The following is a 72,089-nucleotide window of genomic DNA, read 5'->3' as shown; positions in this document are numbered from 1 at the left end:
AACCCTTCTGCCCAGTCTGAGGTTCTGAATGCTCTGGACTGGGTTTTCATTAAGGCTATCTCAATATTTTGGTGCACTGAACTTTTCTTTTACTCTGATGAGTCCTTCAGTCCCTGCTGCTGAAAAACAGCCCCACAGCATGAGGCTGCAACCAGCACAATTTACTTTTAAGATGGTACTCTGCAGGTGATGCACAGTGCCTGGTTTCCTTCAAACATGATGCTTGGAATTGAGGTTCATCAGACCAGAGAATCTTGTTTCTCAATGTCTTAGGGGTCGTTTTAGGTGCTTTTTTGCAGATTCCAAGTGTGTTTTTATGTGTCTTCACTGAGAGAGTATTGAGTCATGCCACACCACCATAAAGCCCAGATCGGTGGAGTGTTGCAGTGATGTTTGTCCTTCTGCAAGTTTCTCCCATCTGCATATATGATCATGGAGCTCAACTAGAGTGACCATCAGCTTCTTGGTCACCACTCTGACCAAGGCTCTTCTCCATCAATTGCTCAGTTTGGCCAGGAGGCCAGCTCTAGGAGACGTCCTGACTGTTTTAAACTTCTTCCATTAAGGGTAACGGAGACTACATGCTTCTGTTATCCTTCAATGCAGCTGAATTTTTTTTTAACTCTTCCCCACATGTGTGGCTTGATGCAATCCTGTCTCTGAGCTCAACAGGCAGTTTTTTTTTTTTTACCTCAGGGCTTGGTTTTTGCTCTGATATGCACTTCTGAAATCTGTTAAGACCTTTTATTACAACGTGTGTCTTTCCAAATCATACCCATTCAATTGAATTTGCCATAGGTTAACTTCACTCGAAGTGTAGTAACATCTACAAGCAATATGAATGCTCCTCAGCCAAATTTCAACTGTCCCAGATAAGGGTATGCAATTGAATCATTTAAGTTTTTTATTAAAAAAAAATGTGCAAAGATGTTAAAAAATCTGTTTTTTGCTTTGCCATTATGGTTTATGGAGTGTAGACAGATGTGGAAAAAAAGTAATATAAAGCAATATGAAGGGGTATGAATACTTTCGCAAGGCACTGTACAGTATATACATATTGCATCCAAAATAAAAATGTGTACAAATATATACAGCATATTTATACAAATATATACATATAAATATGTACAGTGCACACATTGTGTGAACATAAACGTTTATTTTGGATGTGATTAATCGCAATTAATTGCTTTTACAACCTTAATATAGAAATATATAAAATATTTATGTACATTTCAGCATATTTCTTTTCGAAATTATGCTAAAGTGTACTTATTTTTCCCTATGGCAAAGATATTAACATATTTAAATAATTAAGTTTTAAGGCCTTTGTCATGACTTTTGCCACTCACAGTAGCAGTAGACCAACTCAATCTTCACTCAACTATTCATTATAGCCATAAATAATAATATTGAAATAGATGTTTTCTAAAAACAAGACAATGATTAGACCAGTAGAATGTCCTTTTAAAAAATGGCACGATATCATAATGCTCTTTTCCTTTGGAAAATAAGACTTTTTTTTATTGCAAGACAAAAACGAAAACAACAATAAACAGCACTGCACAGAAATACAATAACATAAAAGAAGGAAAGAAAAAACAGCACCTCAATCAGTAAGAAAAAGATCATCATATGCCTTAAGAAACTTGTTATTCTTGTCATCATCAATAAGTTTAAGAGAATGAACAATAAGCAAAATCTCTGCGAGAGAGACATCAGATCTAGGTAACATATTAAGAAATTTGGATTTATGAATAAAAAATTTACAACGCAAAACAAACAAATTGAAAATAAGACTATTGTTATGTAGCTCACCTAGTCTATGACGTAGTGCACATCTGTAATGACCTTCTTGACCTTGCAAAAGCTGAAGCACATCAGAGCCTGTGACACATTAATGACAGTCGCACAGCAACCATTGACTGGGGATCATTTAAAGCTCCAGTGGAGGTACGCGCAAGGCCCTAGGTCCTTTAATCATTAAATACTTCATTTACATCAAGCACCTTGCAACACACAGTACATCTGTGTGCAAAACACTTTGTGCTGACGTGGTTCTGTCTGTATGTCGCTCTATGACACTTCCATACAGTCTACGAGGATCTTATATCTGCTCTCACATGATACTGTATATCAAGAGCTTGACAGTTTCATAGGTGTGAGAGAATCCAACAGCATGTCGAAGCTAACCGAATGCAACTCACATGCAGCAATATAGTCCTTTTTTTGTGCGCACTGTTAAATACAAAATTTATGTACATATTGTGAAACGCTAAATCCAATTTTATAGTGCATTTTTTATTACGACATAATTCTATAGCGCATAATATTAAATATAAAATGCCATTTAACAGTGTATAATGTTTAGTGCAAAATGACATTTTACAATAAGCAATAAAGCAAAATGCAATGCGTTTTATGCAAACGGCAAAATTAAGTAAATGCAAATTTTTCCCTCAGTCCTTACCTCCCATATGTTGTGCAATCCAGCAGACTGAACAAACGCGGTGTAAATTTCCTCATAAATTATTATCCCGTTAAGTGAAAGCACACACGTGTGTTTGCATCAAAAACATGAATCCATTCTCGCGCCAGTTCCCTCGCGCAGCGTCTCAGCAACAACAGCCCGAGCGGCAGTCGATTATTATTGTCCCTCTCAACAAGCACTATGGCTGCCCGGACACAATATTCAGATTTCAGACGTGCTTTCTTGACTCGGGAGATTGAAAACGCGGATCAATGATGAGACATGCCGACCCCCTTCTCAATGCACTTGTTTTGGGTCGATAGAAGTGAAGGGCTCTCATTGGTTTGGAGAAGATCCTGGTAGTCATAGTAACAGCCAACAGAGAGCATGCTTTATCATGGGATGGTAATGAATAGCGCAGTACCCCTCCCTTGTGGTGGATATTTACTGAGGAATGTTTTCCTGGAGGTATCCACTCTGTGTGATGTTTAGAGGAAGCTCATTGTGGAAAACGACAATGGACCATTCATTAAAAGTGACAATGCCTCGTAATTGTATAACATTTTCTGTTCATGACAGTGTTTTGTAAAAGAAAATGACTATTGTTTCTAAGCAAGGCAAAGTAAACCATCACTTAAGTCTTTCGCTTTTAGTGCGCATCTACTTATGGATTTGTCTGTCTGGGACATTTTGCTGTTGGATGTGTGTTGCCAAATCATGGGAAGATGTGCTGCTATATGACATTGGAAACTTTAGTTTTAGTTTTAATCGCTTTTAAGTCAAATAATGTACATTTATTTCTCTTTTTTGACCACTTTGACCCAGAATTAAAATACTGTCATTTACTGACCAAATTTGTTCTGGAGCAAATTAAAGATGATATTTTGAAGAATGTTTCTGTCCATACAATAAACAAAAAGAAAAAATAAATAAAGAAGCTATTGGCATTGCTTGGTAGATTTCTTACAAATTTTAGTGCATTACTGAGTATAAATCACATGACAAAAATTGTGGTCAGAAACATCTGGATAAGACATATGTGACCCTGGACCACAAAACCAGTCAATATTTGGCCGAGATACAACAATTTGAAAATCTGAGGGTGAAAAAAATTCAAAATATTGAGAAAATCGCCTTCAAAGTTGTTCAAATTAAGTTCTTATGCATATTACTCATTTTAAAAAATTAAGTTTTGATATATTTACGGTAGGAAATTTACAGAATATCTTTATGTAACATGATCTTTACTTAATATTCTAATGATTTTTGGCATAAAAGAAAAATTAATAATTTTGACCTATACAATGTATTGTTGACTATTGCTACAAATATACCTGTGCCACTTACGACTGGTTTTGTGGGGTCACAAATTAGAAAATGTAGTCTGACTACTTACTACTTTTGGATTACTGTTAGGTTTTGACCTAACTTATTTGTGACCCTGGACCACAAAAAAAGTTATAAGGTTAAATTTTACAAAACTGAGATATATACATCATATGAAAGCTCAATAAATAAGCTTATTGATGTATGGTTTGTTAGGATAGGACAATATGTGGCCGAGATACATCTTTTTGAAAATCTGGAATCTGAGGGTGCAAAAAAATCTAAATACTGAGAAAATCACCTTTAAAGTTGTCCAAATTAGGTTCTTAACAATGCATATTACTAATCAAAAATTACATTTTGATATATTTATAGTAGGAATTTTTCAAAAAATCTTCATGGAACATGATCTTTACTTAATTTCCTAACGATTTTTGGCATAAAAGAAAAATCAATAATTTTGACCCATACTATGTATTTTTGGCTATTGCTACAAATATACCCCAGCGACTTAAGACTGGTTTTGTGGTCCAGGGTTACATTTATCACATAGACTTGAATGTGATTATTGTGTACCATATTGAGAAAGAAAATGAATTTCATTCTTTGTTATCAATATTATGAAATGTACACTACCAGTCAAAAGATTTTTAATGTTCCTTTTAAGAATTCTCTTCTTCTCACCAAGCCTGCATTTATTTGATCCAAAATACAGCAAAACAGTAATATTGTGATTTTTTAAAATTATTTTTACTAAAATAACTTCCTATTTGAATATAATTTAAAATGTAATTTATCCCTGTGATCAAAGCTAAAATTGTAGTATCATTACTCCAGTCTTCAGTGTCACATGATACTTCAGAAATCATTTGAATATGCTGATTTGCTGTTCAAGGAACAATATTGTTATTATTATTAATATTGTTATTATTATCAATATTTAAAACAGTTAAGTAATTTTTTTCAGGATTCTTTGATGAATAGAAAAATCCAAAAATCAGCATATCTGAAATGAGCAGCTTTTTGAGCAGCAAATATTAGAATGATTTCTGAAGGATCATGTGCCTGGAGTAACGATGCTAAAAAATTCAGCTTTGAAATCACAGGAATAAATTACATTTTAAAATATATTCAAATAAAAAAACTGTTATTTTAAATAGTAAAAATATTTCACAATTTTACAGTTTTTGCTGTACTTTGGCTCAAATAAATGCCAGCTTGGTGAACAAAAATCTTACAGATCAAAAACTTTTGACTGCTAGTGTATTAAACATTCCATTACAGCAAAATTGCGCAAACTGGGGTTTATGAAAAAATAAATAAAAATAATTTACCGCCATTGTGTGAATAATGTGTAATCATGTAATCCTTCAAAAAGTAACTGTAGTCTAAATATCAGCATTTTAAAATGTAACAAAATCTATTTACATGTACTTAATTTTTCAAATCTGATTAGCCAGAATAATCTGCAATTTGGACAGAAAGTAAAAAAAAAAAGTTGCATACTTTTTCAAAATATATTGTGTTGATATGAAATGCTTTTTATTTTTTTGTGTGGACTGTACCTCTAGTTCGAGTTATGAAACTGTTCATTTTTTTGTAAAATAGGTCAAACAGGTGTGAATGAACCAAAACATCAATAGAAATTAATCTGATACCTCCACAGCCTTCTGTTACTCTGATCGCATTAAGCAGGTCACCCTGCAGACATGCCACATATTTCATCGAGTACCATTTTGGGAGTTTCCTTGTCCCTGCTAGGGTTGCTTGAGCCTGTCAGACATTCGCTCACACATCTAAATTTAACCGGCAAACTGTCAACTACCACTACTTTGTCACCTTCAGAAGACCAGACACAGTCCTAAGAGCAAGATAATCAGTATGCTTCATTTCAGATAGCACAATGTTGACTACCAATAGATAAGTGATTTTACCATTAGCATAACAGAGCTGTATATGATTAATCTCACTGCTCACTGATTTATTTCAATGTACCGCTTGCTAACCAATCCAGCCTGAAGTTTTGCCTCGCCTCTCAATACACAGTACCATTTCACACTAATTTCAAAGCACAGGAAGCGACTCAATGGCTTTATTCAGCTCTTTAAGGATTGCTAGCATTCCACTTATGTTAATCTTTTTCACATGGAAATTTTTTTGATTTCTTTTTAGAGTTTATAAGCAGCTGGTGGAGAAACATAGAACATATTTAAGTATTATATTATATTGTATGTGACCCTGGACTACAAAACCAGTCTTAAGTAACACGGGTGTATTTGTAGCAATAGTCAAAAATACATTGTATGGGTCAAAATGAAAACATTAGGATATTAAGTAAAGATCATGTTCCATGAAGATATTTTGTAAATTTCCAACCATAGATATATAAAAACGTAATATTTGATTAGTAATATGCATTGCTAAGAACTTCATTTGGACAACTTCAAAGGAGATTTTCTTAACATTTTGATTGTTTTGCACCCTCAGATTCTATTATAACTGAACACAATGCTTGAGAATTTTAGTATACAATACGAACTAGCAACAATATTACCAAAATATGTAGCTGGACGGCTGAATTTTCATTGCACACAAAACTAATTTATGATAAAATTAGTCTTTTTTAATGTGACCCACTAATAGCCATTTTTAGAGAGGAACTGAGAGCAGAGATAAATGGACATCCAATCTATTTTCTCTACCCCCTTAGGCTAGAAACATACAACTGGGATTTTGAGGGAACTGATATTGCCCCCTACTGGAAGTTTACATGTAGTAGACAATAAAAAAACTGTAGTCTAGCTTTATTTTTATTACCCTCCAGTCTCTGTGCACATAATAAAATAATCTGACTTAAATTAATATTTCATATTGATAAAAAATATATATATATTTATTACAGTAAGTCAGCAAGTTGTTTTTACAAAATAAACCCTTTCGGGATGAAACAAGACCACTCAGCTTTGCATCAGAGTCCTGATCACCCTTTAGTGGTTTATTTTGCGTTAATAGCCTGCTGACTGTTCATTTTCATCTTACTTTGAGATTCTCTCTCTGAAGGACTAAGTTGACCCTGGGGAAATTCTGTTTTTATCACCTCATTTTAGGCCTGAGCTGAATCTAATAACCTCCCGTCTATAAAAATGCTATTATGTGCCTGCATTGTACATCTTGTCGGTGGTTGATTAAAAAAAATCTATTTAATGACAGCAGTGCCGTCCGACTGACATAAATTACTCAATACAGTAGCCTGTGGGCGTGGAATAACAAGACTTTGTGGCAGCGAGACAGAGAAAGTTCCCAGAGGATGCCTTAGGAATTTCTAATCGATCTTGTAATTCTTTTGTGACAATATAACCCTCATGAACATGACCCCAATGCTGAAGTACTGACACCGCTTATCAGTGGCGTATTTAGTAGAGCTCCTTCCATTGTTCTTGGGACGGTATAGTGAATAAAGGTTCCCTCATCAGGGTGTAAGAAATTACCCCCTTCCCCCTTCAACAGAGCTCTGTGATTGCTGGGAGAGCCCCAAAAGGATAGTTTTACCTGTGGACAGAGCATCCTCTGTCCATTTTACAGAGGCTTCCATGTTGCTCTCCCTTTGTTGCTCTGCTCACACACCCACTCGGGCTGTAATTGGAATCTGGCCCTACACAATGACTCGAGAGAGGTGAAGGACTAGTCTGGAGCCACAGGCTGGGAAAAGCAGGTCATACCTGCCTACACACCTATACACAATACCGACAAACCCCACCAAGGCCTGGAGTTCACAGGAAACTAAAACCAGTGAAATCTCCTGTAACCCAATACTGAGCGGTTCTAAGGTTTCACTGACACGTTGCTATACTGCACATACCACTGAATTGTAGGTTTCTTTATAATGCGTTTTCAGTTTTTGGGTTTATTCCTGTCAACAATTGATTAATTACAGATGAGGGCAAAACATTAGCCTCTCACACATAATGGAGTCAGTGTGAGTGAGTGCTAACAACAAAAGTCTTACTCAAGGAGAAGAAAGGGATAAAAGGAATTAACTGATTAAAAACTAGTATTGAAAAAAGGATCAGTCCCATATGTCAGAAGAAAAAGTAAGGATAAAAAACAGGAGCAATGAAATTAAATAAATTTAAGCATCTACTGTTTATGACATGATTGATATAAATGTCTTTTTTTTTTTGGTGATTTACAGCAAAGTCAGAGTCGGAGACTACATGTAAAGATGCTTATGTTTTGCATTTTCCCCTCCTAATTTAGTATATTTTTTCATTACTTATTGTATAATAATTTAAGGGAAAATTTAAACTGAAAGTTTTTCTTTTTCTGAAGAGTTGTATACAAATGATCCAAAGAGCACCTTGAGCTTCAATGGAAGCAAATGCAAAAAGATTCACATGAACAATGTCACATTAGTGACTCAGAATGTTAAATATTTTTTAGCATTTCTTAACTTTTTGTTTATTTCCAGGGTTAAGCAAAATCTCAGCTTTTCATGATGGTGTCAGACTTTTGGATCCCAATGTCTCAAAGTCGGTGTTACACAAGGGCTAATCAGCACAGCGGGTCTGATTAATCAGGTTTTACATCTTCTCAATCATTTAACAAACAATTTGATTGACATCAGTGGTTCTAGTGGCGAAGTCTAAATGAGGAGTTCTACAACATGAATAATGTGCGTATGTGCGAACCTCCCCACCAGTGGCCAATTCCTTTCAAATTTGTCACAGACCTAAGGGGCCAGGAGTCAAACAGGCCCACTGAGTTTCATTCCGATCGGCTTCCGTTAACCTTGTCTAATAGGTGCTCAAATTTCATCAGCCAATGGCGGCCATGTTTTTTTTGAGATATGCAAATGTCCTTATAGACACTTACTGCACTTTGGACCAAGACCGTGCTCAGAGTTTTTCATTTTGACAGGACAAATGGTAGCGTAGTTATAGCCATTTTTCAGATTTTTCCATCTTATAGCACCACCAAGAGGCCAAACTCTGGGATTTTTTTCCTGTGACCTCAGATTGAGTTCTTATAAAGGTATTCAGAGTTTGGCATTCCATTCAGGATTTATAGGCATTTTACTATAAATGGGCCCCACCCCTTTCAAACATTTTGGCGTCCCGTCGCGATGGTGACTTGAAAGTTCAACTTGTTTTTTTGATATTAATTGATATTCACTCTCCAGAGAATCTTTCTGCACTGGTTTAGTTCCAGTTGGGCGAAAAACCTAGGACTAGTTTGCAAAAGTGTATCCGAAAATTTCGCCAAGTTCACGATTTTGACCAGCGTGATCAGGGATTCGCCAAAGATTCCAACGTCATAAGACACTTGAGCCTGCAACTGGAGGTTTAGGAGTTATATGCGATTGTGTACTTTTGATCGCTGTAGTGCCCCATCAGGCCAATTGAGGTGGGCCTTGGTGATGTCAGGGATGTGAGTACTACCATCCCTCCAAGTTTCAAGTCTTTACGAGTTATGGTTTGGTCTGCACGATCAGTTTTTTTTTTTTTTTTTTTTGTGGAGATTGCTGATAAACGGCCATTCTAACAATTACGCACTTGAACCCCTAACTAAATAGACATGAAAAAAATACAATTAAATTAAATCAAAATAAATAAATAAAATGTAAATAAATAATAAAAAAAATCTCTAAAACTTTAACTAATATTCAAATGAAAAATGGAATATGTTTTGCCCAGCGATTCCCCATGGCTGATTATAACTTGCATTAACTCTGATCACAACTATAGCATCAGTAATAGAGACACAGTTTCTCAGTTATGCTGCCCTATGACAGTAACCTCCGGCTGACTTTGTTAGCAGCAGGGTCCTGGCACAGGAACTATGGCCTGGTCTTAGAGGCTAAAAGCCGGCTCAGCTGAGTGTCGGAGGCCTAGAAATACACCCTGCAAAGGTTGTCTGATTTCGTGGCCTCCTAGACGTTTAACACAAAGATGTGTCCTAGCTACCAGAGAAACCTACTGTGTAACTAAATAGTGCATAAAGCTCCTATTATGGAACTGTCAGAGCAACCATCAAAGACGTTCGCATTTTAATGCAAATATTAACTACTGTTTATCTTCTGTTTGGTTTTAGATATCATTCATCATTCGAAGACTCAAATAATATATCAAAAAGGGGCATGATGTTATGTAATGATATCCATGTACTGTATTATAGAGTTTGCTGTCAACAAGGATTAAACATCAACGTTCCACGTCGTCGCATGTCTTTCCAGAAGGCAACAAGCCTCATAAGCTGTTTAAAGAGCTTGACGCTGAGAGGGAAAATTGGATAAATGCAACCCTAAGTATTACTATTATAAAGAATCTGTCCTATTAACTAGAGGCAGCTTTGTGTTAATAAAGAAACTCATGCACATGTTTGCACATATATTCAAATTTTAAGCAGTAGCAGTGATATACTGTACACTCTGTTACGATGGCAAATATTACAATAACATTACTTTCTGTGTCTTTTCCCTACTCAATACAAATAAAAATAATTTTGCATAAAGCAAAAAGACACATTACCTTTAAATGAAGGCATTTTAGCTCTGCTTGGCAGTTATGCAGGATGTGTTGCTTGGTTCCTTTACAGACAGAAGCACAAGCTCATTGATAAGCTCTTCAGCCTCTGCATCCTCCACATGAGAGATCATATCATCCCCAGCTGTTATCCAAAACATGTATGTCAGTCAGTTCTTGTTTCAATCCAGGCCTTCTTCTGTACTGCCTGCAATCCAATTCAAATCTCCTGCTTGTGATCTTTTCTCTCCTCGCAGCTTCCAGACCGCCCTCTTTGTGTTTAACCGTCCGGGATGGAGACCCTCTGAGGTGATGAACCTGCTCTGAAAGGTACATAAGGTATTGCTTCACATCCTCCAAGTAAACACACACACACGCACACACTGCTTCCAGCAAAGGAACAAGCGTTCTTTGTGTCTCACGTTTTACAAATACTATAAGCTGGTTGGGCTTAGCACGTAAGTGGACCAATCAGAGCTGAGAGGCTATGGAGGAGGCTGGGTAATAGGTATTAAATCAAAGCAGATGGGAATGACTGAATATATGTGGACAGGTTATTAGTGCTGCGGGTGAGCTGCTCAGTGGCTATGGGCGGCAGTAATCCATTTTACCCAGCCGTTGCTTCAGACACTTTTGCATAAATACCTGCTCTATTATCCTGCAAGGTTATTTCTGGTGCAGTTTATTTTGGTGTTTTGTGCTGTGGCTTGTTTGTTTAACTGAGGTTGAAGAAAGTTATAACCTGGAAATGTTGTTTAGGTGGTAAAAGTATAGAAGTGATTTTCTATAGTACATATGGGATGAGAAAAGGATGGAAAGAAGGAAGCAAAATAACAGCTCAAAATATTGTTCTCAATAGGATTCACACAATCTAATCGGAACTATAGACAAATTATATAGACATAGTTAAGTACAGATTTTTGTTGTTGTTGAATATTTACAGTACTACACTGCCATTCAAAAGTTTGGGATCAGCAAGATTTTTTAAAGTTTTTTTTAAAGAATTCTCTTTTGCTCAGGCTGCATTTACTCGATCAAAAATACAGAAACCAGTAAAATTTTGAAATATTATTACAGTTTAAAATAATGTTTTTTATGTTTAATTTGAATACATTTTATAATAGAATTTATTCTTGTGATGCAAAGCTGAATTTTCATCAGCCTTTACTCCAGACTTCAGTGTCACACGATCCTTCAGAAATCATCCTAATATGCTGATTTATTACTTTTGTTATCAATGTTGGAAGTAGTTGTCCTCTTTAATATTTTGTGGAACCTGTGATTCTTTTTTTCAGGATTCTTTGATGAATAAAAAGTTAAAAAGAACAGCATTTATTCAAAATACAAACCTTTTCTAACAATATAAGTCTTTGCCTTTTTTGAATATCACATCCTTGGTGAATAAAAGTATTAATTTTTTTCAAAAAAAAAAAAAAAAAGAGAGAACAAAAATGTACTGATTACAAACTTTTTAAAGGATTAGTTCACTTTCATAACAACAATGTACATATAATGTACTCACCCCCTTGTCACCCAAGATGTTCATGTCTTTCTTTCCTCAGTCGTAAAGAAATTGTGTTTTTTTGAGGAAAACATTTCAGGATTTCTCTCTTTATAATGGATATGGATGGCGCCCCAAAGTTTGAACTTCCGAAATGCACTTTAAATGCAGCTTCAAAATGCTCTAAACCATGATCCCAGCCCATGAGGAAGGGTCTTATCTAGCGAAACGATCGGTTATTTTCGAAACTAATTGACAATTTATATACTTTTTAACCTCAAATGCTCATCTTGTCTCGTCTCTGCGTAGCGCATAGTCAGTAGAATCCGGGTCAATGTAGTTAGGGGATGTCTAAACCATCTCGTTTATGTCTTCAATGTCAAAATCGTCCTATAATGCTGTTTTTACCTTTTTTTTGTTGTAAAGGGAGTTTGAGTTTCTTGTGTTTCATGTACGTTCACTTTGTAAACACTATGTCGGTACTTGTGCAGCGAGGTGATTTTGAAGTTAGGGAAGAAAAAAAAGTTAAAAAAATATAGATTGTCAATTTGTTTAGAAAATAACCGATCGTTTCGCTAGATATGACCCTTCCTCCTCGACTGGGATAGTTTAGAACCTTTTGAAGCTGCATATAAACTGCATTTCGGAATTTCAAACTTCGGGGCGCCATCCATATCCATTATAAAGAGAGAAATCCTAAACGTTTTCCTCCAAAAAAAAAAAATTGTTACGACTGAGGAAAGAAAGACATGAACATCTTGGATGACAAGGGGGTGAGTACATTATGTGCATTGTTGTTATGAAAGTGAACTAATCCTTAGTAATGGTAGTTTTAATTGTTACAAAAGATTTCTATTTTAAATAAATGCTGTTCTTTTTACTTTTTATTTATTAACAAATCCTGAAAAAATGTATCACAGGTTTCAACAAAATGTTAAGCAGCACAACTGTTTTCAACACTGATAATAAATCAGCATATTAGAATGATTTCTGAAGGATCATGTGACACTAAAGACTGGAGTAACATTGCTGAAAATTCAGTTTTGCATCACAGGAATAAATTACAATTTAAAATATATTCACATAGAAAACTGTTCACATATACATTTTTGTTCAAATAAATGCAGCCTCACTGAGCAGAAGAATCTTCTTTAAAAAATGTCAAATATCTCTCTTTAGAATGGCAGTGCATTTACAAAATTTCTTGATTATGTATTTGAAAGAGCGCTCATATGATATGCTGATTTCATGTTCAAATAATATTATGATGATTCAAGTAATTATCATAGTACTAAAAAAATACAGAGTCATATTTTCTTCTATTTTCCTCTAACACTAAACTACTGGTTTTAATTTAGTTTTTTGTTTTTCATTTATTTTATCAAAATAAAGTAAAACCAGTAATATTGTGAAATATTGTTATATTTTACAAATATAAATAATAATCTGTATATTTTAATATATATTAAAATGTAATTTATTTCTGTGATTACAAAGCTGAATTTTCAGCTTTTACATATTTGAAAAATTATTCTAATATGCAAATTTGATCAAAAAAATGTTGATTTTGAATTTCGATCAAAAAAACGTTTCTTATTATTATCAATGTTACAAGTAGTTGTGCTGCATATATTTAATCATGATACATTTGAGGATTTAATTTAAAAAGCATTTATTTGAATATTTGTAATTAATTGTAACAATGTAAAAATATATTGACACTTTTATCTATTTTAAGCATCCTTATCCTTAATAAAATAATTAATTTCTTTACTAAAAATAAAAAATAAAAATCTTACTGACCCCAAAATATTGAAATATGTGACCCTGGACAGCAAAACCAATTGACCAAATGTATTTTTTTTTTAAATTGAGGCTAAATAAATAAGCTTTCCATTGATGTATGGTTTGTTAGGATAAGACAATATTTGGCTTTTTGAAAATCTGGAATCTGAGGGTTTAAAAATCTCGAAATATTGAGAAAATCGCCATTAAAGTTGTCCAGATGAAATTCTTAGCAATGCATATTATTAATCAAAAATTCACTTTTATATATTTATAGTAGGAAATTTCCAAATATCTTCATGGAACATTATCTTTAATTATCCTAATGATTTTCGGCATAAAAGAAAAATCTAAAATGTTGACCCATTCAATGTATTTTTGTCTATTGCTGCAAATATACTCATGCTACTCACGACTGGTTTTGTGGTTCAGGATCACATATAGATTTTTTCTTAATACATTACGATATTTCTGTTTATTAACAAACAACACATGTTGAAACTACTTTGAAGCATGTTGGAGTACATTCAATCCATTTGAAGTCATGTCTTTCACAAGAAAACCTAGCTATTTATGTCATCAGTACCAAAACATTTAAGGATGGAAAGTGAATCTGTCAGGTCTGAGTGGACTCTAGACATTCCTCCTCTGGCTACTGAAAAGTCTTAACAAAGACGTAAGCTAGGCCTGGCGGCACCTTAAGGGAGGGGACAGCGTGATTGGAGGGTGACCGGGGGGCTTGAGTTATGGGTGTATCACTTTCAACATGACCTTTCAGTACCTCTCATCGCCGGCCCTCCCAAGACGACTCCAGCTATTCATCTCTCCACCTCCTAGGATTCACAGCCCCCGACCTGATGACCCTGACCACACAGTATCCTCTTGCACTATTTATACGCACTTTTCATAAATAAACTTGCCACTGAAGCACCATAAGCGCATGGACTCAGTGTTGGCCCTCAAAGGAAATGAATTTGCGGATCAGTGAATTCAACCTGTTGTGATTGCTGCTGCTCCACAGACAAACAACAATCAGAATTCACAGAATGCTCTTTAACGGTTGGTTTTGTGTCCTTGTTTATTGTTTTGGTCCCTCACGTAACTCATAAGATTTTGATTACTGAAGTAGAAAATGTGGACTATCGCTCCTTCATAAGATGATTTTTGTACAGTACAGTACATATCGTTTTAATCTATGATGTCCCCTTTTCTCAAAACCAATTTACACACAAGCCAAACTAATGAAACAAATCCCAAGAGGTTCCTACGACGTATTACCTAAATACCCACCTCTGGTGACAGGGTATATATAATTTTTTGACTGATTAATGAGGCTCTTGTGCTACTGAATTCATTAGATATGTTGAAATTAAAAACCTTTTTAGTCCTAAAAGCAAACCTGTATGTAACACTGGCATGTGCGGTTCTATGGCTCCCTCTAGTGGTTATAGATATATCTGATAGAATTGCTGTATTTAAAAGTCTGTTATGTTTATTATTTAGATTTTGTGATCATAATACATTTATAGAATCATTCATAGGATGATTAGACTTTCTCTTTTACTTCCTCCTTTTTTGTATCTTTAATTGGTTTGACCATAACAATCACGCTGTTTGACAACAGCTTTGTAGGCTTACATTATTGCTGTATACCCTGGTGAAAAAAACAGCTAAAACCAGCCTAGGCTGGTTGGCTGGTTTTAGCTGGTCAACCAGCCTGGTTTTAGCTGGTTTTAGCTGGTCGGCAGGCTGGTTTTAGAGGGGTTTTGGCCACTTTTCCAGCCTGGCCAGGCTGGTCTTAGCTGGTCAGGCTGGAAAACCACCAGATAAAACCAGCCTGACCAGCCTGGCCAGGCTGGGAGACCAGCTAAAACCAGCCACTTCCAGCTTAAACCAGCTAATACCAGCCAACCAGCCTAGGCTGGTTTTAGCTGTTTTTTTCAGCAGATATTGCTGTATACATTTAAGTGCTGGGCAACGATTAATCGCATTCAAAATAAAAGTTTTTGTACTGTGTTGTACTGTGTATAATTATTGTGTCTATATAAAGACACACACATACAGTATATATTTTGAAAATATTTCCATGTATTTAAATGTATATATTTATATTCATATAATATCTGGACCACAAAATCAGTCAAAAGTAATTGAATTGTGCTCAGTACATTATAACTAGTTAATATTGGGCTGAGATACAACTATTTGAAAATCTGGAATCTGAGGATGTCAAAAAAATCAAAATATTCAGAAAATTGTCTTTGAATTTGTCCAAATTCTTAGCAATGCATATTACTAATCAAATATTTTTACATTTTTTATTTTAATCAAACGTTTTTTATGTATGTATGGTCGGAAATTTACAAAATATCTTCATGGAACATGATCTTTACTTAATATTTTAATGATTTTTGGCATAAAAAAAATCTATAATTTTGACCCATACAGTGTATTGTTATATATTGCTATTGATATACCCGTGCTACTTATATTTAAATATGTTTAAAAATCATAACATATTTTTCTTATATATATATATATATATATATATATATATATATATATATATATATATATACACACACACACACACACACACACACACACATGCACATGTGTGTATTTATATGTACATAATAACTATTACACACACACACATAAATAATATGTAAACAAAAACTTTTATTTTGGATGCGATTAATCTTTGCCCAGCATTAAAATAAATAAATAAATCAAAACATTTTTGAGATATACATTCCAATTTTTGTGTGAATTTTTTTTTTTTACAGTGTTGATGTTTTGTTTATGCATAGTTCTGAACAAATTCCAGAACCGAAAAGTGTTGTCATGGTTACCTGACTTTTGTTAGTGAGCGTCTTCTTTTTTTTCCACGTTTTGACTAACTTTTATTGTTCTGTTGATACTTAAACGTTGTTTTAGGACGCTTTTGAAACGTAAAGACCTACACACTAGTGTGTGTAAAACAATAGCTACTCACTTCTCAGAAGTTAGAACCCCTCGTCCTAGCCTAGTGTGTTGACTTCCGTTGAGGGGTGTAACTCTTAATTAGCTTCCCCAGAATTCGCACTGTGGTTGTCTTGTCTGTAAGATATGTTAATGATAGATAGTGACCGTGTCCCGTTCGTGAGTGACAGCTCGTCACCTGCTCCGCTGCTCGGTCTGTACGCGGAGCGCAGCTCTTGTTGTCAGCGCGGTGAAGCTGTCAGTCACGTTCATTAATGCAGGTGACCGTAGAGCGCATTGAGCCGAGCGGCGGATCTACCGGACCGAAGTTCCAGCATGGCTTTTCTGACAGACATTATCGTTGTGGTTTCAACAAGTCTCTGCTAGACTCGGAGGAGCACGGAACACTTCAATGGAAGAGGACAAGAAGAGCTCAGGACAATATGAGTCCGGTTCGAGAGAGAGATGACAGCTTGAAGTAAGCGACCTCATTTAAATTTTAGAACAATAGTCTGTTGATTCTAAAATGTTTAGAATGGCTTTGTTATTTAAATTTAAATGTCTATTTAAAGTTATGAAAAGTTATGTCTACTACATGTGCACTTGAGGAAAAAGACGCAACATTGCTATTTAGTGCTGTGTCAAATAAATAAAACCTGGAATACAGTCAAAACTGTGTTCATTTGTGTCACGACCTTCAATATTTAATTGAATTGTGCTCAGTACTTGATAACTAATTAATACAAGACTAATGTCATAGAATCAGGGTATAGTCTTTCCTTTGGCACAAGCATATCTAATTGCCCAATCTACACCAGCATTTAGTTACGACTGAAGTCTCTCACTAGAGCTGATCTTTGAAAATTGTTGAAGGCAAAAGTGTAGCTGATGCAGGTTTAAAAAGAAGGCTCCTGCCTTCCAGACATTGTTTCTTCTGAATAAGTGTGGAATGGAAATATGCAAGGCCTTAGAAATGGTTCGGTGAGTGGAGCCATGCATTGTTGTGCTTTGAAGTTATTTGCTGTGTTTTTGTCTAATTGTAAAGGATCACTAAGCAATTGAAATGTTTTAGTTACACTGCATTCTTTAAGATATGAACTTTCTTTCTTTCTTTCTTTCTTTCTTTCTTTCTTTCTTTCTTTCTTTCTTTCTTTCTTTCTTTCTTCCTATTGTTTGTTTGAATTGTTAGTTTGGAATGTCATTATACTTATATATCCCACACTGTATATGCAACAACAAGTGACAACTGGTTTTTGAGTTTTACTGAATTTTCTAGACATCAGAATTTAGAAAAAAATCAAAAATCAAGTACATTAAGTACAAGAACCACATTAGTTCAAATTGTTGATGTGGAATTTTTTTCACACTTTATTTATATATATTTTTTTCCCCCACACAAACGGATACCATAAAATTACAGATAGCATTAACCAACTTTTTTTTTTCCATACAAGGCACCTGTTTCCTAGATAGATAGATAGATCGAAACCATAAAATACCATAAAGTTACAGATAACATTAACTTTTTTGTCATACAATGCACCCATTTCAAAGTTAGTTAGATGGATAGATAGATAGATAGATAGATAGATGGATAGATGGATAGATGGATGGATGGATGGATGGATGGATGATAGATAGATCAAAACCATAAAATACCATAAAATTACAGATAACATCAACTTTTTAGATAGATATATATATAGATAGATAGATAGATAGATAGATGGATAGATAAAAAGCATGAAATACCATGAAATTACAGATAACATTAACTTTTTTGTCATACAACACACCCATTTCCTAGATAGATAGATAGATAGATAGATGGATGGATGGATGATAGATAGATCAAAACCATAAAATACCATAAAATTACAGATAACATCAACTTTATAGATAGATAGATAGATAGATAGATAGATAGATAGATAGATAGATAAAAAGCATGAAATACCGTGAAATTACAGATAACATTAACTTTTTTGTCATACAACACACCCATTTCCAAGTTAGATAGATAGATAGATAGATAGATAGATAGATAGATAGATAGATCAAACCCATAAAATACCATAAAATTACAGATAACATCAACTTTTTAGATAGATAGATAGATAGATAGATAGATAGATGATAGATAGATAGATAGATAGATAGATAGATAGATAGATAGATAAAAAGCATAAAATACCATGAAATTACAGATAACATTAACTTTTTTGTCATACAACACACCCATTTCCAAGATAGATAGATAGATAGATAGATAGATAGATAGATAGATAGATAGATAGATAGATAGATAGATAGATAGATAGATAGATAGATAGATAGATAGATAGATAGATAAAAAGCATGAAATACTGTGAAATTACAGATAACATTAACTTTTTTTTGTCATACAACACACCCATTTCCAAGTTAGATAGATAGATAGATAGATAGATAGATAGATAGATAGATAGATAGATAGATAGATAGATAGATAGATAGATAGATAAAAAGCATGAAATACCGTGAAATTACAGATAACATTAACTTTTTTTGTCATACAACAAACTCATTTCCGAGTTAGATAGATGGTGTAAAATTTGACAGGCTTGTACTGAGTGAAATCACTGTCCCGTTGTGCTTGCTGCTAAAAGGCAGACAAGAGAAAGAATCCATGTCAGTCAGCTAAGGCTTTCTGTTGCCATGCTGGTCATGCATGTTTCATGAGGCCCTGGCGGGCAACCTGCTGAAATTATTTGCTGTTTGCTCTGTGAGAGAAACCTGAGCTGCTACTGATGCTGGGCTTCCTTGTTGACCCCTGCCAACCGTTGAATCCCTCACCCGCTGCTAATTAGTTTTCCCCTTTCTCTGTGTTACGTCTTCTGTAGCTGTGGTGTCAGTTTTTGCTCTTATGTGTGCACAGGGAGGTCTTGTTGTCTTCCTTATCAATTAACATTTAAGACAAATAGCTAGTAGTGCTTGACATGAAATGCTTTTTTGGAAGAGGACATGTCCTGCTGTGAAATGCTGTGCACTATCTAAAACTATATCATTTTTGTATAAATACTGCATTATTGCAATATACACTCTTAAAAATAAAGATGCTTCATGATGCCATAAAATAACCTTTTTGTCTAAATGGTTCCATAAAGAACCTGTAACATCTGATCTGAAGAACCTTTCTGTTTCACAAAAGGTTCTTTGTGCGAAAGAAGGTTCTTCACCTTATAAAAAAGTAAGAAAGAGATGGTTCTTTAAACTAAAGAACCTTTGACTGAATGGTTCTTTGTAGAACCAAAAATGGTTGCTCTATGGCATCGCTTGAAGAATCCTTTAAAGCACCTTTATTTTTAAGAGTGTACAACTTTAATGATCTTAAATTACACTGTATACTTATTTTTATCTGATCTGACCCAAAATCTTAGCATTACAACATTTAGCATTACATCACTTGCTCACCAATGGAATCTCTGTAGTGAATGGGTGCCGTCGGAATGAGAGTCCAAACAGCTGATAAAACATCACTGTAATCCTTTAAACCATTGCTTCTGGCCATAATCAGTAATAACACTTGTTCCACCAGCATATCATTTAGAACTGTTTTCGCTTGTAAACAGTGCTTAAGCTGTGCAGATTTCTGTCCTGAGGACTAGAGGACTCATGTTTTAGCTGGAATCAATAGTTAAATGTCTTGATGGAATAACAAGCATGCAGCTTTTCTCTTCACAAGATGTTAATTGATGGACTGGGGTCGTGTGGATTACTTGTGGATAATTGTGATGAACTGTATGGGCTCTCATTCTGATGGCACCCATTCACTAAAGAGGATCCAATAGTGGGTGAGTAATGTAATGCTACTTTGATGAAGAAACAAACTCATCTTTATCTTGAATGGCCTGAGAGAGAGTGTATTTTCAGCATTTTTTGAGTAAACCATTAATTTTAAATGACTGTTGTTGGTGTAACCGCCACGTTTATTTTATATCTGCTAGATATTCTTAAAAAATGTCAACATAGAAACATTTCTTATCTAAGGATTTTAAAGAGTGTTTATATTCCAAGAGGGAAAAAAATCTTGTTTAAAAAGACTCCTGGGATGGATGGTAAGGTGTGTACACCTGTGAGTCATCCAGGGGAGGGTGGGGCCTTTCAGGCACCTGTGCTGTGCCACTGTAGCGTGTCCAAACACTCCCTTGATGGAGCTGAAGGAACAGATCCAAGGCACCTCTGCTCAGGGCGGGGGGAAGAGAAGGATATTCATGTTGATCTGCAGAGAAAACAAGAAGTCACACATTTCTGATGGCTGATTTTTAAGGTGTTGAGCTGGCCACCATACATACCATAGAGGAATATTTTACCCATGCACTGTGCATTGGGATTTGGGTGGGCCTCGTCTTTGGCCGCCCTACACCCTGTGCTCTTGCACTACCCAGACAGCTACAAAGCAGCGTGCCGTGACAGACATACTGGACTCATTGTAATCGGGTAAGTTATTTGTGAAGTTACGGCCTTTTTGAAGGCGCAATCACAACTCGTCATCACATTAACATTATGCATTATTGGAGGTCTGGTAATGTCTTTTGTTACATTATCAAGGTCACTTGCACATTAAACTAATTGTCTCTGATTTGTTGTTATTTGGTTTTAAAGAAGGAAATGTTTAGTAAAACAATTTCAGTATTTTTTTATTATTATTTTTGTGGGTTACAGTTATAACCAGCACCCATTTTATTCACTAAGGTCTTTATAGATTGATAGACTTGATAGACTGATTCTGAGACTTGATGAATTTTGTAAATTATAAAGCAATCTAAACAATTTTGAATAAATTAAAGATTTGTCTATTTGTCTCAGTTGCCTATTTTACTGTGTAACTTTTTGTTGTCATAGTGATAAATGTGACACTCCAACATGCCTGTATATTGTACTTTGATCATGTACTGTCTAAATTATTCATGACATAATTGTCAGATAGATTAAAGGCAGTTTTAGACAAAGAGTGAAAGCTTGGAGGCGACGGCATCATGTGACCCCCTGATACCTGGAGGTGGACATATTTTTCGTAACAAATTATAACAGTAGCTCTTTGCCTTGATTAGTACATTTTAAATGGTCCTTCTGTGGGACAAATGCATTTTTTATACACATATTACATGCAGTCTCTAAAATAATACAAGGTTATAAAGCAGCATGCATAAAAAATATAAAAGAAATTTTAAATGGAGTTTTGTATGCTTATTTTGCTTTTGTTTCATCAGTGTCTCTAAATGTATCACTGCAGCATGTGTGCTATGCATGGCTTAATTGGACCTTTTTTCCATTTGGATCGACTTTCATTTCAATTTCATTTTTATTCTCTTGTATCTTGCATTAGGAAAAAGCTGCTCAGTGAACCTGACAAAAGCATTAGCTCAGTGCCTGACCCGTTCACCAGAAGTGTCAGCAGGGTCCCAAACAGTCGTCTCAGGTAACACAATCCTTATTGATAGGATATGTATGTGTGGTGTTTTCTTAATGCAAGTTATTATTGTTGAAGAGCTCACCAAGAAAAATCCAGACAACTAGGTTGTTATGGCAATAAATAAAGAAACATTTTTCATTTTATAATACATAGACTTTAATGTCTGTAAATGGTTTTAGCAGTACAACATACTGCTATTAGTGACCTTTAAAAGTAGAAAGCGATCCTCTGAGTAATGTGAATGCCTCATTTCTTCATTGGTAGTATCTCGTCATGCGGTCAGTCCTCTGCTGGTGGCACTACCCCCGTAAGTCACCTCCCCTCCCGCTCTGGCAGCCCAGGCACTGGTCCCGGTCTCTCCACAGAGCACAGCTCCATCTGCTCCTGGAGATATGATGTAATGTCTCTGTTCTTCTTCCAGATGTTTTTGTGTAGCCTTTTCATCAAAATCAGAATTTTAGCATCAGCTTCCATTCAGTTCATGAATTTTTAAATTTAAGTTCAAAGAACTTCTAATTAGAATTCTGTATGTTTGCCACTTAAATTGGAAAGTAAAACGAATTCTCAGTGAATTTCTGAATAGCAACACCGCTATTTATTATTATTAATATGCACCTGGTAACTAACACATCAGGGCATTATTCTGTGTGTCATTTTAAAGACTTTCTGTGTTTCCTTTTTTTAGTGCATGTGTCTAATTGTTTCAAATGCCTCACTAGATGCACCATCTTCTCAGCTATGGGATTCTTTGCTTTGTGCATCGATTTATTGTTTGGTTTGGCTTGCGTGCAGGAGTTTGAGCGGGCAAATACACAGCGTGTGCGTCAGCTCTTTAACTCTGTGGATGAGCTGCTGTATGAGGGGAGAGTCAGTAGCCGCTCTGAGTCCCTGCAGGAGGAGTGTGAAGAGTGGAACGGACACACCCCCCATCTCAGGTACAGCTCCTTTGTGAGAGAAAGGTGACTGTTCTGAGGCTAAAAGGCTTAGGCAAATTTAGAATTTCAAAATTCAATAAATCAAATAAAAAATGCTATTCATCATATAATCCTGGGGGAAAATGGTCACTGTTTGCGCAAAAATATTGAGCAGTTTTCTACACTGAGTAGGTGGCAAGTAAGTAAAGTAATTTTGAACTGTTGTATAAAAGCACAACACTGCCTTACAGAACCTGCTCAAGCCATCCTTGCTAGTTCTAATATAACATTTACAAATTAGGAATGGAGGTTTCTTCCCAAGTTTGATATTGCTTTATTTCATCCACTTTAAATACAAATAAAAAAAATCAGCAAATTCAACTGAATTAGGATTTAAAAGGAATTCTCTAATAATTTCTAAAGCTTGCACAACCCTGCTGAGTGATACTGTCTTGTTGTGTTTCATTCTTGACCACAGAATTTTAGGGAATCAGTTGGAGCCTCCCAAACAGGAGGGTGTTCAGTACATCTGCAGACGAGAGTCCAGTGCCAGAACCTCCTCTTTCTCCACACCTACCTGTCTGGACAAAAGAGAAGACCATAGCGAGTATGTAACAACATGCAATTAACAAAGTTCATTTTAACAAAAAATATCAAATATACACTACCAGTCAAAGCGAATGACTTTTGACTGGTAGTGTACATGGATTATATTTACTGTTTGTGCAAACAGTTATTTTAAATTGTAAAAACATTTCATAATAGTAGAGTTTTTTTTTTCTGTGTTTTTGATTCAAAAAGATGCAGCCTTGGTGAGTTTTTTGTTTTGTTTATATGTAGATTTTAGGAAGAGATGCAAGTTTAAGTTTAACTAATGTTCTTTAACAATTTCTTGTCATTATATACACTTTATCACAGTTTTACATTGATCTCTAGAGTTACTCCTAAACTTTTTAAGGTCAGTCTTATCTTACAAAAAAAAAACGTTTTGGGTCCTTTATCTCCTGATTAATGGGCTCACGCTATTGATTGGTTCCTGGGCTCCGCTCTTTCATTTTGCTTGACTGCACTTATCTATTGTTTTGAAATATGCACTGATGCCTATCATACATTATACATTTGATATAACACATGAAACCAACCCTCAAGGATGAGGCCTCTCACCTGATTAAAAATATGCAGTATGTTATGAAGACACTGCACTGAACATGTCCACAGGCGATGCATTTATCAGTCTGGACTCGAAATGGTGAGAATTCGCTTCTGCCCTCATTTCTCTCTCTCTCTCTCTGCCTGCAGGCTGTATGTAGCAGGCCGCAGTCTGGCCCCAGGCTTTTGGTGTGAGCGGTCTGTCCGGAGCTCCAGCTCCCCTCTTTATGAGCATTCAATCGACCTCACTGAGGAAGAGGAGGTGTATGAAGCAGAGGGCAGCATAGAGGAGTTTCTGGCTTATGATGGAAAAGAAATGTACATCCCAATCGATCTATTACTCGATCGTTTTTTGCATTTTTAAAAGATATTCAGTGGTCATCAAAATTCTACAAATGCTACACAGCCTCATTACATTTTGTTATCTGCAGTTTTATTCACCATAAATAGACTCTTAATAGTGTGCACCCCTTTTAGGGCATTCTGTCAGTAGGGAATATTTTGTTGTAACTTGCGTATTTCTTTTGACTGTAGGGAAGAGGAGGATGTGGATCAGAGGAAGTCTTCATCTGTAGCCCCCAGAGGTGGAGTCCCCCCGGTATCCCCTCATGCATGCATCCGTGATGCAGTTGCAGATGAGCTGTTTGATGATATATGGAGGGAGGTGGTGGGTCTTCTGGGGGAGCTCTTACACAAGTACTGGGAGAAACAGCTCCCAGGTGTGTCTGAATTACTGAAAAACTAAACCAGCAGAATTAACCAACAGTAAATGTGTGATCATTAGATCCTGGGTGGATGAAGAACACAGCTTTTGCATGCTTAAAGACCCCTTTAGTGGAGTTTTGTGGCTTTTAGACCATGTACAGTGAGGAAAGAAAATTATCTGATCCCCTTCTGATTTTGTAAACTGCAAAAAATGGGGTAAAAAAAAAATTGTTTTCTGTTTGAAATAAGATTTTTTTTCCTTACCCTATTGGCAGATAATTTTGCTTGTTCTAAGCAAAAACTTACTTAATTTGACTTTTTTTCTGAAAACAAGAAAATAATATTTTACTCATCTAGAAAATCCTTCTTGATTTCAAATCTTTTAGAGATTTTGGATGGACACAAGACACAAAATCTAAGTAAGAAAAGCATTTTTTGCAGTTTACGTTTGCCCACTGACAAAAAATGATCAGTCTATCATTTTTATGGTGGGTATATTTTAAAATGAGAGACAGAATAACAACAAAAAAAATCAGAAAAATGCATTTTAAAAAGGTTATAAACTGATTTGCATTTTAGTGAGTGAAATAAGTATTTGATCCTCTATCAATCAACAAGATTTCTGGCTGAGATTACAAGCACACTCTTAAAAGGAGTGCTTGTAATCTCAGTTTGTTACCTGTATAAAAGACACCTGTCCACAGAAGCAATCAATCAGATTCCAAACTCTCCACCATGGCCAAGACCAAAGAGCTGTCCAAGGATGTCAGAAACAAGATTGTAGACCTACACAAAGCTAGACTGGGCTACAAGACCATCACCAAGCAGCTTGCTGAGAAAGTGATAAGAGTTGGTGTGATTATTTGCAAATGGAAGAAAAACAAAATAACTGTAAATCTCCCTCTGTCTGGGGCTCCATGCAAGATCTCACCTTGTGGAGTTTCAATGAGGAGGAATTGGCCCAGAACTACATGGCAGGCTTGTTTGAAGTTTGTCAATGAACATTTGAATGATTCAGAGGAGAACTTGGTGAAAGTGTTGTGATCAGATGAGACTAAAAGAGCTCTATGGCACCAACTCAACTCACCGTGTTTGGAGGAGGAATGCTGTCTATGACTTCAAGAACACCATCCCCACCGTCAAACATGGAGGTCTAAACATTATGCTTTTGTGGGTGTTTTTCTGCTAGAGGAAAAGGACAACTGCACCGCATCATGGGAGATGATGGATGGAGCCATGTACCATCAACTCTTGGGTGAGAACCTCTTTTCCTCAGCCAGGGCATTGAAAATGGGTCGTGGATGGGTATTTCACCTTGACAATGGCCCAGAACACACGACTAAGGCAACAAAAGAGTGGCTCAAGAAGAAGCACATTAAGGTCCTGGAGTGGCCTAGCCAGTCTCCAGACCTTAATCCCATAGAAAATCTGTGGAGGGAGCTGAAGATGTGAGTTGCCAAATGTCAGCCTCGAAATCTTAATGATTTGGAGAGGATCTGCAAAGAGGAGTGGGACAATATCCGTCCTGAGATGTGTGTAACCCTGCTGACCAACTACAAGAAACGTCTGACCTCTTTGATAACCAACAAGGGTTTTCCACCAAGTACTTAGTAATGTTTTGCGAAGGGGTCAAATACTCATTTCACTCATTAAAATGCAAATCAATTTATGACTTTTTTGGAATGCATTTTTCTGGATCTGTCTCTCACTGTTCAAATAAATATACCATTAAAATTGATCATTGACTGATCATTTCTGTGTCAATGGGCAAACGTACAAAATCAGCAGGGGATCAAATAATCTTTTCTCTCACTGTTTGTATAATACAGTAAAAAATTGGGGTTTGTAAGAAAAAGTCTCAAGGCTGCATTTATTTGATCAAACATGCAGTATTTTAATGTATTATAAAATGTAATTTATTCCTGTGATGGCAAAGATGAATTTTCAACATCTTTACTCCAGTCTCCAGTGTCACTTCAGAAATCATTCTAATATGCTGTTTTGCTGCTCAGGAACATTTAATATTATTATACATGTTGAAAACAGTTTAGCTGCTTCATATTTTTGTGAAAGCATTAACAGCATTTATTCTCAAGTCTGTTTGTGCTACTCTATGGCAATTTGCAGAAATAAAATGAAATTTAGTTGCTAATCTGCCAGCAGTAAAGTGCACCATTGGAGATTTCCCTAAATCCTCAATGTTCTTTTGGCATCAGATGGAGCAGCACAGAGGAGAACATTAGAAAGCTCCAGTCAAGCACCTTCATCTCAACTCCCTGTTAAAGGACACCATCTTCTGATGTCCAGAGGCTCTAGCAGCAAAACCACATTCCTGTCAACATGCAGCAGTAATGTACAGGTGAAAGCCTATTAAAAACATGATGCACATTGCAGAAAAAAAGTCTTTGTCTTCATATTTTAAATGTGTAATTTCTTCTGTCAGGACTCAAGTGCCTACAAGATTAATTTAAATGGTGTTATGACAATCCAAGCAAAGCCACTGCAACAGAGACATCAGGGATTTACTGAGAGAGCCCTGTAAGTCTTTTGAAGTTTGGAAAGTCAATATCTAACCATACATTTTCTAAAACTACAGATAAATCAATATGAAAGCAAATGAAGATCTACAACTTGATCTCTCTTGGCTCCTCTTTAAGGTATGACCCTGATGATGGACCAAGCGTGTTGATGTGTGTGAAGACCCAGGCTCTGAGGGGGTCTGGTATACTCATACAGAAACCCACAGCCCAGCGGAGACTCCCAAGACTTAGTGGCAGGATTCGGATGTACCACAACCTCACAGGAAACGGAAGCCAAATCTTACGAGGAACTAGACTGTGAGATGTAACTCTGCACACATGATTAAATTACTTTAAAGGGACTATTCATCCAAAAGTGACAATTGGAACATGTTGTACCAAACCCATATGACTTACTTTCTTTTGTGGAACACAAAAAGAAAACTCCAAAATAACAAAAGAGCACCATAGATGTATCGTAAAAGTGGTCCACATGAATTTTTCACAACGTTTCTAGTTTATAAAGTCATATGAAAAGTTTGATGAAGAGCTTAATTAAATTAAAGTCAGTATTCATTAATAACCTTGACATCCACCGTAGTTTTTCTCCCTAGATGGCACCATCTTAAAAGTAGTGATGTTCAATTTGTTTAATTTTTTTATTTCACATTTATTAATAAAATCATTATGCAATAGAGATTTCAAAGCAGTTCCACAGTAATAAATAACAGCATTAATGTTTTAAAGCACATAAATTATAAAACAAATGCAAATTCAGCCAAAAAGCAGCACTAGAAAGAGAATAGTTTCATTACTCAGCTCAATTTAGTACAATAACTGTTAGTGTTGCAAAATTCATTAGTTATGAACAGGGGCTTCTCTAGCATTTTATTTGTACTGAGGTACAGGCTTACCTTACCAAAAGGTCTCCTTTAACAAATTAGGTTCAACTCACTGACTCACTGATCTAGTTGCAGTGGTTAACAGCTCCCTGAAGGTGGAGACAACTTTAGTCTGTTTATCATGGCTCTAGAATGTAATGCACATATGGGTTGCATTCATGAAACTTTCAAGATACCTTTCTAGCATACTTTTAAAAGCTTGAAACCTCCAGTCCCCATTCATTGTAACTGCACAGAGCGTAATTTCTTCTTTTGTTTTTGGGTGAACTACACCTCTGCGTGCACCATTTTATATCCTCACATGTTTTATGTAAAGAATGTGATACGAGAGGTTCTGTTGCAGCAACCACTTTATGCATGATGCAACTCTTTCAGAATATGTAGATTATTCAATGCAAGGTCTACTCCCGTTATAAGATGCAGAGGCCTTCTTTTGAAAGGCAGACTTCTTTTAAAAGCGCTTGTTAAATTGGTCCCTCAAGCTGCATTGCACCTTATTAATTGTAACACTTTTAACCTTGTCATCACTTGGAAAAATCACAGAAGTAGCCTTGAGCTCCTGCAGGGGTATCAGGCATGAGTAAACTTGCAGACTGCTAATTAGAGTGAGTGTGTTTTCTTGGGTTTGTTTCTCACAGATCCACTGTGAATGAAAGCCTGCCCTCTCCACCGGTGAGTGCCATTCAGAGCCACAGGCTTCCTCAGATACACTCTGAGTCTCAAGAGCAAGAATACTACGCACCTATTTCCAGGCTTATGCAGGTAACAAGCCACAACGGTATCAATGTGGACTGCAGACTATTGATCTGCCTTATCTGAAGAGATTCATGTTACTCCCATATGTACAGTACATTTACATTTAAATGTTTTATTCATTTGGCAGATGCTTATATCCAAAGCGAATTACAATTGAGGAAAACAGCAAGCGATTCATTTTAAGCTGGGAATAAACACGGGAAATGCCCATTATAAGTTTTCAGTCATTGTTGTAAACAATTAAAGTTAGGACAGGAAGATATTATGGGAAAATAAGAGCATATTTTTTTAGGAAGAGGCAGTTAATGCCCTGCTGATTTTGTACATTTGCCCACTGACAAAGAAATGATCAGTCTATTATTTTAATGGTAGGTTTATTTAAACAATGAGAGACAGAATAACAAAAAAATCTAGAAAAACGCATTTCAGAAAAGTTATAAATTGATTTTATTTTAATGAGTGAAATAAGTATTTGTTTTATAAGTATTTGCAAAACATGAGTACTTGGTGGCAAAACCCTTGTTGGCAATCACAGAGGTCAGATGTTTCTTGTAGTTGGCCACCAGGTTTGCAAACACCTGAGAAAGGATTTTGTCCCACTCCTCTTTGCAGATCCTCTCCAAGACATTAAGGTTCAAGGCTGAAATTTGGCAACTCAAACCTCCCTCCACAGATTTTCTATGGTATTAAGGTCTTGAGTCTGGCTAGCCCACTCCAGGACCTTAATGTGCTTCTTCTTGAGCCACTCCTTTGTTGCCTTGTTCGTGTGTTTTGGGCCATTGTCAAGCTGGAATACCCATCCCCATGGATGGGGTACCCATACCCAGGATACTTAAGATGTTTTATCAGACTGTTGTGGCGAGTACTATCTTCTTTGCTGTGGGGTGTTGGGGTATGGGACTTAAGACAAAGGATGCCAACAGATTAAACAAACTCATCAAAAAGGCTGAATCTGTTGTCGGTTCTGAGCTTAGTACTTTGGAGGAAGTGGCTAAGGATAGAGTGCTGACAAAGCTGTTAGCGATCATCAGCAATGAAACTCATCCTCTACATAAGACTCTGGACAATCTTAAGAGTAGCTTTAGCAACAGGCTTATTCATCCTCGTTGCTTGAAGGAACGTTATAGGAAATCATTTCTACCTAGCGCTATTAGACTGTATAATTTGTCTGTCTAGAGAAGTTGTGTTTATTGATGTATTGAGCTGCCATGACGATTTAATTTCCCTTTGGGATTAATAAAGTTTATCAATCAATCAATCAATCAATCAATCAATCATCCACGACCTATTTTCAAGGCCCTGGCTGAGGGAGGTTCTCACCCAAGATTTGATGGTATATAGCCCTGTTCACGGTCCCTTTGATGCGGTGAAGTTGTTCTGTCTGCTTAGCAGAAAAACACCCCCAAAAGCATAATGTTTCCACCTCCATTTTTGATGGTGGGGATGGTGTTCTTGGGGTCACAGGTAGCATTCCTCTTCCTCCAAACACAGCGAGTTGAGGTGATGCGAAAGCAAGATTTTGGTTGATGACCACAACACTTTCACCCATTTCTCCTCTGATTCATTCAGATGTCATTCTCAAACTTAAGATGGGCCTGTACATGTTCTTGAGCAGGGAGACCTTGCGGGAGCTGCAGGATTTTAGACCTTCACGGCGTAGTGTGTTACCAATTGTTGTTGATCCTCCTGTGTAGTTCTGGGCTGATTCCTCACTGTTTTCATGATCGTTTAAACTCTCAGAGGGAGATTGACAGTTATTTTGTGTTTCTTCCATTTGTGAATAATAGTACCATCCATCTCACCAAGCTGCTTGGCGATGGTTGTGTAGCCCAGTCCAGCCTTGTATAGGTCTACAACCTTGTTCCTGACATCCTTGCATAGCTCTTTGGTCTTGGTCATGGTGGAGAGTTTGGAATCTGATTGATTGATTGCTTCTGTGGACAGGTGTCTTTTATACAGGTAACAAACCGGGATTAGGATGCTCCTAATCTCAGCTCATTACCTGTATAAAAGACACCTGGGAGCCAGAAATCTTGCTGATTGATAAGGGATCAAACACTTGTTTCACTCAGTAAAATGCAAATCAAATTATAACAACTTTTGAAATGTGTTTTTCTGATTTTTTTTTCGTTGTTGTTATTCTGTCTCTCACTGTTAATATATCTACCAATAAAATTATACACTGAATATTTATTTTTTGGTGGGAAAAGATACAAAATCAACATTGGATCAAATTTTTTAAATTATTTTATTATCAAATAATTGGTCAGTAAGTTTTTTTTGTTTCTTTTTTTAAAGAACCAAGGATACATTGAATTAATATAAAACATAGGACTTTTACACTATTTAAAAAAAAGTCTACTTCTTTTCAACTTTCTATTTGTCAAAGAATCCTGAAATAGTGTATATTGGTTTCCACAAATACAGTAAATGGATTTACCATTTGCCACTGCCTTATATCAGCTACAAGTGATGATAAAGTCTATGTCAACATTGTCCTTCACACCTCTAGTGAAACCAAACACATTGACACTGACCAACAATCAGACTGACTTTTCAAAACCTTCACAAGCAGTATATGAACTTAGGTAGGCATCAAAAGTTTATGTAACATCCTGTCTACAAAGATAACTTCATCTGGTTGGGTTTTAAAGACAGAAAATATGTCCTTCATGGTAAATGTTATACCACAATTATGTGGCTGTGGTTAATAAAAAATGCAGACAAACACCATAGGAGGCAAGGACAGTGCAGCAGCTGTCTTTGGTTTTGAACACAACTTATGTGTAAATCCACAAGCAGAAAGACGTTTCAGCATCCCACAAAAGAAAAAGCTAGCTGTGTGGACTATGATCTTTGTAAACAGAGATAACAGCATTTTTTTAATGGGTGAAAGGTGCAAAATGCCTCCATGGTCTGGTTGACTTGACATTGGAAAACCATAAACATAGTTGCCCTTTGCCCTTTTACAGAAAGAATTTAACATATTTAAAAATATACCTAAATTTTTAATTGTAAAGTCTATGACAAACAGTTATGTGTAAGTAAAGGTGTATTCAAAGATGGTCAGCTATTTAGTCTGCACTGATTTACTTTGATTTCACAATCAAAGCTGTAATCTTTCTCTCTATTTCTTAGCTCAGAGGAAGGATCCTAAGAGGCGGCGCTACCAGCGTAGTGCACGCAGTAAACAACCTCCCACCTTTGAGAGAGCCCACCCTGATGCTGGAGTCTCTATCTCGACCCAATACTACCCACACATTCAGAGTAAATCTACCCTACAATCTACCTACAATTATCATTACAGTACAGTAGTGTCGATGAAAACCGCATCCACTGCAGATGACAACACATGCATTAAACAGAAGTCTTGACAACGTGTATGTACTGTCATGAGTATTCATTGTGATATCAGATTTTAGGCAGTTATAGCTATAGGTAACCAGCAGTTTAATGTAGAACAAATCCAAATACCAACGCTGCATTTCTATGCGACTTTGTAGAAATGTGAAACCTCCTCCAACAAGGAAGTGATATAGATACTCACCTGCTGTGGTAACAGTGCTTGAAATAGGAGGTAAATAAAGCGGAGTCTATTGTTAGATGTAACTCATGCCATGCTTTTGTTCTGCAGTCCGACACCCCTATGAAAAGGTCCTTCACACCCATGGATTTTGTCTGTAATATGAGGACAAGTCGAGGACTTGTCAAAGGTGGGTCACTTTTGCAAAATAGGTGCCTGATCGGGCCACTTCTACAGTTTTACTTCCTAAAAATAAGTGATATTAAAGGATTAGTTCACGTAAAAATGCAAATTAGCCCATTATTTACTTACCCTCAAGCCATCCTAGGTGTATATGACTTCCTTCTTTCAGACGAATCCAATTGGAGTTCTAGTTAAAAAAAAAAGTCCTGCCTCTTTCACGCTCTATCATGGCAATGGGTGTTTGGTAATGTTAAAATGCATCCATCTATAATAAAAAGTGCCTCACATGACATGGTGTTGAATAAAGACCTCCTATAGTGAATTGATGTGTTTTTGTGAGAAAAATATCCATGGATATTATACATACATGTACTAAAATATACATATTGCGTTGTGTATGCACCTGTGAGTCTTGTGAAAACCAACGTTTGTTTACAGGAACAAAAAAAAAAATTCCTTACTTTAATCCTTCAGGTCCCACAAATTATTTGGTTTTTCAAAATTTTTCCAACAATGACTTTATGATTTTGCAATCCATCTTTTCACGCTGTGGACAACTGAGGGAATCATATGCAACTATTACAGAAGGTTCAAATGCTCACTGATGCTTCAGAAGGAAACCTAAGAGCCGGAGGTGAAAACTTTTGGAAATTTGAAGATCGGGGTAAATTCAACTCACTTTGTCTTCTGGGAAACATGTAAGTAGCTTCTGAAGGGCAGAACTAAATGGATAAAAATATGACATTTAGGCAAAGTCAGAAAAACATACACTTCAAAAGTTTACACCCCTGACTGCATTGTTTTTCCTTCTGGAGCATCAGTGAGCATTTCAACCTTCTGTAATAGTTGCAGTAGCTGATATAGTCCCTCAGTTGTCCTCAGTGTCAAAAGATGGATCTCAAAATCATACAGTCATTGTTGCAAAGGGTTCAAATACACAAAAATGCTGAAATATTTTTTAGGCCCTGAAGGATTTTTCTGAAGAACAGCGGGCAGTTTAAGTAACAAACAAGTGTATGTAAACTTTTGAACATGGTAATTTTTATAAATTCAGCTATTTTTTCTTGCTTTTTAAACTTAATCATAGCAATGGGTGAGGGTTTCTCTTCAGCAGGTCATAAAGGAGTCCAATAAAGTGCATCCTTCCATAATAAAAAGTGCCTCACACAGCTCTGGGTGTTGAATAAATACTGAATCAACCTATACCGAATCAATGCATTTTTGTGAGAAAAATATCCATATTCAAAACGTAATAATTACTTTAATCTACCATGCGCTCAGTGTTGTACAGGGAAGCAGCTCTGGGCGGATGACGTAGGACATTGGAAACCAACGTTTGTTTACAGGAGCAAAAGAAAAAAGCAAAGATTCCTTATTTATTCCTTATACTCCTTATGCTTCGGCAGTTACTCTTGTACTTCCACGTACACGGACAGCTTCTATGGGGTCACGAGCTTTTGGTTATGCGGCACCTTTTTTATGGAACGTACTTCCTGCTGAGGTTCGTAACGGTCCAAGTCTTGTCTAAAAACATGTTTGTTTAGGCAGGCTTTTATGTAATTTTATCTTGTTTGTTGTATTGTTTTATTTAATTAATGTTGTTTTATTTTTGATTGTAAGGTGTCCTTGAGTGCCATGAAAGGCGCCTTTAAATAAAATGTATTATTATTATTATTATTATTATTTTAGCAAAGTAAAACCACTCTCCTCTTGACTTATATCAGAATCCTCTGACAATCTTCTTCACAAATTCTTGTTTTGTACTTCTAATTTGTGACAGTTGTTTTGTTTTGATCTCTCCACTTGCGCATCTGGCACATGCGCAACACCAACATCCTACGCCATCCGCCCAGAGCTGCTTCCATGTACAACTTTAATCTTTAATCATTTTAAATATGGATTTTTTTGCTTACAGAAATGCATGGATTGGCTACAGTAGGCCTTTATTCACCACTGGAGCCGTGTTAGGCACTTTTTATTATGGATGGATGTGCTTTATTGGACTTGTTTTGTACTAATGAAGAGAAACACAAGCTTGAAAGAGCCAGGACAATTTTTAATATAACTCTGATTGGGTTCGTCTGAAAGAAGGAAGTCATATACACCTAGGATGGCTTGAGAGTGAGTAAATAATGGGCTAATTTTCATTTTTGGGTGAACTAAACCTTTAGGTTGTTTTTTTTATGTCTCTTAGGTGAGAGCACACCTATGGGTGTGACAGGCTTCAGTATGGGCATCACCAGCTCTACAGCTAGTGGGTTTTTGGAGTGTGTCACACCCAGCAGGAGGCGTCTACCCTGCACTGATGGAGATGGAGGAAACATGCCACTGCTCGGCTCTATAGGTCAATGCGCTGCTGCTTATTATTTTTAATTGAATACAAAAACAACAGTTTATTATTTAGTGTCACATAGTTTAAATCTATTGCCTTTTGTTTATAACTTTAATGCTTGAACCAATTAACTTTGCAGTTTATACTCCATAGACTGCATAGAATCAACAAATGAATGATCTAGAAAATAAGCAATGGCTTTAATTAAAAGGAATATGGGAGTTCTTTGAAAGAATTGTTTTGTTTATTTAGCTTTTGGGACATTGGAGATTAATTAACACATTTAATATGGCACAGTCCTGGTAGGGAAGAAATTCACATAATGAAAATATTTCATCAAGTCTGAGTAATTCATCAATACCATCTGCTTTCAGGTGGCCAGAATCATCGAAAACAGCTGAGCCGATTTCCAGTGCATGTGAGGAAAAAAATTCAGCCTGTCATGCCTTAATAAGGCAGACATTATGAACACAACTGGGTAATATGCACTTGATATTAATAACATCACATGCAGTGCCTTCAGTTTATGGACAATGACCGCAATATCTGGGGCGAACAGGACTAATGACTTCATGCATCCCTGATGTTTCCTTTTTGTAAATGTATGAAGAATAAATGCCAAACATCTTTTGTTATTATAAGTTAATGCATATATCATGTAAAGCATAATATTTATTTGTTGTTACTTTTTAAACAGATGTCTGCGGCCAACAGGTTGATTAAAAAGTCATGCATCTACAGTAATTATTTCTTTTACAGGGTTACTGATTTAACCTACTAAACTGTTTGAGTCAGCAACATTTTATTGAGACTTTTATCTGGTTGGTGGAGTCATTTGCAATAAAAGTGTTTATATAATTTGGCAAAGGTTCAGTAAGGTCAAAAGTTTACATACACCATCTGCATTATATCAATTATTTGACCAAAATAGAGATTTACCAAAGAGGGATCATACAAAATGCATGTTATTTTTTTATTTAGTACTGACCTGAATACAATATTTCAAAGTTAACATACACATACAGCGATTCTTAATACTGTGTTCTTACCTGAATGATCACTGTGTTTTTTTTTAGTAATAGTTGTTCATGAGTCCCTTTGTTTATTTTGAACAGTTAAACTGCTCATTCCTCTTCAGAAAAATCCTTCAGGTCCCACAAATTCTTTGGTTTTTTTAGCATTTTTGTCTATTGAACCCTTTCCAGCAATGATTGTTTGCTTTTGAGATCCATCTTTTCATGCCGAGGAAAACTGAGGGACTCATATGCAACTACTAAAGAAGGTTCAAAAGCTTTTTGAAGTTTTCCAGAAGGAAACACGATGCATTAAGAGTCAGGGGGTGAAAACTTCTGGAATTTGAAGATCAGGGTAAATACAATATATTTTGTTCTTCTGAAGGGCAGTACTAACTGAAAAAATATGATATTTAGGCGAAGTAAAAAAATATGTACACATGTTCATTCTGTTCAAAAGTTTACACCCCTGGCTCTTGATGCACAGTTTTTACTTCTGGAGCATCAGTGAGCATTTCAACCTTCTGTAATAGTTGCATATGAGTCCCTCAGTTGTACTCAGTGTGAAAAGATAGATCTCAAAATCATCCAGTCATTGTTGGAAAGAGTTCAAATACACACAAATGCTGGAAAACCAAAGAATTTGTGGGCCCTGAAGATTTTTTTCTGAAGAACAGTGGTCAGTTTAACTGTTCAGGACAAACAAGGAACTAACCAAAAATAAATAAATAAAAAATAAAAAACAGCTGTGAATCATTTAGGTAACTACACAATATTAAGAATAAAGTGTAATATGTAAATGTAAACTTTTAAACAGGGTCATTTTTATAAATTCAACTATTATTTTTTCTTGTGGACTATATGTAAATGTATTTTATGTGAAATATTGTATTCAGGTCAGTACTAAATAAAAAACAACATGACATTTATATGACCCCTCTTATTTTGATAAAATAATTAATATTTTGCAGATTCTGCAAGGTGCATGTAAACATTTGACCTCAACTGTATAGCACATCTATCAACAAAGAATAATATGCATTTGTCCCCTGAATGTCTTTCCAATAATGTACAACAACAACAAAAAAATCTATGGTCACTTTTATCGATAATATTGTTAATATTTTTGCACTAACAGCATAGCCTACTTATAAAGTATGAGATGACTAGAATCAAATCCAGTGGCCATTCAGGGTAAAAGGTGCTTTTCTATCTTTAACAAAAGACTTGGCAGAGGTTTTTCATGGAAGAAAGGCTGATGAATGTGTGCCAGTAAACCACAACACACAAACATACACACACACCAGCCACAAAAAGCCACCAATAATATGCCAGATCATTATCAATTGCAGCATTACCACTGCTGTCTGTTAATGTTTTAGCAAGAGGCACTTTACCCACAGATAACCTGCATGCGTCCCAGTTATATATCATAACTCAATCTGTTTGATCAGCCCAGGGTGTTTTTTTCTCTGTTTGTACTAAGCAAGTGAAATAGTTAAGTCTGAAGTTCACGGTGAAGCAGCCTGTGTGTTTTGTTCAGAGCATTATCCACATCCAGCTTCATCCAAACAAAATGGGCTTGCTTTTTGGATTATACATCTTGGGGATTATATTCACAGCCGTTCTTTTACTCCTTTTGGCATCTTCCACATATCATCCATTTAAAAATTATATAGTAAAATGGAACGAAATGAGACCAATTCCAGGAATGCCAGGCGCTTATCCAATCATTGGGAACGCACTGCAGTTTAAAACCAATGCAGGCGGTAAGAGACTGTGTTCATTTTGACTATAATTACCTCTTTATTAACAATGATAATTTAACACTACAAATTTCCGTTGAAGATTTTTTTAACCAGATTATTGAGGGCACAAATGAGAACAGACACCTTCCTCTTGCAAAAGTGTGGGTGGGTCCAGTCCCCTTTCTGATCTTGTATCATGCAGAGAATATTGAGGTGACTGTTACTGAAACTGTATTTTGTTCAATTTACTTGTGTATCATTTTCCTCACAGTTGCCAGTTTATTCTTAAACCTGTGTTTTCCCATCAGGTGGTCCTCAGTAATTCCAGACACCTTGACAAGTCATACTCATACACGTTTCTGCACCCCTGGCTCGGCACAGGCCTGCTCACCAGGTATGGTGTGTTTACCACTATTTTTGTGAAAATTACACTCTGCTTTCATTTTTTACAATTCTTTTGCCATCTGTTATCGTGCTCACTGTTTATATAATACATGACTTGTAGATGTATAATGTAGATGAATAAAGTAAATTAGGTAAAATGGTTAAAAGACGTTAAAATAGTTTATTTCTTCTTTAATATAGTTTAATAATAAACTAGCTGCAAGTAAGCCACTCATTTGTAGACTAATTTTACCCAACATGTGTAAACACAGTGACTTTGTTTATTTGAGCACCTGACCAGCTTAACACAGCAATAGTGGCTTAACCAATTAAGTGAGTTTGGGGCGGGATTATCTCTTTGTTTGTCCAATGACAGATGAAGGGAGTGTTTTTGGGGGGGGGGGGGGGGGGTGGATCATGTTTAAAGGTAGGTGCATAGACCCAAAATTAAAAGAAAAAACTATATGTTTTATTATTTCAGTACTTTCTGAGGGTATTTACATTTTATGTACAGTATTTGGCAGACAAATACAATGTACACTGCATTGAAAATTAAAAATATCTGAAATACAGTTTAAATATATTACAAACATATTTTTTTTATAAAAACTCAAAAATAACTTGTTAAATACATGTTAGAGCAGAAGTAATGTTAAATGTATATGTGTATGTATAAAGTATAATTTATTTCTGTGATCCAAAGCTGAATTTTTATCAGCCATTTCTCCAGTCTTCAGTGTTACATGATCCTTCAAAATCATTATAATGTGCTAATATATTATCAATATTGGAAACTGTTGTGCTGCTTAATATTTTTTTGGGACCTGTAATACTTTTTCAGGATTCTTTGGTAAATAAATAATTAAAAAGAACAAAATTTATTCAAAATAGAAAATCTTTTCTTACAATGTAAGTCTTTACTATCACTTTTTATCAATTTAACACATTTTTGCTGAATAGAAGTGTTAATTTCTTTCAAACAAAGAAAGAAAAAAATGTACTGACCCCAAACTTTGAATATATTTGAGTATATATTGTTACAAAATATTTCTATTTTAAATAAATGCTGTTCTTTTGAACACATATTTCTATGCCTAATAAAAAAATACCCTGCAATTGGACTTTTGGTGCACTGCTAAATTGGAACAACTACCTTTGTGCTTAATGCATTTTAATTGTATGGATGCTGTGCTGGGATCCAAATAAGGATATACTTATTACTTTTGGAGGTGTACTTAAGGTACACTTTAAATATGTTTTTAAAGACTGATATTATACAGAGATCATGCATCCCTTATAAATTGTGATATTAAAACACATTTCAAGCATAATGTTAAGAAATGTGCTATTTGCAAAAAAGAAATACTCCAAATAAAGTTTAATTATAATTTAATATCATTAATTCATAATAACATATGACACTGCATTGCCAAAAGTATTGGTACACCCCCTTCTAATAAAAAGGTTTGACTAATTTAGTCATTTCCATGAGTACAAATCTTAATGTTTAAGCATGTAATGATATTCTGGGGAATTGTGTGCTTCTAATTTTATAGCAAAAGTTTGGACAGGACCCTTTCTATTCTAACATGACAATGCCTTTGTGTATAAGGCAAGGTTTATAAAGAAATGTTTGACTGGAAGTGTGGAAGAACTTGAGTGGTCTGCAGAAAGTCCTCAGCTGAACACCTCTGGTGTGACTTTAAATGCAGACCTTGTGCCAAAATCTCATCTCCAAACACCAATGACTTGTACATACACTATATGGATGAAAGTATTGGGACACCCTGTTCTTTAGAACAAAAAAAAAGGCACCTCCAAAACTGTGGCAACAAAGATGGTAGCATAATTCATGTATTTAAAAGTTGTATTTCCATCTCTTTTGCACCATTTTTGGAAGTGTCTAAAATGCCCATACTGTATGTACCCATATGTACAAGTCATTGGTGTTTGGTGATTTTTTGGTGATTGGTGAGTTTTTGCTTTAGGTCTGCATTTAGGGTCACATCAGAGATGTTCAGCTGGGATTAGGACTTGACTTTATGCAGACCACTCAAGGACAAACACAAAGGTCATGACAAAAGTCACGTTAGAATAGAAAAGGGTTGTGTCTAAATTGTTGCTATAAAAACTCCAAGCACACAATTCCCTAGAATATCATTATATGCTTAAACATTAAAATTTGTACTCTAAGAAATTACTAAAGTAGTTAAACCTGTTCATTAAAAGGGGGTGTCCCAATACTTTTGGCAATATAGTGTATGTTAATGGATTTAAAGTAGTATGAATTTTTACTAGGGTGGTAATGCTAAAAATAATTACATGCTTGATATTTAATACAAATTAAGATACTGCTGTCTTATATCAATCTGTTGTCTAAAAAGTCTGTCCTTCAAAACTCAAAATATTTAAAGTCAAACTAAACTTTGTTTCACATATGGTAGAGGACCACCTGCCAAACTGGCAGATCTCATATCTCATATTCAAAAGCAGCTTGCATCAAACACTGCAAACAAAGTCTATCAAAAACACAGTAGTTTATAATCAGCCACACTGGACAAAGGGCCACTGGCCATCTGTCCAACCACAGCAGAGTCCACAAACACAGAAAATGAATATGAAATGTTCACTTTACAGTATTGAAGCTATGTTGAGGTCACAGACTTGACTCTTCCCAACTTTTCTTTCCCACAGCACAGGGGAGAAGTGGCACAACCGGCGTAAAATGCTGACTCCAACCTTCCACTTCTCCATCCTCTCTGACTTCCTGGAGGTGATGAATGAACAAACAGATATTTTGATTCAAAAGATGAAGCAGCACATAGACGGAGAGCCATTCAACTGCTTCAGCTACATAACATTATGTGCTTTGGACATCATATGTGGTACAGTGCAATCAGTCTTTCCATGTATTTGTTGTTTACATACTGCTTATGCATGCTAATACAAAATACCTGTTGCCTAATAACTGTTAATAACACATGGGATGGGGTTTGTGGGCAACAGAAACTGCAATGGGAAAGAAGATCTTTGCTCAGAGCAATTCTGACTCTGAATATGTCCAAAGTGTCTATAAGTAAGTAGTGCAATTCAGTGTTAGAGCATGTGTTCTTGCTAATACTTGCCAACTGACAGTGTTTATATTTCACCTGCAGAATGAGTGACATCGTCTCAAAGAGACAGAGAGCACCATGGCTGTGGCCAGACTGGATCTACAACAGGTTAGAGGAAGGAAGAGAACATTCTAGAAGACTGAAGATTCTCCATTCCTTCACTGCAAGTGTAAGTGATCATCATCATTATTTATAGATTGTATAGAGTGTAAAATTCATCCTGAATTCATCCTACAATATTGTAGAACTAATTCATATTTTGAATGAGTTATTGTGGTAACACTTTGGTATAGGGACCAGTTCTCACTATTAAAGGGATGGTTTGGAGTAGATTTGACTTCATTGCACTCCGAAGCCCATGTAAATACCCTATCTGAAGTTTTTTTTTACCTTAGTTAAACATTGAGGGAGATATCAGAGTTTTTCGAATGGCGACACGTCGACGTCACTTCCCTGGTTTGGGAAAAGCACGTAAAAGTCCACCTACTACGTTGACATGCACACAGACGTAGTAGGTGGACTTTTACGTGCTTTTCCCAAACCAGGGAAGTGACGTCGACGTGTGGCCATTTGTAGTTTTTGAGACTAGTAGGGATCGGGTAAAAGTTGTTTTTAAAACACTCATGGTGGACTTACAAATTTTCCGATGCAGCGTTTTGTGAGTACATCCCCTATTTACACTACTGTAGAAGTTTGGTAAGATTACGTGCACGTTTAGTGGTGCAATTTACGAGATACATCACATGTACCATGTACGGCAGTAGCAAGCCATTCGAAAAACTCTGATATCTCCCTCAATGTTTGACTTAGGATAAAAAAAACTTTGGATGGGCTATTTACATGGGCTTCGGAGTGCATAGCAATGAAGTCAAATCTACTCCGAACCATCCCTTTAACTAGTTGCTTATTAGCATGCCTATTATTAACATATTGGCTGTTTATTAGTACTTATAAAGCACATATTCTTCTTTCCTAATCCTACCCAATACCTAAACTTAACAACTAGCTTACTATTAATAAGCAGCAAATTGGGAGTTTATTGAGGCAAAAATCGTGGTAAATGATTTGTTAATAGCGAGAATTGGACCTTAAAATAAAGTGTGACCGTTTTTATTTTTATATTTTTTTAGCCTTTTTATTGCATTTATAAGCTATTTAGTTTTATTTTATTTTATTTTATTTTAATTTTAGTTACTTTAGATCTTTAATTATTTTATTTGCCAGGTTTTTAATCTAATATTTATTTTATTTTATTTCAGCTGAAAAAAATGTTTTTGAAAATGATTATTTAACAATTACCCACAACAGTGTTGGGGGTAACGCATTAAACGTAATTAACACAATTACTTTTTTCAAGTAACTAGTAAAGTAACGCATTACTTTTTAATTTACAAGAAAATATCTGAGTTACTTTTCTAAATAAGTAATACCAGTTATTTCTTCCCCAGTTATTGATTGAAAGTTCTCCTGTCCCTATGTTGAGATAAATCTGGAGTAAGATGTTACTTTAGTTCTAGAATAAATGTGAACATGCATTAATTCACATTACTCACAAAAAACAGATTCAGTATTCCTCAAAATGAATAAAAACAATGAAATGCAACTCAGAATATGATGCAAAGCTGCTATAATTAAATATGTTAAATAATAGAAATATCTTTTATGTATTTAATCTTATGTTATTAATCAGTGCCTTTGCTACTGACCTTTGATGATCCAGTGCAACCATACAAATAAGTAAAAATTACTCTAAATAAAACTAACAATTTTTTTTATTATTGCTGAAGAGTGTTGAACTTTCTTCTTCTGTGGTCTACTGTATAGACATGAATTTATTTTTCCTTAAGCCTGAGGCTTTTGGTGTAAAAGGGCTTTTACATTTGCCAAAAATAGAACTTTTTATATTAAAAACAAACAAGCAACCCTGCCCAGATTAAAAAAGCAGCGCAAAAGTAATGTAACGCATTACTTTCCACAAAAAGTAACTACCCTGATAGCACACGTACATCTTGGAGACAAATAGACATCTATTAGATGCCTTGAAGATATTTATTATTTAGAATGTATGTAAAACCGACATCGTCAGTTACGTAACGTAATAAGTTAAAATTAAGTAAGTAAAAATATTGTAATGCATTACTTTTTAAAGTAACTTTCCCCAACACTGATACTGTCAAGATATGGTTGTGTCTGGAAAATTAAGTGATTTATTTATCTTCTGTTTAAAAACAGATGAGAGTCAAATACAAACTCTAGATTATTCTATTGATTAAATATTTTCTCAAAGGTCATCAAGGAGAGATCAAAGTTCATGAACTCTGAAGCAGACAATGATTCAGACCAGAGGCCGAGGAAAAGACAGGCTTTCCTAGATATGCTGTTAAAAACTACTTATGAGGATGGACAGAATTTGAGTCATGAGGACATTCAGGAGGAAGTGGACACCTTCATGTTTGAGGTACAAATAAACTACAAAAGAAAAGTCTTCTGTAAAAACAGATAATTGTTTGAAGAACCATTCTTTTTGACAGGGTCATGATACCACTGCTGCTTCAATGAACTGGGCTTTACATCTGATTGGCTCCCATCCTGAGGTCCGGAAGGCAGTGCAGGCAGAACTACAAGAAGTGTTCGGTAAATAGGTCTTTCTTACATGGTTGATGTTTTATTGAGCGTAAGGCCTACCATGTGCTCTTAATAAAACAATTTGTTCTGTTTAGTTCTCAGTAGTCAAGAAAGCATCTAGATGCTTGTGAGTGTTTTCTAACAACCACATTTACTGTAGAGCTCAACTGTGTCTCTTTCTGATTGGCAGGTTCGTCAGACCGCCACGTGGGGGTGGAGGACCTGAAAAAGCTACGCTACCTGGAGTGTGTCATCAAGGAGAGTCTGCGGATCTTCCCCTCCGTGCCTCTGTTTGCTCGCAGCATCTGTGAGAGCTGTCAGATCAGTAGGTGGCAGCAGTTTGTCACCTCGCCAAACAGTGCAGCAAACACTGCCAGATCAAAGATATGCACTTTTTGATGCCACTCTCATTATTTGCATCTCAGCCTAACAGCAGATGCCACGGCTTCTATTTCCATCTCCCATTATCAGATATGAAGCAACCTAAGTGTTTATTTCCACTCAGAGCTAAGATTCTTTCACGACAAAGTTAAATGAAAGAGCAGCTGGATGGAAAACAGTAACTTTTTAGGATGGAAAGTGTTGCAAAACACAATAAATGCATCCATTTATCAATTATTTATTAAAGCTTTATTCTGTCTTCCACAAAGTGGTATAGTTTGGCGTGGTGCAGTGTGCATAATGCTGTTCAGTTGATAAAACCCTGTGACATGTATAACATAATTGAAAGACTGCTGTTGTTGTGTTGCTCGGTTGCAGATGGGTTCAAAGTCCCAAAAGGAGTGAATGCTGTTATCATACCATATGCTCTTCACCGGGACCCACGCTACTTTCCGGAACCTGAGGAATTTCGACCGGAAAGGTTTCTGCCAGAGAACAGCAAAGGGAGGCATCCATATGCATACATCCCCTTTTCTGCAGGGCCAAGAAACTGCATCGGTAAGAAAAAGAACAGAGTGATTACAAAACATTTTGATATAAAATTGACTTATAAAATGAATATGAATTATTGTTACACATTTCTGTTTTGGAAGGGGTCTTTTTTGGTGGGGCTATGGGTGTACATAAGACAAAAGGGTTGAGAATCAAAGTCTAATGATAAAAGTGTACCACATTGTATCTGATGGGACATATGTACAGTTGCAATCAAAATTATTCAACCCCTTTAGAGACTGCAGTACTTTACAAATACAACCTTTTCTGAAGATCTAAGACTTTATAAAACAGTTTACTGGCATATTAAAAGTGATAATGTCAACATATAATGTATTGTTCTTGAGTTATAGAATTTTTTAATAACATAGATATTTCATTATTATTTAACCCCTATTCATTGCTGTTTTTAGGTCACTTATTTTTATGGTAGGGAACAAAATTGTCTTAAAACACAATTAAGCCTTTAGAAAGACATAACAATTTCCTAAAAACACAAGTGGCGGCCTTATTCTTTAGTTTAAAATGTGTTGTACAAGAAAACCTTTAAGGGTGTTGAGCAAAAAGAAATGTTTGATCACAGCCACTGAGAAAGTCCTGCAATTGTCAGCCAAAGGCTTACAAAATGATCAGACAAAAGGAGGAAAAACATTTCAATGCGGTGTAGAAGAAGAACACTAGTATGGCTTTCATGTTGAGACATCTTGCAGAAAACATACCAGAATACTTGTTGACCAAGAAGAACAAATAGGCAGACTTGAACATTCATTTGAGTAGACCTGTGGAGTTCTGGAAGAATGTTTTATGGAGTGATCAAACTGCAACTTTTTGGACCTATGGATCAGCTGTATGTCTGGTGCAAAAAGACAAAACTTATAAGCAGAAGAACACCATCTCCATGGTCAGGCTAGTCCTGTTATAGGGTTGTTTTACTGTAGCAGGAAGTGAACATCATGACATCATATTCTTTGAAATTCCAGGCCATTTTGGCAAGAAATTTGATGCCTTTGATACAAAGACTGAAGCTAATGATCAATACACTTTCCTGCAGGACAATCATCCCAAAGTAAACATCCAAATCTACTTCTGCTTGGTTCAGGAATTAGTCATAGAATGTTCTTGAGTGGGCTGTTCAGTCTCCAGATTTAACTCTCATTGAAAATATCTGGTTGAATCTAAAGAAAGCAGTGGCAAAGTGAAAACCAAAGATTATCAGTGATCTGAAAGCTTTTTCAGGTGAGGAATGGGCCAAGATTGCAGTAGAGAGGTGACAGAAGCTTCTAAACACTTCCAAGCAGCGACATTTATTTGGGAATCAGACTATAACTGGTTGCACGCTATTCGTTTGATTCACTTAAAAGAACCAACTCACTAGACACGTTTATTTGGGAATCAGACTATAACTGGTTGCACGCAATGTGTTTGATTCACTAAAAAGAACCAACTTACTAGAGACATTTTTTGGGGAATTGGACTACACTGGTTGCATGCAATGTGTTTGATTCACTAAAAAGAACCAACTCACTACACTGTAAAAAGTTGTCACTAGTTTCAACTTAAGTTTTTAAGTTCTGCAGTTGCGATAAAATTTAAGTTAAATCAACTTAAAAGTACAAGTCATTTTAACTAATTTTATTGTTGTGAGTTTAAATGACTTGTACTTTGATTCACCTAAAAAGAACCAACTCACTAGAGACATTTGTTTGGAAATTGAACTACACTGGTTGCACGCATTGTGTTTGATTCACTAAAAAGGGCCGACTCACTAGAGACATTTGTTTGGAAATTGAACTACACTGGTTGCACGCATTGTGTTTGATTCACTAAAAAGAACCAACTCACTAGAGACATTTGTTTGGAAATTGAACTACACTGGTTGCACGCATTGTGTTTGATTCACTAAAAAGAACCAACTCACTAGAGACATTTGTTTGGAAATTGAACTACACTGGTTGCACGCATTGTGTTTGATTCACTAAAAAGGGTCGACTCACTAGAGACATTTGTTTGGAAATTTAACTAAAATGGTTGCGCGCAATGTGTTTGATTCACTAAGAAGAATCGACTCACTAGAGACGTTTGTTTGGAAATTGAACTACACTGGTTGCATGCAATGTGTTTGATTCACTAAAAAGGGCCGACTCACTAGAGACATTTGTTTGGAAATTGAACTGAACTGGTTGCGAGCAATGTGTTTGATTCACTAAAAAGAATCGATTCACTAGAGACATTTGTTTGGGATTCAGACTGGTTGTGTGTAATGTGTTTGATTTCACTAAAATGAAAAAGCTTATTAGAGTAATTTGCTCTGTAATCAGACTGCACATGCAGAGCATGTTTTACATTGTAAATACAGTAAAATCAACCGGTTCTGGTGGTTTACTTAAAATTGTAATCAGATTCCCAACCCTTGTCATATGACATCCTCAGAACTTGGCAGAGGTGTCCAAACCTGTTCCTGGAGGGCCACCATCCTGCAGAGCTCAGCTCCAGCCCTAATTAAACAGACCTGAACCAGCTAATCAGTGCTTTCAGACTAACTAGAAATGTCTAGAAGTATCTTTGAGCTGGTTGGAACTAAACTCTGCAGGATGTTGGCCCTCCAGCCCACAGACATGCAGTGTACTTCCTTTGGGCCTCTGTCCCACCTCTGAATAAAACAGATTGTTTCTCAGCGAGTGGCGCTCGCAGGTTCAGGTCACTGGCCACACACAAGAAGAAGCTTCTAACAAACCTGAACGAGAGCCACATACCTTTTAAAGATGTATTATTTGAGCACTCGACTCATCTCCACTGCCTTCCAGGAATGAAAGCTCCAAATAAGAGCATTTGTAGAAATTTACTTCATGAACTTCCCCCCGCTCTTAGTCTTGTTCTGAGACCTGATTCTCTCATTCCCATTTTCTCTTTGTCTGTGCGTCTGTGTCTCCAGGCCAGCGCTTCGCCATGATGGAGGAGAAGGTAATTCTTGCTACGATCTTGCGTCACTTTGACGTGGAGGCGTGTCAGAGCCGTGAGGAACTGCGGCCTCTGGGGGAACTCGTTCTGCGTCCCGAGAAGGGCATTTGGATCAAACTACAAAGAAGAACCAAATAACTCTCACCACCATTAAAACTTAAGGTTGCTTTAGTCTTTACATCATTGACATTGAAGAGTTGTTGTTCTGCTTGTTATGAGCAGATTCAAATGCAACTTGCTGACTTTGCATTATCTGTTCTGATTTTATGGGAAATTGTGTGGAATGATGGTAAAGGGAGAGCTGAGTGTGTCAGGATTTTATCGGTAGCTGAAGGCATAATTCATTAAATTAGTCAAAATATTATAAAAACAAACACCCAAGGGGAGGCAGAAGTTTGTGAATGACAGGCGTTCAAATTGTGCAAAACTTTCAGAAGAGTTCTGATGCCATGTGGACCTAGTTATAAGTTAGAAACAGTGTACAGCCAGCCGCTCAATAGCATAAAAATAAACTAAAATAGGGTGATCAGTTTATTGACAACCCGCATAAATGTACATAATACATTGATTTGAGTTGAAATTATCATGCGAGAAAAAAGAGGCAGTAGAGTATTTTACATTAAACCAGCACAGTAAGTGCAACAATTGTAAATTGTTTAGTGTTTATATAGGGTTTAGTGATCATTCAATTAATATATTAAACTACAGAACATCATAATATTGTATACTGATCGGAATCAGGTCTGTAAATCAACTCAATGTGAGGCAAAATTATTTTTGCACTTTCGCACTATTGTTTTTATTCTATCATATTGAAACATATATAGTGTAGATATTTTATAAATCTAACAATATGAATCTCTGTATGCTATTTTCTGTTTTGCTAAATGTATGATCAATAAACATAAAAATGTAATTCCGTTTGTACTCAGATACTAAGCTTACAACATTCTATGTGATCCTGCACCACAAAAACCAGGCTTAAATAGTGTAGGTATATTTGTAGCAATGGCCAAAAATAAATTGTATGGGTCAAAATGATCGATTTTTCTTTAATGCCAAAAATCTTTAGGAGATTAAGTAAAGATCATGTTCCATAAAGATATTTCATAAATTTCCTACTGTAAATATATAAAATATTAATTTTTTAATTAGTAATATGCATTGCTAAGAACTTCATTTGGACAACTTTACCTTTAAAATATTTTCTCAATATTTTGATTTTTTTGCACCTTTAGATTCCAGATTTTAGTTATATCCAAATATTGTTCTAACAAACCATACATCAATGGAAAGCTTATTTATTCAGCTTGTATATATCTCAATTTTAGAAAATTACCCTTATGATCCAGGGTCACATATATAACTACTTAATGGGGTAATTACAGGAAAAATTTACAGAATTGATCATTTCATTTCAGACATAAACTACCAGTCAAAAATTCAGGGTTAGTAAAAAAAAAAAATATTTTTTCAAGAAAACAAATACTTTTATTTAGCAAGTACACATTAAATAAAAAAAGTTGCCAAAGATTTCCATTTCAAAAGACATTAAATCAATAATAATAATAACTATAATAATAAATGTTTATTGAGCAGCAAATCAGCATATTAGAATGATTTCTAAAGGATCATGTGACACTGAAGACTGGAGCAATTATGCTGAAAATTCAGCATTGCCATCACAGTAATGAATTACATTTCAAAATATATTATTATTAAAAAAGTTATTTTAATATCTTTAAAATGTCATAACATTGCACAACATTACTGTTTTTACTGTGTTTTTGTATCAAATACATATTGAGCATAAGAAACTTCTTTCAAAACAGTGTTGTTTATGACAACCATCTTAAATTAAGTCTTAGTCTTTTGGACTAAAATGCTTATTAGTTTTAGTGAAATTTTAGTCACTTCTATATGTGATAGTTTTAGTCCAATTTTAGTCAACGAAAAGTCAAAAAGGTTTTAGTCTAGTTTTAGTCAAAAAAAGGGGGAAAAGTAGTCTTTTAACAAATTACAAATTAATGTAGGTCAGTAAGTATTTTGCTGTTGGGTAGTGTCACTTATAAGTTGTGAAAATAGCAGATCTATTGTTCAAAAAATGTGAGCTTCCGGATCGACTATTTTCACCAATAATTACAATAATGAAGGAATGGTTTTAGACATAAAAGACATATATTTGAAATACACCCATAGGTCCTCTCGCCGTTTGCAACCACCCTGTGTGCAAACTGCCGCCATCATGGTTAATCGTCTGTCTGTCTGAGTGACAACAATGTGACGTGTTGAGCACGTTGTGTGCTGCACGCAGGTGGTGGGCGTAACCAAACAAGGATAGAATGCTAAAACGGCTTGCCATACTAGTATGGCAAAGAGTATTTAATGCTAAAACGGCTTGCCATAGCGGCAGATACTTTTTAGGTTTTAATTGGCATGCACAATAAGCAAAAATGTGCATTTTAAACGTCTGACGGACCACCCACTAACATTTTCGTTTATTCTCGTCTCGTCAACGAAAACTCACACACGTCTCGTCATGTTTTAGTCATCAACGAGCCATTTTTATCTCGTCATCGTCTCGTTATCGTCATGAAAAAAAAGTGCCGTCACCGAAATGATTTCGTCATCGTCATCGTTGACAAAAACAACACTGTTTCAAAATAATCTTACCAACTCCAGACTTTTGAACAGTTACGTATTTCAGATGTCTGACCTAGAAAAGAAAAGATTCACCGAGTACTTTAAGTGGCAACCAGAGTTGCAATATTTGGTGAGTCTCAAATTCACAGATCTGTTGCAGAAATGCCAAGCAATAAAGGCCTTGAGGCTCTCCATTATTAGTCAGCTCGAATCACTGGATGAAAACAAATCTTTGGCAAAAGTGTTTTCAGACTAAACCGTGTCTGCACATCCAGATCTGCACCTTATTCAAATACACAGGTTAAAAAAAAAGGTCACGTCTTTAATCAAACTGACATTCATCACAGTGGAATGTTTTCTTTAATTAAAAGAGAAATTTAAATCTCAGTGTGTACTTCATCCCAGTCAACAAAAGTAGAAGTGATTTTCATCAAAAGATCCGTTTAGCTTAGAAATGGTAATATGACATACATGCCTTTGATGTTAATTTGTTTAATTTGTTTCATTTATTTATCAAGACCATGAGCAACAACCAAATCATTCTGTTTGTCCTCGGGGAGATTTTGCTAATGATATCAATTTGCATGAATACGTTTTTCAGTCTTCAGTCTGCAATGTCCAGTACTGAATATCTTTAAGTAAGCATTACTTTCCAGCTTTTCTTTCGATGCGGTTTAGATTCTACAAGCCACCACCTTATGCATTTTAAGCCTGTTCTCTTGGCTCATTTGGAGCCATTTAGGGCTGATGGGTATAAAGAACAGGGCTCCTCCACAGAGAGGCAGTATTGCTCTGAGCAGTGCCTGTGAAAGGCATACACCATCAGACTGATGGGAAAATCAGTTGACCCTCCCAAGCCCCAAACCTCTTCCACAAGTTTATTGAGAGCAAATCAAGAAAAAAATTCATCTGATGCAAAAAGTGCAACACAAACCCCTAGTTAAAACTGATGTTAAACGGTTCCACAAAGAACCATTCAGTCAAAGGTTCTTTAAAGAACCATCTCTTTCTTACCTTTTTATAATCTGAAGAACCTTCTTTTGCCACAAAGAACCTTTTGTGAAACAGAAATGTTTTTCAGATGTTAAAGGTTCTTTTTAGAACTATTTAGACATAAAAGGTTCTTTGTGAAGCACCTTTATTTTTAAGAGTGTATGGTCACTCTGATCACACCTGAATAAAAAACACATTTTTAAACATGAATATAGAGATCGAGAGAGAAACACTAATGTCTAAAAGTCTGAAACAGCTATTATTTTCATTTCAAATGATATAATCGGCAACAAACTGATGGAAAAGTTACGCAGAAACCATCCTACATTTGATCATACCATCATTTCTCAAATAGGCATACATTTGGGTCAGAAAATGTACGTATGTACAAAAAATGTGTGTACTGTATACCTCTCTTTCAGATGTGAATTTATTAATCACAAATGATTTTGAAACTTCAGATTGCCAACTCACGAATGCCGCGTAATTAATGCCATTAATATGTGACCCTGAACCACAAAACCTTGAAGGTGTAGTTCACTTTCAGAACAAAAATTGACAGATAATGTACTCACCCCTTGTTCATGTCTTTCTTTCTTCATTTGAAGGAAATTACGTTTTTTCAGGATTCTTCTCCATATAATGGATTTCTATGGTGCCCCCGAGTTTGAACTTCCAAAATCCAGCTTCAAATGGCTCTAAACAAACACAGGCGAGGAAAAAAGTGTCTTATCCAGCAAAACCATTGGTTATTTTATAAAAAAAAAAAAAATTACAATTTATATAATTTTTAACCTGAAATGCTCGTCTTGTCTAGCTCTGTGTGTACTCTGTGTAGAGATTAAAAAGTATATAAATTGTAGATGTTTTTAGAAAATAACCGATCGTTTCACGATAAGACCTTTCTTCCTCGGCTGGGATCATTCAGAGCCCTTTGAAGATGCATTTAAACTGCATTTTGGAAGTTCAAACTCGGGGGCACCATAGAAGTCCATTATATAGAGAGAATTCTTAAATGTTTTCCTCAAAAAACATAATTTCTTTACGACTGAAGAAAGAGAGACATGAACATCTTGGATGACAAAAGGGTGAGTATATTATCTGTAAATTTTTGTTCTGAAGGTAAATATACCCAAACTTCATTTTAATTTTTAATATTTCAAATAGTTGTATCTCAGTCAAATATCCTATTCTAACAAGAATCGCTTAGATTCCCAACTTGTAGGACTTCAAATCTCTGCCATTAGGAAAAGTATATACATCTTCTTAGACCCTAACATGGCACTAAGCATTTTTCCACATCAAAGACCATTTTTTATAAATATTGATACTTGATTTTACTGAAGACACACTTTAAGATCAAATCTGTGCGTATGTTTTTTAAATGAGGTTTTTGGTTTGCCACTCCTTTGCTTTATTCACAGCAGCACTCGAGCTGCATGAACTTAAACCTGATGATCATATTCTCCAGCATGATTTCAGATCATCCAAAGTGCCTCTTGTGCTTTTATAGAAGCAATAACATCTGACTGTCTGCACAAAGAATCACATTATCATAGTCACAAATTGAATTATTCGATTAGCCATCTAGAAATAGAGCTGAATCTATAATATTCCATTTTACGTCATTTTAGCCTTCCTTTGTTTTGAATGTTCTGAAGTCCTTAAACTCTCCACTCCGTTAAAAAAAAAAAAAATCACAGCTTTTCAGCGTGGTCTCAGACTTTTGGAGCCTTGCTCTAGTTCTAAACATATGGTAGTATCCACCTGTACTAACTGTGCGGCAGGAAGGTGACCATGTGCCTGTGTTTGCTTTAGCTGGAAGGCAGAGTCATTATAGCACAGGGAGATTACAGCAGATATTACAGTCTTAAGTGTTCCGTTCTTCAAAGGACACGTCTCATCAAAAGCGTCTACCTACATCTGCCGCGCGGAGATCAATGCTATCCAAAACATAAAGGAAAGTGTCAAATCCCTGCTTCTGGAAACAACTTGAGTTACGTTGAATAGTGAAGTCTTTAAAGTCACAGGAATAAAAGACTAGGGAAGGAATGGCATCATTTCAGCCATTTAAGCAAGTATTTTTAATAATGAACAATTTTATTAGTCAGCATTCAATTTATAGAGCTACCTCTGTTTTAAACGTGACGCACACTTTATGCATGCATGCCTCTGATTGCTTCTCTGAACTTCCTGCTGACCTGAGGCATGAATAAGTCAAACGGGAATAAAAGCGGACATAATTGCTTTCAGAATCCATTTGCAGAGGGCAAAGAGCTATTTATTTTCAATCACTGAATTGTTTTAGAACTTATGAAAGCTGTCTTTGTTTTTCTAAAATGCTTTGAACACAACAGAAAGATGTTATGATGTCAGTAATTAGCATAACTTGATTGGTCTCCTGCAATTAAAATATGAATGCCAGATGAACTGTTGCAGGTGATGAAAACAGCCTTCTATCATTTGTATGAATTTTTACATGATTTTTTTTAATCATTCATTAATTATTGCATCAACATTACAGCATATTATACATACAAAAATGAAAATACTGTCATTAATTTCTTATGTCGTTCAAAACCTGTAAGACCTTCGAATACAGATGAAAAAAATCTGAGAGCTTTCTGGCCCTGCATACACAAAAAAAAAACAATTAGATGAGAACTTAAAATATTTTGTTACCTGGCTGCATTAAAATTTTAAGTTGAATCAAATCAAATATTTAAGTTGTCACTTAGTACAACTTAACATTTCAGTTGACTTAACTTAAAATTTTAACTAATTGTTTTAAGGTAACTCAACAAATAGTTTTTTTTTTTTTACAGTGACAGCAATGCAAAAGTAGAAAGGACATTGTTAAAATAATCCATGTGACATCAGTGGTTCAACCTTAATTTTATTAAGCTACTTTTTGTGCACAAAAATGACTTTATTCAACAATTTCTTCTCTTCCATGTCAGTCTTTGACGCACGTTCACGAAAGTACCACAACGCATGTGTGTGCAACAGTCAGTATCGAAGACTGACAGAGAAGAAGATAAATTGTTGAATAAAGTCATTTGGGAGTTTTTTTTTTTGCTCATAAAAAGTATTCTTGTAGATTCATAAAATTACTATTTTAAAGGAGTAGTTCACTTTAAGAACAAAAATTACAGATAATGTACTTACCCCCTTGTCATCCAAGATGTTCATATCTTTCTTTCTTCGGTTGTAAAGAAATTGTTTTTTGAGGAAAACATTTCAGGATTTCTCTCCATATAATAAACTTCTATGGTGCCCCTGAGTTTGAACTTCCAAACTGCAGTATGCAGCTTTAAAGGGCTCTAAACGATCCGAGGAAGAAGGATCTTATCTAGTGAAACGATCGGTTATTTTCTAAAAACATTTACAATTTATATACTTTTTAATCTCTACACAGAGTACACAAAGAGCTAGACAAGATGAGCATTTGAGATTAAAAAGTATATAAGTTATAATTTTTTTTTTAGAAAATAACCAATTTTGCTAGGTTTCCTCGGCTGTGATTGTTTAGAGCCATTTGAAGCTGCATTTTGGAAGTTAAAACTCAGGGACACCATAGAAGTCCATTATATGGAGAGAAATCCTGAAATGTTTTCCTCAAAAAATGTAATTTCCTTACGACTGAAGAAAGAAAGACATGAACATCTTAAATGACAAGGGGGTGAGTACATCATCTGTAAATTTTTGTTCTGAAAGTGAACTACTCCGTTAACCTACCTGATCTCATCATGAAAATGTACCTGCGGGAGTGTTTTCACAAGACAACAGGAACATACCACTGCAGTTTCCAACAGAAATTTCCACTAGAGGCCAGGGTTGCCAAGTTTTCATGGCAAAACCTGCCCAATTGCTACTCAAAACTTGCCCAATCGCAATTTCGCAGGGGGGTCCCCTGATAAAAATGTACTGCGTTTGGGGGTGAAATTCACATTTCATAGTTGGGTTCACCTGGTTAAATTCACTTGCAAGGGCTAAATAACAGATTACTAGGGTCGCTTCAACCTGTGGCAACAGTGTTAAAATAGCCCAATTCCATGGGAAAACAGAAGACTTGGCAACACTGCTAGAGGCACAGTCAATGACATAGGCTGTATCGGAAATCGCCCCCTACCCTCATTCACCATTCCCTACATTAGTCCACTCATACAGTCCACTTGAAGGAGTGAATGAAAATGAGTGAGTGAATTCGGACACTAAATGCACCGGAAGGACTGGCGCTTTTGCATAGTTTGCTTGCTATTTAACACTCATTTAAAACGGACAGTTCCAGTAGTAAGATAAGGATTTATCTTGAACTATGTCATGGAAATTACATATAAACCATAGTTAAACAAAGTGAATAATCAGTTTACAATGAATTTGTACCTGTGATATACACTGTATTTCGCCGTGGACGAGTGGGTTGTAAAATGAACAGATGGATGATTCCAAGCTGCGGGCGGCGTCTTTTAGCAAGACACGGGAATTCAATCGGCGCGCGGTGCGACTCTCACAGTGCATTATGGGTTATTTCTAGCCGTTAGGTGTACATCGATTGTACACTCGTTTTTGCGGTGCATTGTGGGATTGAATGAGTGCACTCGGAAACGTCCACTATGGTTTCGAACACCACTTAAAATGGCTGTCCCCTCAAATAGTGCACTATTTGAGGGTTTAGGGGGCGATTTCGGATACAGCCATAGTCAAACATAAGAGTAATCCAAGACAGGCAAGGGTCGGTCGGCAGCGAATGATATCCAAACAGACAGTCCATAGATGAATCGAGGGGCGAACAGAGTCCGAAACAGCAAGACAAAGGGTAAATCCACACAGCAAGAGATCCAAGGCAGGCAGCAAAACAGAAAAGATGATATTAACCAGGCACGGAAATCAAGACACGAATGACTAGACACAAGACTAAACTAGACTCAGGAAATACTAAGAAACTGGATTCGTAATAGTTGCTAACACATAGAGAGTGCTAAACACAAGACAATACTCAGCCCTGAATGATTGTAATAGCCTCGTATTTATACAGTTCATGATTGGTTGCAGGTGAAAGTGCAAGCCGTGCAATGGAACATGGGAAGTGTAGTCCAGGGTGTTGAAATGTCACTTACAAAACCAACATCACATTCATCTGTTCCAGAGGGGAAAAAAAAATAACTCTTTTAGCACCACTCAGTGGACATTTCTGTTGGAAACTGCATTGATATGTACTTATTGGTACGTATTTCACATTTTGCGAAAACTCTCCCACGTTTTCGTCATGAGACCAGGTTGATTTTAATGATGCTCTTACTACCTTTCTGGGCCTTGAACGTGTCAGTTGTGTTATGCAGTGTCAGAGAGCTCTCAGATTTAATCAAAAAATATCATAACTTGTGTTGATGAACAAAGGTCTTATTGGTTTGGAACAACATGACTAATTAATGACAGAATTTTCATTTTTGGGTGAACTATCCCTTTAAGGAAGATACAGGATACTGGTAATGGTAACTAATGAGAATGTTATTATTACATGGGTCTCTGGAATACTTGATTCTGATTGGTTAATCAATTATTTTGTAACTTTATTGACTTTCAAGTCCCTTCAGATCAGACCACAGACTCACCGTGGACCACAAAACCAGTCATAAGGGTATATTTTTTTGAAACTGAGATTTATGCATAATTTAAAAGCTGAATAAATAAGCTTGATGTATGGTTTGTTATAGGACAATTTTGGCAGAGATACAATTATTTGAATGTCTAGAATCTGAGGGTGCAGAAAAATCAAAATACTGAGAATTTCGCCTTTAAAGTTGTCCAAATGAAGTTCTTAGCAATGCATATTACTTATCAACAATTAGGTTTTGATATATTTACAGTAGGAAATTTACAAAATATCTTCATGGAACATGATCTTTACTTAATATACAAATGATTTTGGCGTAAAAGAAAAATTGATCATTTTGACCCATACAATGTATTTTTGGCTATTGCTATGAATATACCCATGCTACTTAAGACTGGTTTTGTGCTCCAAGTCAATATTTTGCATCCATGTATATATTTATTAGGTGAGCTACACATTACTTATACATAAATGATGAATGCTTCAGAAACCCAACCAGGAACTTAAAAAATATATAGCCTACCAAAACTTTTATGCTGACAGTGAAGTAGAAAAATGATTGCATTTTTAGCGGTGAATTAAACTTTAATGTACATTCTTTCTTTTATCTGAGTAGAATTGTTTTGATCCTCCAATGCAAGATGTATAGAGAGACAACATGATAAGCAAAGTCAAAAAGTACACTTCAAACACAAAGCATATGCACCTTTAAATATTAAAACAATAGTTTATGACAAAGGCACTGCTACATAGAGTATATGTTTGGTTTTTGTCCTTTGTCTTCGGGTGGCACCATATACCGCACATTTGCACTTTAATCGTTGTAATTGCTAAGCATCACTGTTTATATTATTTTAAGGCAGCGAAACTGTGTCATAGTATAGTTTACGTGAGCCTTTGTTAAGTGTCACGTCAATATCTTAAGTCCATTAATAGGTCTCTATAGTTGTAACCATGTGCTTTTTGAAGTGTTCATGGAACGCCTCAATATCCCTCACAGACACTGAATCGAGCCAGTAATCCAAACCCTGGCTAATTGGAGTGTGACTTTAGGTCACGCTTTCAGAGGCGACCTGGACTTAGATTCCCCTGGAGCAACATGGATGCTCTCCATTTCAACCTTAATTTGGACTTCAGTGTGGTGGATCTGCCCAGATCTTCAACATGAAAGCAAAGGGAAATTGATTTTCTGGAGCCTGGTTTCCATGAGCTGAATATTTAAATTCCCCCAATCCCTTCAACAGCTCCAGGCTTTGGAAGATACCCAGTTCCTTATCGATGTTTCAGATGGCTCATTGGTTTTTCATCGGAAAACATCAAGGGCATGTTGTGAAGAGCTGTCAAAGAAGATTTAAGATAAAATTATGTTTTAAGTGAATACACACTGTAAGTTGCGGTCTAAAGTTGAGCTTGCCCTCATCCTGACACAGTTAAAGAAGAAGAGCTCTAATGAGCTGGAGCGAGTTCACTATGTGCTATATTGAACAACAGTGCTTCACCTCTTCAACACGGAGCAGGAGGCTAATACAGACCTCATTCCCTTAACAAATGTTACACTATTAATACGCCTGTTATTGTTAGTAGCGTCCTGATTTACATTTTTTGCATGATTGAATGAATTGTAGCCAAGACGGTTCCTTTAAAACTTGGGACAAAGCATCTAAATGTATCACTCAATCAATCAATCTGTATCTGTTCTCTTATGCACTAACAGAGTGTAAAATGGCAATCTGGCATAGATTGAAAGTCATTTTCTCTCATAATACTGATGAATCTGTGTCAGAGTATCTAGATGCGCCATTCATCAATTAATTCATGATCATATTCTGTTTATTATGTTATCGCTGAAAAGAAAAATGCCCTTCAAATGCCTTTTTTTCCTGCAATATGGATCTTGCACCATTGATTTTTACTTGCCATGAGTGCAATGCCTTTAGGTTGAGTTCATGCTGTCTGTGTTTGCCTGGGAATGGCAAATATACTGATCACGGATATTTCTTATGCAAGAAAGAAATTTTATATAGCAGTATATATTGAATATCATATCTATAAAGGTGGTAAAGGAATTCATCCATCCCGGTTTTTCGTGTGTTGTATAATCTCTTAATTCTTTGACAACACCCTATATACTGTACAATCTCTTGATGTCAAGGTTGATTTGTATTATGTAGAACATAAGTAGGACTGTGCATGACATTTGGAAGGTCATATAGGTAAACATATACAGTAGGCATAGCGTCATCCCTGTCAACAGTAAAGGTCAGCTGTTTCCAGAAATTCAGTACATTATACATATATATGACACTGCAATAATGCAAAGAACATTAACAACATAAAACACCTATAATGCATAGTAATAATTACTGATAACAAGCAAATATTATTTTAATAAAATGTGACCCTAGACCAAAGTTGTCCAAATGAAGTTCTTAGCAATGCATATTACTAATCAAAATATACTTTTTGATATATTTATGGCAGGAAATGTACAAAATATCTTTATAAAACACAATCTTTACTTAATATCCTTATGATTTTTTTGCTTGCACAAAAGAAAAATCGATAATTTTGTCTCATACAATGCATTTTTGGTTATTGCTACAAATATACCTGTGCTACTTAAGACTGGTTTTGTGGTGCAGGGTCACAAATATAATCAAATGTGAAGCATCATATAGAGATTTCTGCAGAATGTATGGGAATAATAGATTCAATTAATTTCTAGTGACTTATTTAAAATGAGTAGCGTTTGAGTTTACATCACAAATATATATTGAGTTGAAATAACTTTAAAAAAGAACTGAGTTAAATGAACTCATTTCATTTAGTGAATTTCACTGTTAGGTTTTACAGTGTGGAAGCATCCTTTACTGCATTTGAAGGAAAACTATAACGTGAAAAATATCATATTAAACACTTTATAAACCATAATCTCTAGCTAACTGTCGTACGTGTGTTCACAAGAGAGTGGCGTTCCAGCAGATGACGTAGGATGTAGGTGTAGTGTACGTAAGCTCAGGTTAGACAGAGTATGTTATAGTCTTGTGAGAACCAAGTTTCATTTACAGCAAAGGAAAGCCAATTTCTGCTTGGGTCATATCTAAATCCTCCAACATTTTTCTTTATAAATCCTTGTTTTGTACTTAATTCATGACCGGTGTTTTATTTTTGCTCCCTTCTCCTCACTTCACGCCGGAGCTTACGTTACGCTGGAACGCCAGTCTCTTAAATACCGCAAGCTAGAGATTACATTATGTAAAGTTTTAAATTTGAACATTTTTTATACACATCCGCATCGATTTGCTTCAGGAGGCCTTTATTAACCCCTGGAGCCATGTGGAGTACTTTTATGATGGATGGATGCACTTTACTGGTCTTCAAATTATCAACAGCAATTGATTGTATTTGTCTGAAAAAAGCAATCATACAGTGAGGGGAAAAAAATTATTTGATCCCCTGCTGATTTTGTATGTTTGCCCACTGACAAAGAAATTATCATTCTATAATTTTAATGGTAGGTTTATTTGAACAGTGAGAGAGAAAAAAATCAGAAAAAAGTTTCAAAAAAGTTATGAATTGATTTGCACTTTAATGAGTGAAATAAGTATTTGACCCCTTCGTAAAACATGACTTAGTACTTGGTGGCAAAACCCTTGTTGGCAATCACAGAGGTCAGACGTTTCTTGTAGTTGGCCATCAGATTTGCACACATCTCAGGAGGGATTTTGTCCCACTCCTTTTTGCAGACCCTCTTCAAGTCATTAAGGTTTCGAGGCTGATGTTTGGCGACTCAAACCTTTAGCTCCCTCCGCAGATTTCCTATGGGATTAAGGTCTGGAAACTGGTTGCCTTGGCTGTGTGTTTTGGGTCATTGTCATGCTGGAATAACCATCCATGACCCATTTCAAAGTGTCAAAGTGACTGAATATCAGTTTTAGTCCACTGTGTGCAGAATTTCTTGGGTGTAATATATCACAGTTTACCTCACTTACATAACTGATTTATAGTGCTCTGCATCCTTTAATAAAAATATCAGAAATTATAACTGGTGTCTTATTATTAATATTATCATTCTTCCCAGAACTAAAAAAAAAACCTTACGATTATTTGTGCTCAAGAATACAGTTTATAACAATATAAAGCAGATTTTATGCACTGACAGAATAAGAATTTGAAATAGCATCTAATTTTCATTCCTGGTAGAGATAGGAATGCAACAGCTATGATTAAACAAGCGAGACTATGTTTACTGTCAGTTCCACACTACATCTGTCACACAGTAACTTGAGAGCCCCCTGAATGCATGATCATTTTCATCCTTATTATTATCACTTACTGTAAATAACCGTTCTCTGAGGTGACAGACAGCGACTGTGAGTGCTGCCGTGTGATACGTGCTTATGATTATGCAATGCAAGAGACATTTTCCTCCAGCTAGGTAATAATGACAATGTGCAGTGATAGCAGTGACAGGAAGGACCAGTTCAAAGAGTGTATTTTTACCAGCAGGGGCGCTCAGCTGAGGTGAACTCCGTAGAAACAGCACCATGCTGGGTGACACAAGAGCTGCAGACGGCTTATCGTGAAGGTTACCAGAAGCTTTTCCAGCTCTCCATAGCTGCTGGATCAGACTGCCTCAGTCTGTTTGTTAACAGCCAAACACAGGACAAATGGGGCAGCCGCACACAGCCAGGCAACATCAGCGAGGAAACTGCAAGAGTAGAGACCTGATCTTTAGAATAGAAGCCACCCACTTCTCAGCCCACACAGCTCTGCTCTTTAACTTTGAAAGTGTCCTTAGAGAATTGTGGGAAAAACACATGGAACGAGACCAAAAGCATCATCAGTGCATGTGTGAGATGAGATGAGCAACCTCCTTCCTGAGGGATCAGACAGACTGCTTTAATGTAGGATCTGCCAGCATTTATTTCCGCGTCATTTGCCGCTCTTTGTTTTCTTTAGAAAAGGAAAGATGCATCATAAAGATGCACATTCATCTGGGCTGTGAGCTGATGACTAGATAACTAGCGTTTGTGCTGTTGCCATAACTCAATATTATAGAGTTGAACCCCTGAGGCTTGATCTTGACCAGGTATTGATTCATTTCTGAAGAGACTGTAGCTGCTGCTTATGTCTGGGTATTGAGTTATCATGACCAGAAAGGGGGGTTTATTTTGAGGATTAATTTGTTAAAGGAAAAGTTCACTTCCAGAACAAAAATGTACAGATAATTGACTTACCCTCTTGTCATCCAAGATGGTCATGTCTTTCTGTCTTCAGTCGTTTTCTTGAGGAAAACATTTCAGGATTTATCTCCATATAGTGGACTTCAATGGTTCCCCCGAGTTTTAACTTCCAAAATGCAAGACAAGCATTTGAGGTCAAAAAGTAAATAAATTCTTTTTTTTTTTTTTTTTTTTTTTTTTAGAAAATAACCATTCGTTTGCTAGATAAGACCCTTCTTCCTTGGCTGGGATCGTGTAGAGCCCTTTGAAGCCGCACTGAAACTGCCTTTTGGAAGTTCATACTCGGGGCACCATTGAAGTCCACTATATGGAGAAAAATCCTGAAATGTTTTCCTCAAGAAACATAATTCTTTATGACTGAAGAAAGAAAGACATGAACATCTTGGATGACAAGAGGGTGAGAAAATTTTCCACGAATTTTTGTTCTGGAAATGAACTTCTCCTTTAAAGGTCCACTATAAGATGCTTTAAAAAACACAGTGTTATTATGTGTTGACGTAATTTCAACTGAAACAGGAAGACAGGGCGGGACATATCAAGCAGACCCCCCCCCCCCTTTTTTTTTTAAACAGCCAATAGTGTTTCATTTATTGGACCAGAGCTGCTGAGCTTGGCAAAGCCACATTTGATGGCGTATGATAGCCACAATTTCAACAATATCACTATAAATTATAGCATTCTGTATAGAATTCAAATAGGTCCGATATGTTTTGTGGTCTGTGCCAACTCGTGCACATGATCCGCTCCGTGCTATTGCATCTCTGGACTGGAGCAAAAACAACAGACACTTAATTCGCCCCCAACGGAAAGCATATTTACCCTATCTAAATCAATCCCTATTCCCTATATAGTGTACTACGTGCCATTTACCATACAGAAAATATTAACTCTGTAAACGAGTGACCGATTTCTGCCACATTATCTGCGTCTATTTATATTGTGGGGGGCGGGACTTTTCCGATTCTAGAGAGCATTTGATTGGACAGAAGGTTTGATGAGAAGCCGAAGTGCAGGGTGATGTCATCAAAATCATTGATCAGTTTTTATTCATTTTTATTCAGTTTATATTTGAGTACATTATTTTATCATTATTATTAATAATTCATATAATAATAATACTAATAAACATAATAATAATAATACTTGTATTATTTTTATATAACAATGTCAAATATATATACTAGCATTTGAAATCTTGGGGTCAGTAAGATTTTCCAATTTAAAAAAATTAAATGCTTTTTTTTTTTTTACTTTCTATTTATAAAAGAGTCCTAAAAAATGTATCACAGTTTCAGCGACAATATTAATCAGCACAACTCTTTTCAACATTAATAACAAGACATATTATTTTGCACCAAACCAGCATATGGGTCAAATACAAAAAATGGTTTAAGCATAAAAACAATGTGTAATACTGCTTTAAATTATTGTCCATTTAATTTAATTGCATTTTTGTTTTTGTATTTCTGAGCAAAAAAGAGATATCATACATTTTTCCCTAATTTACAAAAGACACCCACTAAAATGTCATTCAGTGTAAGTCTTGTCAGGCATATTAAAAGATGAAAAAAGATTCACCTCAAAACTAATTAGTTGTAATTCTACATTTTTAAAATTTGCCACTGTCCTAGGTTTTGCCTATTTGTCAGTAAGAATGTTTTACTCATTTAAAACAAAGTAGAAATTTTATATGCCCCCCTATTCTTGTACATATTAAAATATATAAGTCAGAATAAGCATGTTGTCTGAATTTTTACATAAACATTTAATATATTAAATATTACACTGAATGACAATGTAACATTATTTCAACCAAATTTTGAATTTTTTTATTCTTATTCTAAACTTTAAAAGTAGACACTTTACTTACATTTAATGTGCTCTCTATGGACATAAAATCACTTTTGTAAATTTCTTGTCATGGACATCTTAACGTTTTTGACCCATATAATGATTTCCAAAGGATCATGTGACACTGAAGACTGGAGTAATGATGGCTTTGCCATCACATGAATACATTACATTTTAAAATAAAACAGATGACACTTATTTTAAATTGCAATAATGTTTAACAGATAAAAAAAAAAATCTTACCAACCTCAAACTTTTGCATGGTAGTATTTGTGACCCTGGACCACAAAACCAGTCTTAAGTAACACAGGTATATTTGTAGCAATAGCCAGCAATACATTGTATGGGTCAAAATTATAGATTTTTCTTTTATGCCAAAAATCATTAGGATATTAAGTAAAGATCATGTTGCATGAAGATATTTCGTAAATTTCCTACTATTAATATATCAAAACCTAATTTTTGATTAGTAATATGCATTAATAAGAACTTCATTTGGACAACTTTAAAGGCAATTTTCTCAATATTTAGATTTTTTGCACCCTCAGATTCCAGATTTTCAAATAGTTGTATCTTGACCAAATATCTTATCCTAACAAACCATACATCAGTGGAATGCTTATTTATCCAGCTTTCAGATGATTTATACATCTCAATTTCGAAACTCTGACCATTTTCTGGTTTTGTGGTCCAGGGCCACATATTTAGAAATGTTAATATATGCTGCGTTGACACCTTTGGCAATTTGGACCTTATTTATACCCTATTTATGCAATACAATCTGAGAACCTCAGCAAAATATAAAATACATTAGTGTTATTCAGACACAGATATTCACAGAAAAGTGTAGCCTGTAGCAAGTAATACACATCAAATTTACAGTAAATACTAAGCTTAGATTACATTCAAAACTCTAAAAGCATGTGCTTTTCAGGAAGACTGTAAGGAATAAACCAAAGTTAAGTTTATGTACATTGTAAGGAATGAAAGTCGACGGGCTTCCTTAGGGCAAGGTTAGCATGAAGGAATCAGCCCTGAGGCGGCGAGGGCAGACTGAAACGCAGAGATAATACACTGCCGAGCAGAGGCTGGATTTACAGACGTGGGGGACCTGAGCGATAAGAAGAGAGATGCGTGGGGGCAGGACTACTGGTTACCAATTGAGTCAGCAGAACTGTGAGTGAAGTGAATGTGTTTAAATTGGATTTTAGATGGGTCAGAGGGTTAATGGAGCACAGGAGATCAGGGGTGTACCGTGGGGAGAGTTGAAGAGAGAAGTATAGTGTTTATCATGTGAACAAGAGTCTGGGTCATTAGAGATTGACTCAACTCATTGATGTGTGTAACATTATATACTCAATGATGTGGAACATTATATACAGAGATTAGATTCAGTTATTTGAAAAATATCTTTAACGCTGAGTGATGAATGAACCAGGTCAGAAAAATGCTCTTCATAATAATGAGCTTTATTTGTTCTAACATCTGGAAGTCTGAGTCATTTTAGTGAATCGGTGTGAATGAACCAGATGCCGCATGATGGCATTTTACATTTTTATAATATGCAATACACATAAAACCTTGTTTACAATATCCTGGGAGCATAAAAAGCAGATGCATTAAACCAGGCAAGGTTTTTTTTTCAGCACAGACAGTCTATTCAATGCAAATCACAGAGGTATGATGAGTTAAAACTCATCATTATCACCCTGCAGCCATATCACCATATCACTATATCACTCAGCCATATCACCCTGCAGCCCAAGACTGGTTGCCCACTGAAGCTAAGCAGGGCTGAGCCTGGTCAGTACCTGGATGGGAGACTTCCTGGGAAAACTAGGTTGCTGTTGGAAGAGGTGTTAGTGAGGCCAGCAGGGGGTGCTCACCCTGTGGTCTATGTGGGTCCTAATGCCCCAGTATAGTGATGGGGACACTATACTGTAAAAAGCACCGTCATTCGGATGAGATGTTAAACCGAGGTCCTGACTCTCTGTGGTCACAAAAATTCCCATGGCACTTCTCGTAAAGAGTAGGGGTGTAACCCTGGTGTCCTGGCCAAATTCCCTCCACTGGCCCTAGTCTATCATGGCCTTCTAACAATCCCCTTTCATTGAATTGGCTATTCACTCTCTCCTCTCCTCTCCTCTTGAGGAGAGATCCCCCATATGATTGTAAAGCGCTTTGGGTGTACGGCAATACACAATAAAGCGCTATATAAATGCATCATTCATTCAAATTCATTCATCATGCGGCATGTAAAAAATATGGACGTAGTGTCCGTGACGTCACCCGTAGGTTTCTGAAGAGCGTGTTTGAAGCCTATAATAATCAAAAATGGGCAAAAAGGCGGGACGTGGGTGAAGCTTGTTGCTGAAACCATGCCCGCCTAGCACCACAGTGGTGACAGCAACGGTAATCCCCCTCTCACTCAAGTTGCCACGACCTTAATTATGCAGAACTTTAAGGCTTAATATAACTTAAACGAATGAGTTATAAAAAAATTCACCCCCCCTCGCAGTTGACATGAAGGGCAAAACTAGCTGTATAGACCAAAACCGATTTTTGTACCAGGCTGTAAACATACTTTTTCTGCTGTAAAGTTGGGCATTTTAACATGGGGAGTCAATGTGATTGACTCCCTTTTGCAGCCAGCAGCCCTTTTGCTCCCTCTTTGCATATACATTTATACAGGTCCTTCTCAAAAAATTAGCATATTGTGATAAAGTTCATTATTTTCTGTAATGTACTGATAAACATTAGACTTTCATATATTTTAGATTCATTACACACAACTGAAGTAGTTCAAGCCTTTTATTGTTTTAATATTGATGATTTTGGCATACAGCTCATGAAAACCCAAAATTCCTATCTCAAAAAATTAGCATATTTCATCCGACCAATAAAAGAAAAGTGTTTTTAATACAAAAAAAGTCAACCTTCAAATAATTATGTTCAGTTATGCACTCAATACTTGGTCGGGAATCCTTTTGCAGAAATGACTGCTTCAATGCGGCGTGGCATGGAGACAATCAGCCTGTGGCACTGCTGAGGTGTTATGGAGGCCCAGGATGCTTCGATAGCGGCCTTAAGCTCATCCAGAGTGTTGGGTCTTGCGTCTCTCAACTTTCTCTTCACAATATCCCACAGATTCTCAATGGGGTGAGTTGGCAGGCCAATTGAGCACAGTAATACCATGGTCAGTAAACCATTTACCAGTGGTTTTTGCACTGTGAGCAGGTGCCAGGTCGTGCTGAAAAATGAAATCTTCATCTCCATAAAGCTTTTCAGCAGATGGAAGCATGAAGTGCTCCAAAATCTCCTGATAGCTAGCTGCATTGACCCTGCCCTTGATAAAACACAGTGGACCAACACCAGCAGCTGACATGGCACCCCAGACCATCACTGACTGTGGGTACTTGACACTGGACTTCAGGCATTTTGGCATTTCCCTCTCCCCAGTCTTCCTCCAGACTCTGGCACCTTGATTTCCGAATGACATGCAAAATTTGAGCAACAGTCCAGTGCTGCTTCTCTGTAGCCCAGGTCAGGCGCTTCTGCCGCTGTTTCTGGTTCAAAAGTGGCTTGACCTGGGGAATGCGGCACCTGTAGCCCATTTCCTGCACACGCCTATACACGGTGGCTCTGGATGTTTCTACTCCAGACTCAGTCCACTGCTTCCGCAGGTCCCCCAAGGTCTGGAATCGGTCCTTCTCCACAATCTTCCTCAGGGTCCGGTCACCTCTTCTCGTTGTGCAGCGTTTTCTGCCACACTTTTTCCTTCCCACTGAGGTGCCTTGATACAGCACTCTGGGAACAGCCTATTCGTTCAGAAATTTCTTTCTGTGTCTTACCCTCTTGCTTGAGCAGTGGCGGAGCCAGAGGGGTGTCCGGGGTGGCACTGGACACCCCTGACATCCGATTGGCCACCCCGGGTGCCACCCCAAAATTTTATTTGCTGCTGGCAGTACCTGATGCTGATTGACATCTCATTTGTCTAAAGAAGTTTTAGAATTTTGCCGGTAACGCTAGCCATTTCCAAATCAAGACGAGCCAAAGACATGAGCATCAATGTAAGACGAATAATAAAACATCATTTTTGAAATACCGTATGTTTTATAGTTTATCATAAGGTTTGTTTGCTGGTACGTTTATTATCCGTTGTGTAAATTAACTAAGCGACTACGACATCAGTTAACTTAATGAGATTAGAGAGATCAATTCACACTTTAGACAGTTAACGCTATACTTCATCTGTGCTATGGTATTATATGTACATACCATGTTCCATACCATGTACAGGGCTCGAAATTGCGAGCGTTTTGTCGCATATGCTCCCAAAATCTAATTATGCAAGAGTGAGAAATTGTTGTGGTGCAACTTGGTTTCATTTCTTTACAAAACTTTCGGTAGCCTAACTACAGCACAGATGCAGTGACAGGTTGCTGTTCGCTCCAACATTACATAACCATCAATATCAGAATCAATATCGGTGCATTACCAAAAAAGAAATTGGGTGCTCCTATTTTTTTTTTTTTTTTTTTGGTAAAAAGTGAATTTTGTGTCCTGTATATAAGTTATTATATTTAATTAACAATGTTATTTGGACTTTGTCAAATGTCTCTTGTTACACCAGTGAGCAATGCAACTTGCGAGAGAAGCTACTCTGCGTTAAAACTTATTAAAACCCACCTTAAGACAACGTCTGATGGCAGGTTAAGTCACCTATAGGGATTCTCAGTGTTGAGTCAAGGAGGGCACGCTCCCTCAACATGGATGAATTTGTGAAACGTTTTGCCAGTTCTCATCAGAACAGCAGAATTATGTTGTTTTAAACATAACTATGATAAGTTTGTAAGTGATGACTAAAATTGTGTTTTTGTTTTCAAATCGAGTTTGATGTATGCTCTAATTGCAGTATTTTTTGTTTAGTAGTTTTTTCTTTATTCTAATGTTTTTGTAAATGAACTCAGCATTATTTTTGCAAATAAAACTTTAGAATTCCTTAATTTATTATTTCAACTTTATGAGTAGAGTTCGTGTGTGAGGACCCCCTGAAATAGCAGTGGCCACCCCCTGGCCACCCCATGTAAAAAATTCTAGCTCCGCCACTGTGCTTGAGGGTGTCAATGATGGCCTTCTGGACAGCAGTCAGGTCGGCAGTCTTACCCATGATTGCGGTTTTGAGTAATGAACCAGGCTGGGAGTTTTTAAAAGCCTCAGGAATCTTTTGCAGGTGTTTAGAGTTAATTAGTTGATTCAGATGATTAGGTTAATAGCTCGTTTAGAGAACCTTTTCATGATATGCTAATTTTTTGAGATAGGAATTTTGGGTTTTCATGAGCTGTATGCCAAAATCATCAATATTAAAACAATAAAAGGCTTGAACTACTTCAGTTGTGTGTAATGAATCTAAAATATATGAAAGTCTAATGTTTATCAGTACATTACAGAAAATAATGAACTTTATCACAATATGCTATTTTTTTTAGAAGGACCTGTATCTGTAAGTATGTAAATTTTTGCTTTCAGTATCTGGTGTGACCCCCTTTAGCTGCAGTAACTTAAGGTACTTAACATGTAGGAGTTTTAGCCCATTCCTTAGTGCAGAACCACTTAAACTCTGTGCTGTGTAGTGGGTTTCATCCTATGAACTGTTTGCTTAGGTTCTTCCACAACATTTTAATTGGATTAAGGTCTGGACTTTGACTCAGCCATTCCAAAACATTAACTTTGTTCTTCTTTAGACATTCTTAGGTAGAATGACTTGTGTGCTTGGGGTTGTTGTCTTGCTGCATGGCCCATGTTATCTTGAGACTCTGTTCTTAAACATATGCCCAGATGTTTTCCTTTAGAATTTGCTGGTATAATTCAGAATTCATTGTTCCATCAATGATGGCAGGTTGTCCTGACCAGGATGCAGCAAAACAGGCCCAAGCCATGGTACTACTACCATCATGTTACACAGTTGGGATAGGATACTTAAGCTGGAATGCAGTTTGTTCTTTTCTCTGAAAATAATAGCTTCTCATTTAAACCAAAAAGTTCAATTTTGGTTTCATCCATCCATTCTCCAATAGGCTTGTCCACATGATCTTTAGCAAGCAATTTTCTTTTTGAAGATCAGTGGCTTTCTTCTTGCAACTCTGCCATGCACACCATTGGTTGCTCAGTGTTTTCCTGATGGTGGACTCATGAACATTAGCCAATGTGAGAAAGATCTGTAGCTGCTTAGAAGTTACTTAGAAATTACCCTGGGAACCTTTGCAACCTTGTTCTGATTTGGAGTGATCTTTATTGGTCGACCACTTCTCAGGAAGGTAACGGTGGTCTTGAATTTCCTCCATTTGTACACAATCTGTCTGACTGTGGATTTGTGTCCAAACTATTTAGAGATAGTTTTGTAACCTTTTCTAGCCTGATGAGCAACATCAACTTTTTTTCCAAGGTCCTCAGTAATTTTCTTTTGTTTGTGACATGATTCACTTCCACAAACATGATCAGACTTTGATAGATCCCTGTTCTTTGAATGAAACAGGTCACGTATTGACATTTCATAGTCATTGCACTGACTGAAAACACATCAGATGGACTCTAATTTCATATTTAAATTAACTGCTAATCCAAGAGATTCCCATTCTTTTGCAATGCACAGATATGTAACACTGGATCATTTTTCTCAATAAATAAATGACAAAGAATGTTAATTATTGTACCAAAATAAGAGGGATTATACAAAATGCATGTTACATTTAGTCCACAAGGGAAAATATTTAGTGAAATATATAAAAGCGACTTCTTCTTGTTGATTCTTAATACTATTGTCACCTGAATGATCCACAGCTGTGTTTTTTTTTTTTTTTTTTTTGTTCATGAGTCCCTTGTTTGTCCAGAACAGTTAAACTGCCTTCAGGTCCCATAAATTCTTTGGTTTTTCAGCATTTTTGTGCATTTCAACCCTATCCAAACAATGACTTAGTGAGGGACTCATATGCAACTATAGAAGGTCCAAGTGCTCACTGATGCTTCAGAAGGAAAACAATGCATTAAAGATCAGGGTAAATTTAACTTAATTTGTCTTCTGGAAAACATGTAATTATCTTCTGTAACGTCTGAAGGGCAGTACTAAATGAAACAAATATGATTTTTAGTCAAAATAAGAAACATGTACACATCTTCATTCTATTCAAAAGTTTACACCCCCGGCTCTTAATGCATCGTGTTTCCTTCTGAAGCATCAGTGAGCCTTTGAACCTTCTGTAATAGTTACATATGAGACCCTCAGTTGTCCTCAGTGTCAAAAGATGGATCTAAAAATCATATAGCCATTGTTGGAAAGGGTTCAAATATACAGAAAATGTTGAATAACCAAAGAATTTGTGGGACTTGAAGGATTTTTCTGCAGAAGCATGTAATTATTTATTTTACATTGTTCAAATCACCTCCTTGTAGGATGCCATGAAGATCCAAACTGAAAAGCTAATTTGTGATCAAGTCTAAAATGGATCAAGGAATGGTTAACCGTAATAACAAGGCAAAAAGCCAATATCTGGCACAGAGCATACCATGACACATCTATGCCTGAAGGCAATAGAAAGGCCTTTGGTGGGATATGCTTTTCTCATGTCTTACTGCGTGAAAACGTAATGTAGCATTATCTCTTCTAAAGCATCGATGTGATGGCTTTACACACAGATAATGTGGGAATTGCCAAGCCTAGAGCACCCTGCTGAGTTTCAACTCTACAAAGACCTTCATTATTATTACAGAGTGCAATTTGTTTGAATCAAAAAATCAGGCCTGACTGACTGATTCTTACACAAATAATAAAACACTGCTGTACTGATTCCTAATATTCAGGTGAAACTGGTAACAGACTGTGTCGCTTTTAGCAGTCTGTCTTATTCCGTTTAAATGCTAGTCATTTTACATTGCATGACATATTTTATTTAAGCCAAAGATT

At 36.1% G+C, this 72,089-nt stretch overlaps 3 protein-coding genes across 4 annotated transcripts in view; 2 read left to right on the top strand and 1 right to left on the bottom strand.

Annotated features, from left to right (window-relative positions):
- Positions 1 to 10,677, bottom strand: part of sorbs2b (sorbin and SH3 domain containing 2b) — a 75,335-nt gene extending 64,658 nt beyond the window's left edge. The window contains exon 1 of one of the 2 annotated variants that reach the window (XM_073820064.1): positions 10,324 to 10,677. The gene's annotated coding sequence lies outside the window, so the exon portion shown is untranslated. Of the gene's footprint in view, positions 1 to 2,470; positions 2,759 to 10,323 lie in introns of those variants that run through there. The other variant, XM_073820065.1, reaches the window with a different exon arrangement.
- A 6,165-nt stretch (positions 10,678 to 16,842) lies between these two features.
- On the top strand, positions 16,843 to 35,456 carry fam149a (family with sequence similarity 149 member A). Its single transcript, XM_073820110.1, has 15 exons — positions 16,843 to 17,045; positions 21,936 to 22,028; positions 22,287 to 22,419; positions 22,815 to 22,957; positions 23,415 to 23,543; positions 24,236 to 24,403; positions 24,620 to 24,804; positions 27,007 to 27,149; positions 27,234 to 27,328; positions 27,448 to 27,627; positions 28,850 to 28,973; positions 32,106 to 32,234; positions 32,602 to 32,680; positions 34,868 to 35,017; positions 35,380 to 35,456. Exons 1-15 carry the CDS (start codon positions 16,843 to 16,845, stop codon positions 35,454 to 35,456), a joined length of 2,031 nt encoding a protein of 676 aa, XP_073676211.1.
- Positions 35,457 to 37,468: 2,012 nt separating this feature from the next.
- On the top strand, positions 37,469 to 61,245 carry cyp4v2b (cytochrome P450, family 4, subfamily V, member 2b). The gene is made up of 11 exons (XM_073820128.1): positions 37,469 to 37,787; positions 37,867 to 37,979; positions 38,075 to 38,160; positions 40,845 to 41,035; positions 41,157 to 41,226; positions 41,306 to 41,432; positions 43,551 to 43,721; positions 43,795 to 43,897; positions 44,079 to 44,213; positions 44,648 to 44,827; positions 47,754 to 61,245. Exons 1-11 carry the CDS (start codon positions 37,595 to 37,597, stop codon positions 47,915 to 47,917), a joined length of 1,533 nt encoding a protein of 510 aa, XP_073676229.1. The 5' UTR covers positions 37,469 to 37,594; the 3' UTR covers positions 47,918 to 61,245.
- The last annotated feature ends 10,844 nt before the right edge of the window (positions 61,246 to 72,089 follow it).

The sequence above is a fragment of the Garra rufa genome, chromosome 16 (genome assembly GCF_049309525.1).
Source record: "Garra rufa chromosome 16, GarRuf1.0, whole genome shotgun sequence".
NCBI classification, from domain to species: domain Eukaryota; kingdom Metazoa; phylum Chordata; class Actinopteri; order Cypriniformes; family Cyprinidae; genus Garra; species Garra rufa.
Note: the sequence above shows the minus strand (reverse complement) of the source record. Positions and strands in the feature narration are given on the sequence as shown.

Coding starts and splice junctions, on each gene's coding strand:
- fam149a (XM_073820110.1), top strand. CDS start 16,843: ATGCAGGTGACCGTAGAGCGCATTGAGCCGAGCGGCGGATCTACCGGA. Junction 22,029..22,286: donor GTCCCAAACAGTCGTCTCAG/GTAACACAATCC, acceptor CTTCATTGGTAG/TATCTCGTCATGCGGTCAGT. Junction 35,018..35,379: donor GCCACTGCTCGGCTCTATAG/GTCAATGCGCTG, acceptor ATCTGCTTTCAG/GTGGCCAGAATCATCGAAAA.
- cyp4v2b (XM_073820128.1), top strand. CDS start 37,595: ATGGGCTTGCTTTTTGGATTATACATCTTGGGGATTATATTCACAGCC. Junction 37,980..38,074: donor ATCATGCAGAGAATATTGAG/GTGACTGTTACT, acceptor TTTTCCCATCAG/GTGGTCCTCAGTAATTCCAG. Junction 43,898..44,078: donor AGAACTACAAGAAGTGTTCG/GTAAATAGGTCT, acceptor TCTGATTGGCAG/GTTCGTCAGACCGCCACGTG.